The following is a 72089-nucleotide window of genomic DNA, read 5'->3' on the forward strand; positions in this document are numbered from 1 at the left end:
TATCGCTCAATTCGTTTGTCGATTTGAACTCTAACAGCATGATGTCGGCTTCCAGTTTGCTCATTGGACAATCCCTATACAATGGTGTTTTGTCATCTTATCTCATTTTCTATAGCTTTCTCAGCTGTCTTTCACTAAGACATCCAGTCTCTACATTACGTAGCAGCTAAGAAATGCCATCGTTATCCTCGGTGTCATCAGCTAGCATGTTCCTTAACACATTATTAACTGTGGCCATAGGTTCCGTGTTGACACCGAGTTCCTCGTCAGCATCGTGGATGGCTACGTCGGGCATGTCCACATCATCATTGTTTTCCCGCAGAACATTCACACCAACCTCGCCATGCATAGTCCATATCGTATAGTTTGGCATGAACCCCCTGATAATCAAGTGCGATCGTATAGACTCAATTTGACGAAAGTTCCTTTGATTCTTGCAATCTTTGCATGGGCAGAAGGCAGTGTTCTCATTCCTAGCATGGGCTTTGGCATCGGTGATAAATTGGTTGACGCCATGCATGTACCTCTTGTCCATTCAAGACAGATGCATCCACTCTCGATCCATCTCTGCACAAAAAAATACTGAGACAGTAATTACAAAGAATTAATAAGAAATCGAGCTTCATGAACAACAATTGTAGCTCGAAAGTACCATTTTTGGAAAACATTAATTATTGGAAAATTAAAATTGGTAGCCCCGGCCCTGTAAATTGAAAATAGTAGTAAAAAATAATTATTGCACAATATTGAAGAACAACTATTCTACTCTACTTCTAAGAACTAATTATAGCATCACATACTAACAATGATGATCTTGACCACCATGGAATAATTAGCTAGGAATTTAAATGTGTTTGTAGACATCAACCGTTTGGATGATGGATTCACCATAATTTGAGCCTTGCACAAATATCCAATTGGAAAAGTGCTCTCTAGAATGAAGAAAGAACTAGAATGAGAATCAAGCAATGTAGCCATCAAAATGAAGCTAATTAAGCAACAAAATCAAAGGAGTGGATGTTTGTTACTAACCTTAAAGCAAAAAGATCAAGCCATTCTTCAAAATCCAAGCGCTAGCTTTATGGTGAAGAGCAGCCGCAACAATGGAGGGAAGGGCCCAAACGCGCGCCTCTGTTCTCGGGATGGAAGAGAGGAGGAAGAAGAGGACGGCTGTAGCCTTTTGTGCTATAGGCTTATCACCGTCAGTTCTTGGCTAGAACCGACAATGATAGAGCCAAATCACTGCCGGTTTGTGGCTTGAACCAGCAGTGATAAGTGGCCGCAAAAACACTGGTGGTTCAAGCCACAAACCGGCAATGATGTGGTGCTTCACTGCCGGTTTTAGCCCAGCCCCAATCATTTTCTCATTTTCAAGCTCATAACCGGCAGTGAAGGTACATCACTGTCGGTTCTCACAAATCCGGCAGTGATGATGCCGGCAGTGATGTCCAAATCTGGCGTAGTGATACTCTTGCAACATATGTGTGAAACATATGCAACATCTAGATCAAAAATGCTTGGAACATGTCTGACACAAATGAAACATTTTGAACAAACGCTTGCAACATGCCTTTAGAACACTTTGCAACATATGCATTATTCTCGATCTACTTTGCAACATCCAATGAAACACTTGCAACATATCTCTGAAATATCTGAAACACTTGAAACTTACACTTGCAACATGTCAAGCATGACACTCTAGTGGGAGGCGCCCACCATGTCAGACGCGTTGAGGAACTCGATAACGCCTCGATCTCGGCAAATCGGAGTTGGGAGGTGGCGGAGCGAAGACCACCATGGGCTTGGCTGCGCGAGCTTCTTTTGCTGGGGGCACCGGGGCGTGTGGAGTCTCGATGCGAGCACGAAGTACGGCACGGCCGCGACGCCCTCGTGGTCTCCAGCCGCAGGAGGAGGTGACGAGGAGGACGCTGACGCCGGCTCCGGCGCTAAGGGCAGGAGGGGCGGCCGGCAGGAGCGACTCCAGCGGCGCAGCATGGCGTCGCAGAGGCGAGCAAGGGGCCCAGGGCGGAGGAAGTGGAGGTCGTGCTAGATGGGAATGTCACCGTCTTTTTTTTATATTTTAAGAAACGGTGAAAGAATAAAGGTAAAGCGAAACAGACCTATTGGACGCGGCGTAGGGACGGTTGGACGTCCGCACGGTAGCATTTCCGATTTCAAAACCAAAAGTGTCAGCGTCCTCCTGTTTCCTTGGAGAGGGACTCATCGATATAATGCCGCGGGCAGATCATGCATGCCTGATGCCTGGGAATAGTAGCAGTTCGATCTATTCTTCAAGGCCCGCAGCTTGGTTCAAGGCGTGAAGCCCAATGCAAGCTGGGTCTCGTTGCGCTCTTCTCCAAAGTTGGCATGCTCAGAGCTCGTGCGGTCGAAACAGAAACACGAACACACCCGATCGGCATCGCTTTGGGTGGCTATGCACCCGCTCGGGCCACCGAGGGCTTCGGCCTTTGGGCGCTATGGCCCGGCCGTAGACAGCAATACGCTGTACGCCACTCAACATGCCGTACCTGCAGGGGCGTAGCTTTCTGCCATGTGCATCTCAAATGACAAATGAGACAGCAACCAGCTATCAATCACGTGGAACAGAAGACTAATACTGTAGTAAACATCAATTTTGTTTTTTGGCAACCGCGCTCAACTGAGCTCGTTTTTCATTAAGAGGGTAAATCTTTGGCACAGTCATCAACAGCAACCCAATGAGTGGCGCACAACAAATGGCAAATGAAGGTTACTGAAGTTTCTGGCGACTCAAGTTGTAAAATGTGGAAGCTTTGCCTGTACATGATGATGCACCACGCACCGGCCGGCCGTTATAGGGGCTGGGTCATTGAAAAACAAGAACAAAAACAGGAAGTGCTGCTTTAGGTGCCTTACGAAAGGACCTAATCATATGTCAGGTCGAAAAAAAAGTGTCATGCCAAAATCTTTATCTTCTTTACCTCAAAAAAGACCATCAATATGTGGTTTTCAAAATTCGAACTTGAGGTCTCAATCTCAATGTTGATATTCCCTCAAACGCGCGAATTGAACCTACCAACTGAGCTACTACGTGGCACATTTGACTATATAGATTTTATTTTATTTTTAACACTTTTTGTAAACTAATTTTAAATCTAACACTGTTTTTTTTTCTAAAACTAACACTTTTGGCCGCGCCTATTGCCATGGCACGACGAAACGCCTGTGCCGTGCCATACATGGTGGCGCGGCGGCAGGATGATATGGCGACGACCGGGGCTGCTGATGCCGCGCCAACGATCTTGGCGCGGCAGTGCCACGCCATCCCTCACGGCGCGTCACTCCCGGTATATATATCGCCCGCAAGCCGCCCTCCCTCAGTATGCCTAGCCGCACGCACCTACCGCCACCCGTCCGCGTCCGCCCGGCTAGCCGCCTGCCACACGCACGCCCGAGCCCGCTCGCCTACCCGCACGCACGCCCACGCCCGCCCGCCTGCCCGCACGCGGCCGCCTGCGCTTGCCGGCTGCCGCGCACGCCCGCCCGCCTTCGCGCATGCCCGCTCGCCTTAACTAATTATTTAGTTAGAAGTATGTTTACCATGTATATTTTTATTGCTATAAGTGTTTGTTATATTGTTTGAGTTGCAATGCAAATGATTATATTTTTCATTAATTTGCGTTGTTTCGACTGATGTTTAATTTGAACCATTTTATTAGATGGAAGACATGTTTCGGGAGCAGTTGTGACGAAAATGGGGTCGTCCTAGAGAATTGTACCCTGACGAGTCAAGCAAAGATGCCCCCGTCCCTCCTGACCTCCCTATCCCTAACTGTGACTGTGGTTGTCCGGTCGACGTGTTTCAATCGAGACATCCGGACACAGCTCTACACATGCAGTCGTTGTAATGTAAGTAATTATTTCCGTATGTTTTTTTCTTCATTTGTATTACTAGGTTATTAATATTTTGTTGGAATTTTGTTGTGTAGGCCCATGAGAGGTGCTTTTTCTTTCAGTGGATCGACGGTGCAGACAAGTTTGACCCCGGGTACCTCCTTTTCGACGATTGGTGGAGAGGGCGACATCCACGAGAGCACTTCAAGCGGTGGGTTCCACCTCCCCCTAACCGCCCTCCAATGACGGCTAAGGAGAAGCACTTAGCCGCAGTTAGACGACTCGAGGAACCTCCTCTGTGCGATTGTCGTGATCGATCTGTGATAAACCCTGAGAATACGTTGGAGTTTGTGTGTCCAAACAAGCATGAAGTAAGTGCAAAGTGTATGTGTTGAAATGTTGAGCTATATGTGTTCATGTACTAATGTCACCTTATTTAGGTGTTTTCAATGGTGAAGTATCGTTTCAAGGAGTGGTTGTATGGTCCTAAGAACCAATGGTCAGAAGAACCACCAAAGGCAAAGCAAAAGAAGAAAGAAAGGTTAATTTACAAAGCACCTACAGTCAAGTGCGAATGTGGTGTTAAATCCAACTACAGTCGAGTCCCTTCGGAGCTTGGAATAGGCCATTATTGCGGCCATATGGTTGACTATGATGAGGTTGGTTATTTTTGTGGTAAACATAAAATCATATTTTGTTTCTTTTGCTAAGACATATATGATATAATTTTTCGTTTGAACAGAGCACTAGGAAATATAGGTGTGAATGTTATGATGGTCAAGCTAAGTTCTTGGATGAACTAAAGGGGAAGCAAGTAATTGCATGGAAGAGGGGATATGGACCTGACTACGTCAACCTATTCGTTAAACATCATAAATACAAGATGCGTGAGTTTACTAGACAGCATGGTATTTGTAACCCGATCGATGTTGGGCTTGACAAATAGGGATTGGATAGATGAATGACGTTAGAGGAGTCGAGGGCAAGGAAGGAGGCAAGGGAGGAGACAAGAATACAGATGCATGTCTTGAACGAGCATGTTGTTGCATTATGTGACAATGAGTGCTTGAAAGACTTATTTTTCATTGCCTGATTTTAAATGTAATATAATCACATTGCTAACTGATTGCATTTTATACATGAAGGGATTGGATGTAGCGAGGAACATGCTGCAGAGGTGGCTCGTGCAAGGTATGAGGAAAAGAAGTTAGATGAGCATAGAACGCGAGCTGGTCGTACCGTTGAATCACCGATTATGTTGTCTGATGAGGGGAATGAGGATGAGGACGACACTGGTAGACTGAGCGAGCTCATTGCTCTAGCAGAGGCATGCTTGCAGGCGGAGGAGGATGAGGACAACACTGGCAGACTGAGCGAGCTCATCGCTCTAGTAGAGGTGGGCTTGCAGGTGGAGGAGGCTGAGGACGACACTGGCTGACTAAGCGAGCTCATCGCTCTAGCAGAGGCGGGCTTGCAGGCGGAGGAGGAAGACGACGCGTTCTTCACTTAGGCCACAGAGGATGTAGATGAAGCGGAGGCCACTTACTACAGGCAAAAAAGGTAGATCAGGGTAATACAAGTGACCCTAGCCACAGCAACAGGGTTATGGTAGAGGATTGGTACTCGAACGATGAGTTGCTTACTCAGTATGTTTCTGACTTAGGGTTTTTGAATTGCGTCGTCTGTTAGTTCCATGCTTTATTAATGATCAATGTAGCTATGTACTAGAAATTTCATTGTGTTGTCTTGTTTTCCATTTGAACTACTGATGTATTGTACCCATATATCATGTACTCGGATTACCCATGGTCGATCTTAAGTGATCCCATCCGTTTGTCACACTCCGACCGATCCGTTTGTCGCTCTCCAAGTTTTTTTAATAATAGCGAATGCATTGAGAATTTCTAAAACGAACAAAATCGACGCACCAACCCTAAGCCTAGGTTCTGTCGCGCCATACCCCATGGTGCGGTAGGACCTGGACACAGACAGAAGCCGACCAACCTCAGTTGCAACTGAACGGGAGCTACTGTCGGTGCTGTAAATAGCAACAGGTGCTGTCGCGACCGTGCGCAAGCTAAAATGAATATGAAGCAAATAAATGGAGTCTGTGCGCAAGTTGACAAGTTGCCACATAACATTTTCATTGGTTCATGAGTCTGCAAGTTTTGGATGACAATATTTGTTCGACATAAGTTCGACATAACCAACTAAGTCACAGGAGTGTAAGGATCCCTCGGACGCCTCTTGGAAACCTCATCGTCGTACTCCACCTCAAGAAGAGGGTACATCTGGTGTGGCGTGGGAGGGGTCATCCTATTACAAATTGATAAACAAAGGGTTAGAGTATTCAAATTAACATTATGTAGCATTGCAAAATTTGAACTACTTGGTATGCAATACGAACACAATATGAAAGCACCTGCTGCTCTTGTTTTCTATGCCTGCTAGCCTTTGACCAGTGTCTTTGCAAACAGAGCAAAGATTCCTGCCACAGGTCTCGTTGAAGTCTCCCCCTCCGTACATGTCTTCACCGTACCCTCTCATAGCGTCCATGTCCCCCTTGAGTCGCTTCTTCTTCCTCCTACCCTTCCCTACCTTCATTAGATCTAGATGCGGCACGTAGTCATAACCATTATAAGGTGGCCACTATGTTGAGTCAAGGTATGGCTCGAAGCTCATCTCCCAAATACTAACGGTGTTCGAACAGAGATACAAGGGTGACATATATGGTAGATCCTCATAGTTGTACCCGCGAACCCTGCAGGCCGTGATCATATGAGAGCAAGGGGCATGCATGATTTGAGGGACGTTGCAACTGCACTCTACCTTTTTAAGATCAACTCGATAGTTTCATCCACCATAATATTCGTCGCCCAAGCTTGTGCCACCCTTGCCCTGTACACTAAATATATGGCGGCGGGGTCCATACAGCTTGACGGTGTGCTGCTTGGCTAATTCCTCGGCCTCCTTCAAATGTTCTACGCTGGCCTTTCCAAAATGCCCCTGCTTAGCTATATTCCTCTGCGCAAGTTTCCACCTCTTGACAAAATATTTGTTGCACTTATGAAAGGAGAACTCAATAATTCCAGACACAGACAACGATCGAACTCTGGTGAATACACGGTTGAAGGGCTCTGAGGAGTTAGTGGTCATGATGCCATACCTGAAACCCCCCTCGTCATATGCTGACGCCCACTAAGCCTTCTATTCCATCTGCGCCTCTAACCAGGCATTTCTCACTTCATTTACCATCTTGTCTAGTTCTCTCTTTGTCTCCTTGAACTGGTGCTCTGTACGTACACAACATAGAGCCTTTACCTTGTCACATACCTCCTGCTTCCTCTGACGCCGCCAGAAATTAGCGGCAAAGTGTCTCATGCACCATCTATGCACTAGAGGCGGGAACCCATCTATATGCTCAGCTGCAGCATTAAGAAGCCCTTGGTGACGGTCCGAGATCAAACATATAGTGTGATATGAGCCAAGCACTTGTACACATAGAAGCCGCATGAACCATGACCATGATTCATTGTTCTCTCCCTCTGCCAAAGCAAATGTCATGGGTACTATCTGGTCCTTAGGATCAACAGCAGCAGCCATCATCAAGGTGCCCCTGTATTTTCCTGTCAGGAAAGTGCCATCAACAAGTACGACTGGCCGACAAAATTAGAATGCATGTTTCTTTTGTGCGAACGACTAGAACACACGATAGAGGACATGCCTCACCGGGTCCCAAAAATAGATCCCTCCGGTGTCCACAAACCATTTCAAGCTAGAGTTGTAGTAATACATTGCACATAAGATGCGGGGCACCCTGTTGTACGCTTCCTCCCATCTACCCCATCGAATCACCAGGGCAATTTGCTTAGCACGCCAAGCCTTTCCGTACTTCACATCGTACTTAACGAATCCAAATATAGACTGTTGTAAAGAAGACACTGAAATGTCGTTATTGTCATCAACGAGCCCCAATATACGATGGGCCAGGTAACATGTAGTGAGCTACTGATGATTTTCCTTCCCCCCTATTTGTTAGACAAGTGTGGGGTTCGACAACTTTACTTATCCTCCACTTGCCATCACTCTGTCTCTTTCATGCATTTAACCTCCACATACAACTATTTTTGCATATCACGTGGTACCTCAACTCCTGGTCTAAATAAGTGACGGTGTACGGTCTATGGTGATACACAGCATAGTCCTAAAGGAAGAGCTTCATCTCTGACATTGTATTGAATATCATCCCCTTCCTAAGGGTTTCTTTCTCATGGTTATACAATTATTTCCTACACATCTGGAGACCGGTGTCACAAACTGCCATATCCGTCATGCTGACATCCCAATAGTTCAGAATGCCCCTGAAAGGTACGTTCATCGATCTTAGTTGCTCAAGCTCAGTCACTGTGTAAGGTGGTGGTGGAACATACTGCTGCGCTTCGCTAATTCTGCCCCATGAATCATAGGGGGTATCATCTGCTGGCAAATCTGTGACTAGTCTACCCTTAGCCTAGATACCATGTAAAACCTCAGTTGGTACTGGTAATGGCATAGTATAAACCGGTACTAGCATGGCATCAACCGGTATTGACATAGCATCTGTACCTCCTTGGTCATCATCAGAATCGTCTAAATCACTGCTAACTACATCACCGATCCTGTCCTTCTCCTCCTGCTCCTCCTCTTCCCATTCAAACTTGTTCACATCGAAGTCACTGCTTATACAGCCTACTGCAGTTGAATGAAACTGCTCCTGCGTCAACTAACCGTCCAAATCCATGTTACCCTGAGTTGCTTCCCCTTCGACCCCTAATTCTTGCTCATTGCCTCTAACACCATCAATGGACGGCCCGTCCTGGACACCCTGCATCCTGTACCCATTCTCCACCACCACCTCAGCCATGGGCACATTAGAACCTTGGAGCACCCTAGTGTAGCGGGGCCAGTGAGCAGGGTCGCGCAACGGCATGAGGACATAGTGTGCCCTAATCTTCCCAGTATCAAACCTCCCATTCAGTGTGAAATCACCGTCAAACTTTGTATTCAAACGGACACAAAGGTCGTTGAAGCTAGGAGGTTCATCGAACCATTCCAATTCTTCTTCCATATCCTCAAACATACCATCTTCTCTCCTAACACTTCCTCCGTATAAAACTCTAACACAACAATCTATCTACAAAAGCATTTCAAGAAACTTCAATTCGTCGAAATCGTCGTTCGTAATGTCCATAGTAATATTAATATCTATTCTAACTATAACTATACTAACTAATCCAATATTAACATCTATACAAGGCTAACTACAACAACTAATGTATAACTAGACTCACTAGGGGAGTACCTCGTGGCGGCGGCGCTCGTCCTTGCGGCGGCGGCAGTCGCGAGCGATGCAATGAGGGTGGTGGCGGGCACGGCGGTGGCCGAAGGCCGCGGCGGGCGGCCGGAGGGGGTGACACGCCGGCGTGCGGGCGCGGCGGGCGGCCGGCGGCCGTGGCGTGCGGCGTTTGTGGCGCGGCCGACGTTTTGTGGCGCGGCGGGAGCGGCGTGCGACCGGCGGCACGAGCGGCGGACTGGCACTGCCGGCGGCAGGCGCGGTGGGCAGGCGAGGCGACAGACACCCAGGCGGGCAGGCACGGCGAGCGTCAATTCACGGCGAGCGCGGCAGGCAGGTGGGACTAGGCCGCGGCCCTTTTAGCCGGCTCTGCCACTCCAACGATCAGGGCGCGTCACTGCCGTGCCAAGATCGGTGGCGCGGCAGGCCCTGCCACGTCACCGATCAGCAGCCCTGGTTGTCGCCACGTCATCTTGTCACCGCGCCACCATGCATGGCGCGACACAGGCGTTTCGCCACACCATGGCAATAGGCGCGGCCAAAAGTGTTAGTTTTGAAGAAAAAAATAGTGTTAGATTTAAAATTAGTTTAAAAAAAGTGTAAAAAATAGAAAAAAATCACTATATATAGCTGACTCCATTCTTTTAACTACGATAAGTGCAAAGTTGTAGATCTTATTGAGTACTACAACTTTTATGTTGATTTTGTCTCCAATTGACATGGTTAAACACATCAAATCTGATCCGATAACTTATATTGAATATTTCGACTTGTAAACTCATATCTAAATTCATAATAGAAAGAAAGAGAAAAAAATGATAAAAACTTAAGTAGATAGTTGTTTAGAAACAGCTGAACCTGCACACTTTCCTACTATTCATGTATATATGCTCATATCATTTTTTTTATGTTAACACATGTTAAGTTTCTCTGTTTTGATTAGTTTTTTTTCAAAAAAAAAATTATATAAGCAACGGTGCGGCGGTTCTTTTGTACTGTTTGGTTGGCGTTGGGTCCGTTTGGCACAAGTTCACCTCAGGAGCTCTCCATCTCCATCAAACGGAGCCTAATTTTTTTACGTCTCCAGAGCAGCTACCGCGCCGCGCGCGTAAAAATCCAGAACAGCCCATCGTCGTCATTCGTCAGCAAGAAAGCACACGCGGGGACGCATATGTACCACCGGTCGGTCGGCTGGCCCTGAAGTGCGCACTCGTGGCGTGTGTGGCCTTGCCAGCCTGGCGTCGTCGACGTCTCGTGGCTTGGCAACAACCGGAACCGAGCACAGTCCGGCCCGTTGACTAGAGAAGTTTCACGTCAACGGCCGCACAAAGGCCCCGTTCGGCTTATAAAAAAAAGATACTATTCAACTTGTTTTTTTAGTAGGAACAATATTTTTCTCTCATAAGAATTCAGTCAGAACAGTGTTTTCAGCCAATTTTAACCACAATTCAGCAAGCCGAACATGGCCAAACTGTGCCCTAGGCTAGCGCTCGCCTAGGAAGAAACCGAGTGAGCTACATTTGCTGGTCTGGATGAACTAACTGCATCTGGTGACTAAAGTTTAGGGTTTGTCACATCGAATGTTTGAATATTAATTAAGAGGACTAAATATGAGGTATTATAAAATTAATCGCATAAACCATGACTAAATCACGAGGCAAATTTATTAAGCTTAATTAATTCATGATTAGCATGTGTTTACTGTAGCATCACATTCAATAATCATGGACTAATTATGATTAATATATTTATCTTGTGAATTAGTCTTCATTTATGTAGTTAGTTTTGTAATTAGTCTATATTTAATGGCAACATATCAGATACAAACCAATCAACCTGTGCAAACTTGAAAACTATCAATCAGGACCACTAGATGCTGATCCAATGGATGGGGTGAGATGGCTTAAGCGCAAAAAAAAAAAGGCCGGCGGGTGGAGGGCTTAAGCGCAAAAAAATCTCACCTCTCACCCCATCCATTGAATCAGCATCTAGTGGTCCTGATCGGTAGTTTCCAAGTTTACACAGGTTAGTTAGTTTGCACCTGATACGTTGCCATATTTAATACTCCTAATTAATATACAAACATCTGATGTGACAGAGACTCAACTTTTGGATTAAGGGACTAAAGTTAGGAGGTGTCACATTGGGTGTCTCATCAGATGTTCGGATACTAATCATAAAATTAATTATAGAAGCCGTAACTAATTCGTGAGACGAATCTATTAAGACTAATTCATCCATCATTAGCAAATGTTTATTGCAGCACCACATTGTCAAATCATGGGCTAATTAGGCTTAATAGATTTGTCTCGTAAATTAGTCTCAAATTATGCAATTAATTTTGTAATTAGCCTATGTTTTATACTCTAAATTATTATCAAACATCTGATATAACAGGGACTCAACTCTAGAAAGGGAAACCAAACACCCTAGTCACATGGAACCTATCGCAAGGCTAAACACCTGGCTGCTGAGAACTATGCCAGCAATCACTGCAAATGGAAGAGGCCCAACTTTCACAAGACCCATACTGGACCAGACCGGACCGAAGATTAAACCTGTGAGGTCGTCGGTTCAATGGTTCATTGGTCCACCCGTTTAAAACTAGTTGAACCATCGGTTCAATCGTGTTGGAACGGATAAATTGAACCGGTCATAAATATTTTGAACCGGTATATAAATATGTGTATGCTATAATGAATAATTGACACATGTTGAGTATTTTGTGAATCAATCAACTATCAAGAGTTACCTTTTAGGCTTTTACTCAAATCAATATTGACACTCAAACATCTTACTGGACAAATACCAATGGAATCCAATTAAAAAGGTGTTCTTCAAGTTCTCGTACTGAAATTAAACACTAATGCAATCAGGAACAAAAAACATTGGAACTTCTCATACTACAATGGATCTGGTCAACGGCTCAGTTTAACACTAGCTCACCATGGATCTGGATCAGTGGAGAGCCGTCAGTAGCAATACGGTCGTCTGAACTCTGAAACTCTGAAGCAGGCAAGCAGGAGTGCAGCACTGCAGGAGTCGGGCGCTGCGGCCGCTCCTTGTCCACCGCCCGCTGCGGCCGCCCCTTGCGGCCTTGCACGCATCCTACCGTGGCCGCCCGCCGAACGGCCGAAGCCACCCGCGATTCACCGAAGTAGCTGCCCGCCGCAGCCACCCATTGCGCGCAAGCTGCCCGCGCCCCGCGCCCGTGGCCTGCCGACGCCGGTACCTGCCTGCGCGCGCCGCCGCAGGGAGGCCAGAGCAGAGCCGTCGCCGCTCAGAATCGAGAAAAGAGAATTTTGCCTCTCTTGCCGGCAGACAGGACTCATTTTTACAAGTTTACAACAATGCCCCTAGGTAGTTAAGGTTTCCTGAGTGCACAGAGGGGCAACTCTGGGAAAAAAATCAAAACCTTAACGGTTCGCATGGAACCGCCCAGTTTGCGGGTTCCGTAAAAAACTGGATGGTTCAACCGGTTTTTAGAGGTTCAATTGCACATACGGTCTTTTAAGTAAATCGGACCGCTCTGATTCGGTCTTTTAGCGGTCCGACCGTCGGTCCGGTCCGGTCCTAATATATGATGTGACAGGGCACTAAACTCAGGGGAAACCAAACACCCTAGTCACGTGGAACCTATCGCAAGGCTAAACACCTGGCTGCTGAGAACTATGCCACCAATCACTGCAAATGTAAGAGGCCCAACTTTCACAAGACCCAGTTGCGTGCTGTAAGAAGCAGCCAAGCAGGCAGTAGCTAGCAGCAGCCATGTTCAGGCTGGAATTGCACACCAGCACTTGATGTGATTTCTTTTATTTATAACCACTCACAAATGAATAATGCAATAGCTCAATCACCTTTCACACTCACGAATTCAACTACTGTACTCACACTACACACCAACAATTAACCCAAAAAAATACTGTATCAATCAATCTCTGAACAATAAATCAGAGCCAAAGCCGGCCACTAAACAATCCATCATAATCAACAAGTGAACTCAACCCAATCATCACCGGTACTTGACCCAGCACCGGTCGCCGGAGCCAAGAATGCCCATGCCGCCCGGCACCGACGGGACGGGGATGCTGAGCGCGCACCAGACCGTCGGCTTCTGCCGTATCTTGATGCTCCCGAACACGTACCTCACCCGCGCGTCGACGTTGAGCTCCAGGCCCAGGTTCACGCCGGCCTTCACCTCGCCCTCCAGCTGCCTCCCGACGTCGTCGCCGCCGGGGACGGCGACGCCCTTCCCGTCGAACACGAGGCTCACCACCTGCGCGGACTTCCGGCGCTGGTAGAACTCGGCGGGGGACGCAGCCGCGGTCGCGGTCGCGGCCGGGCTCAGGACGGCGCCGCGGTACCGGAGCTCCGCGTCCAGGGTGTCGTAGTAGATGTTGACGCGCTTGCTGGGGTTGTACAGGCTCAGGTTCACGGCGACGTGGTAGGACACCGCGACGGCGGCGGCGGAGGAGGAGGCGTTGGAGACGGTGAGGTTGGAGAGCTCGGCGTAGTCCACGCGGGCGCGTATCTGGTGCGGCTGGAAGATGGCCCAGTAGATGAGCACGACGACGCCCAGGGAGACGAGCAGCGTGCAGCAGCTGCCGCAGCACGTCTTCTCGCGGCTGCGACCGCCGCTGCCGGACATGGTGGGCGCAGGAGGAGGAGCCGGGGAGCCTGCGGCTGCCTCGCCGTCGCCGGTTGGTCTTGGTCAACGGTACGATGCCAAGGAGTGGGAGGGACGGAGCTGAGCTCGTGTGAGACTGTGAGCTGTGATTTGGGTTTGGCCTGTTGAGATGGGAGTACTTTTATGCAGTACTCTGCCTACTGCTTTGGACATGGGCCTATATAGTAGATTATTTCTTAATTATAGGTGTATGATTTTTTATGGTTTCAATCAAACGTTTCAGATGTAAAGCTAGCCAATGTTTCACAGTTTACTTAGTAAGTGTGTCCACGTTTTAATGTCCAAAGGGGTAATTACTATAAATTTATATTCCTTTTAACAAAAGTTTTAGAGAAAAAAAAAATACAATGAGTAGGCAAGCTCAGTGGGGGCCAAAGATCTTAGGAACGTTTGGTTACTTTGCTTGGCACTGTTTGGACTCGCCAATCCAGGATGTTGGGTGAGTTCATGGGCGTGATTGGTAGGTCGTTCCTGTACCGTTTTGATGTCTGACCTTATTTATGCGGCGTGTTTGGTTGTAATTCTCGCACCTTTTGTCTGTATCCTTTCATTCATCTACCCTCCTTCGTCCCGCACGACTTCGTCTTCTCAATTTTCACTTTCCTCTTCATATAGGATGGCTTGATTCAAGCATGGCACAGGGACCCATGTGTCATACACTCAAAACTGCCATCTATGCATACAACCAAACAAGATCTCATCTTATACTGGACCAACAACAAAGATAACCAAACACGACTGAGTGCACGGTTTGAGCATGCATCTCATTATTCTGGATCGACTCTCCATCCCGGCTCTTCCTCACCAAAGCAACCAATCACGCCCCATATGTTTGGTTCTTTGCCATCAGTGCCTGGGAGCCTGTGCAAGCGAGATCTGGCTTGCTCGTGCATGAGAGCGGAATTGGCTTGCTGGGCTGGGTGAGCACCTTGTTGTCTGTGTTAGCCAGGCGAGGGGAGGCGTTGCTAGAACCAAATGTGCCTTAAACTCCCGGTGGATAGACATCTATTGAGTACTAATCTCTCCGTCCCACGAAAAATGTCATTCTGGCTTCCAACAAGTCATATATTTTTTACTTTGACCGAATGTATATAATAAAATTTTAATATTTATAGTCCATAATTGGTATTATCAGATATATTTAGAGATACAAATGTTGCTAGCATTATTTCTATGAATTCAGCCAAACTTAACAAAGTTTGACCAGTACATATCCCATAATTTCGTTCTTTTTTAGACAGAGGGAGTAGCTAATAAGAAAATATGGGTATCTACCTACTAGCAGTCTGCTACGTAATCTACCCGCCACACACTAACTCTATTTCTTTCCTTATTATTAATATAAGCCGGTGACAACAGGATCTTTCCAAAATGAGTGAGCAAGCTTACACATTCTTTATTCTAAAATATAGTGTATTATGACTTCTAAAATTTACACTAAAATATATTCTATGTGATGCCCATGATGATATTTGACAAAGTTTATTAAAAAGAAAACCATATAATATGAGGAGAAACTACTTAGGGCCCGTTCAGTTAGCCCATTCCAGACAGTTTTACGTCCGGAACCATTCTGTTGCTATATAAATTAACGAAGGAACAGTGTGGCTGGGAATTCCCACGTAACTAAACGGGTCCTTAATTGGGTTTAATCCATGGACACGCACGTCATTTGAGTATTTACTTAAATTGTCTTAAAATTTTCAGAATACATTATATTACATGGAGTAACCTTGCACGACAACTTTGGTTCCAACGCTGGGGACTGAGTTGTTAGAATTGGAAACTACATATATACTTATGGTGTGCATGGACCTTTAATATAGATGGTAACGGAGACAAAATGAATAGTCATTGTTTGGGTTCAAGGGACTTACCAAATATATAGTCTTATCTTTTTTTCTTTTTTTACGAATTACGCAAGTACAAACGTAGACGCTCAATGCACACGTACACTCACCCATATGAATACACGTACGCAAACCCTACCCCTACGAGCACCTCCGAAAAGACTGTGCCGGCACATCTCGAGATTGACGAAGTCACCACAGGCGCCTCGCTGTCGACGAAAACGTCGCCTAATTTGAATATATCTGATGTCGAACAGTTCTGCAAGAGTAACACATGACTATAGCAATTAATAGAAGACTAATAGTAATGCAACAGAAAAAACACATTTTCAAAGACGCAAAACCGTTTGAGGTTGGACTTGGGAATTCTAGCCTTCACTGTTTCGAAAGACTTTTCTGCTGAGGAAAAGAAACATCTTTAGCATGAAAGATGTGTTCATTTTCGCAACCGGAAAGAGTCGTGTGATTCAAATATGAATCCAGCTAGTACGAGTACTGTTTTAGCTGAAACCCTGCTTATGTCTTGTTTAATTCCAGGGTGTAAAGTTTTGGAGTGTAATATCGGGTGTCACATGAGGGTGTCGCATGGGGTGTTTGGATACTAATAAAAAAACAAATTACAGAATCCGTCGGTCAACCGCGAGACGAATTTATTAAGCCTAATCAATCCGTTATTAGCGCATGTGTTACTGTAGCACTTTTTTTGTCAAATCATGGACTAATTATGTTTAAAAGATTCGTCTCGTAAAGTAGTCGCAATCTATGCAATTAGTTATTTTTTTAGTTTATATTTAATGCTCCATACATGTATCCAAATATTTGATGGGATATGATGTAAACTTTTGAGAAATGAACCAAACAAGGCCTTACATAATTTTGGGTCCATGACAAAATTATTATCAATTGACCTTGACCCAACCCTTGGCACATGATGACAAACAAACAACCGCGTCGCAGCAACCACCCAACCGCTTCCTCCACTACACTGGTGGCTTGTCTCCCCTTTCGCATTGGAGAAGAGAACTGGGAAGGATGTTTGTGCGAACTGGGAAGGATCCAGGTGACCACGTCCACCTGATGGCACCCTGCCGCGTGCGTATAACCCAAACGCGGCAGAAGCGGAACCCAAACGCGTCGGACAAATGCTCCGACTGAACTCAAACTATGGTTTTAACCCACTCCAGCTATTGGAGTAGATTTTTTTTTTTGAGGGAAAGCCATTGGAGTAGATGACCGAAAGCTGACCTAACTTGGAAAAAACCAACATATCACATGCAAAAAAAAATAAAAACCAACCCAACACCCAAAACTGGATCCGACACTTTCCCAGGATAGGTTTGGGTCAAAATTTCAGGAGGAGCCCATGGCAGATTTATACCAACAAAATTCGCTGTCGTGGCCATACCGGCCCATTTTCACAAGATTCAACAAGTTTCTTTTTTTAACATGGAAGCGATCTCCATTACTTAGACTTAATGCCCAATCATTGGCTACAAAGAAGCTAGTACAAGCTATAATACCATCCGTGATCGGATTAGTACCCGGACACAACTTTGCCCAAAAGGTAGCTAGACCGTAAGCGACAAGGCTACAAGAGCTAGGTTTATTGACTATGAAACAACTACTAAAATTACAGAACAAGCTTCAACAAAATTGTCTATATGCATGTTGAGCCCTCTCACCGAAGCGAACCATATCTCTAGTGTGACCTCTTCTCTCTCTCGCTCAAAATTGATTGCTCAAATTAGATAAAGTTCAAGTGCATTTGTCTTTATTACAGAAGCCATATGACACAAACATATACGGATAGAAAACATGTCACTACATATATATATATGTTCTTGCTTCCTTCTCCTGCCTTTAATCGATCTAGCTATGCCTTCCATCAGTACTTATCTCAGACATGGTATCATCAAGAAGATATGAATCATGACAACATCCCTCAAGTTCCAACATATCACTAGGAAGCACAATAAGATCATTGGTTGAGATAGTGGTTGGCAAAGGTGTCAGGTCTTCTTCCATCATTACATCTTTCCAAAATTCCATCAGCATGGAATCGCTAGCCATTTTAATTTCATCCCAATTTATATTGTTGTCATCTGCACCCACATTAGTAGTAGTAGTAACAGCTTCTGCATCTAACTCTCCATGCACAACATTCATATGATGGGCAGCAGTGCTTTCATCTCCCATATGCGTTTGTTGACCATCTTCGACATTGAAAATAGCTTCAGGATTAATGCCATGTGTGGAATTTCCGATATGTGTAACATCCAGTTTGGTATGGTTCAATTCAGCGATATCAGTATATATAGGGCAAGCAATATTATCCATTGTTGAAGAGGATGATAATTGAAAAGGCTTTAGAGGAACATGAGGGAAATGAAATGCCATGTCACCATCTTGAGCAACAAAATTACTAGTGCTAGCACTACCAACACAATATGTATCGGTAGAAGCAATGGTACTCATGTAGCAGTTATTTGGAATATTGGGTAGTGCTTCTAGAAGTAACTGTTGAGGAGTCATAAGACCTAAAGTAGCATTGTTGTTGCTAATGCATTTCCTGAAGAACCCTAGATCCTTGGTCATGTATGTCATAGGTGGGAATGATCCACTCACAATTGGTGTAGGTGTTATTGGGGTTGCCATTATGGGGCATGCTCTTTGTGGTGGAAGTGACAAGGGTAAATGCATTGGATTAGCATTCGTTGGTGGCAAAGGTGGAGGAATGCAAAGAAAGGGATTATATCTAGTAGATGAAGGAATAAATTGTGTCATTTGGTATTGATCAAAAGAAGATTCGAGGGATGTGTACGACTGACTTGTCAACATGTGGTGATGAGGCTTCTTAGTGGACTGTAGACATGGATCAGACTTGTACTTTTCAAGATGTGCGCATAGAACATCATTTAGAAAATCATAGGACTCAATGGAGGCAATTGCCTCAGCAATATCAGAGTCCAATATCGTGCTACGATTGTGGGAACTAGCACACACCCAAGAACGGACAGAAAGTTCCTGCACAAATATCTCACATGCCTTTGTCAGGAAGGTTGGGGTGTCGGATGTCATCATCATTTTACCCTTCTCAGCACAAATGACCTTTTTTAGACAGGTCACGAGGATTGTGCGCTCGCCAAAGTCCTCAATCGCCTCAATTTCTTCTTGTTTCTTCATCCAAAATTCTTCTATCATTTGTTGCTTAGACAATGACAAGGGCGTTCTTGGTGATGTACGAATGTTAATCGGATGATCCGTTTCTTTCTTGTTTGGCCTTGATATATTCACCTAAATACAAAAAGTATTTATATAGTTAATGATAAAATGAACTATTGATTCATCCAACAACTTATTAGTTGTATTCTCCTATCAAGCATAGCTTTGGAAAACAACATAGTTTCTCAAAGTACATATATACCTAGAAACAAACCTGTATATAAACTACTTTAAAGAATTATAAGATAGATGTTGTACCTTAATTGATTAGAACTTTGAAAGCCCCGAAGAACTAAAACTCCAAAAAGCACTATAGGTGATCGATGAGGATGGTCACCTTATACAGTGGCTTTTATAGGAAACCTAGGGGTCGCCTTTTTGTGGAAAATAAAATAGAAAAAACTAATATATTAAAAGGTTGTTACTTGTTGATAGATATCCTTTTGTTTTTGCTATCCTTTGTAGCTATACATATCTTTTGCACCGTTTTATCAATACATTCACACATTATTTAACTCATGATGCTATCCATGCACCTTTCCTTTGTATCTTTTAGCTATAGTTGGTTTGTCGTTTACCATCTTACATGCTTGCTTCTTAATAGTTTCTTTGTTAAAGAAATATCAAACAACTTTAATGTTGTGTACTAGATATTACTTGTGTGCTTATGTATGACAACAAAGATGATCCAGTGGGCACATGTGTGTTACTAGTGAGATTCATGCTATATGAGAAAGAGAGGTGCTTGTGGAATGTGTAGTTCGAGATGAAGACGAGTTTCGTGCAAGCTATAGACACTCTCAAAAGGTTACCTTTTCTTCTTGCATTGGCACTATTACATTGGATGCCAGTTTTTATGTAAAGGTACACTTTCATTCATTTTCTTTACCTTTCTAGTCGTTTGATGATAAATGTTACCTTGTTATTTGGCTCTGTTACTGTGGATGTTTGCTTGTGGTGTAAAGGTGTTTGTTTCTAGTCATTTGCTTTTTTCTAGTCATTAGAGGGGAAAATTTCAACTTGTTATTTGGCTCTATTATAGTGGATGTTCGTTAGTGGTATAAAGGTGCGCTTTCTAGTCATTTGCTTTATCTTTTTAATCATTTGAGGAAAAAAGGTTACCTTGTTATTTGGCTCTATTGCTGTGGATGTTTGTTTATGGTGTAAAATTGTGCTTTCTAGTCATTTGCTTTATCTTTTTAGTAATTTGAACAGAAAAGGTTATCTTGTTATTTGGCTCTATTACAGTGGAAAGTTTGTTTATGGTGTAAATGTGTGCTTTCTAGTGGTTTGCTTTATCTCTACCTAGACTATGCATAAATTGATAATACATCTTCTACTTTGTATGTTGTAATAGTGATGAGACTCCTTTACTTCCTCATTTTAGCCATGTATGTTGAAGACATCACCAAAAAAGTAGCAACCAACTTTCATGATGAACACCTATATTTTGTGAACTAAAGACATTTTTTCATCTTGTATACTATTGTGGTCCTTGCTCGGGCTACCAGATTAGGGCCAGCTAGGGGGCGCCGGGCGGCGATGGAGAGGGTGGTGGTGCAGCTGCACCGACGAAGGGAGGTGGCACGGCGGCGTGGGCGGGCACAGGAGCCACGTAGCAGCCTAGGGCTGGGGTGCGGCATGTGGCAAGGGCGGCGGCGTAGGCTTGAGCGAGGGAGGAGGGATAGCGGCAGGAAGAGAGGAGAAGGAAATAGGGAATATATTATTTCTTTCTTGCTTAAGATTGAATGGTTACATGGCCTCTTTATTTATAGTCCTAGGAGACTTGGTCCTTAAGCAATCTAATTTTGTGGAAAGGGTCCTTATAGATTCGGGCTGCTTTCAAAACTAATTACTTTTGATCTTTTCTCATCAAATCCTAATCTATTATATCTAAGAAACACCCTATTTATTATTTTTACGTCCTTGATTTATTTGGATCCTCCTAGAAGGCTGGGTGGTTTGAGAAGCACCGATGGCTCGCCCCCTGGTCGCACTCCTCTGTTATCCTGCTCCTGGCTAGTGCTTAGGTCGGCTAGGGCTGGGTTGCGGGCTCCTGCCAGCCCATTTGTCCTGTTCTAAGGGAGTCCCTTAGGATCATGGCACCTCCCTCCTATTCTCTGCACAGCGCGTCCTCGCACTGTATCTTTGCTCGGTTGTCGATGTCATTGCTTGGGGAAGAAAGTTGTTCCAAAGGTTGCCACATTGATGCCAGGCATCGGAGTCCCCCTATTTGGCTCTGGCTGCCCCCTGGCTTTTGTTGAGGAGAGGGGTGACATGGTTGGAGCTCCCTTGTTGTGAGGTCGAGGTAGATGTCGATGTTGATGTCGTTCCTGCCTTGGTAGTCGTAAGTAGGTGCTTGCCGCAGGTGATGTCGATGTTGTTTTGCTATTGCTCGGCCAGCGAGTTCCCTCTAGTTAGGAGGCTAAGGTACTCGTTGTTGTAGTGGGCTAAACGCTCCTTGACCACCACTACCTTGTCTTTGTTCAGTTGCATGTACTCTAGTTGTGCTCCATATGTTAGATGAAAGTTTGCATACCCGATTTTCACCGTGTTGGGGATATGCTATTCTTTGAAGGAGTTGTCGTAGGAGTGGAGCCATGCCAGTGGGTTTGTCGCATTGTCATTTGTGGGAAAATGTTGGTGAACAAATAGTATGCTGAAGTGTGCTCCCTGACAGGCAATCTTCTTGTTGTTACCAACGAAAGTTGTTGTGCTGGCATGTTGTTCCATGAAGTTTGCTTGCCTGGCAAAATTGACATGGATGATGTTGGGCGTGGTGCCGATGTTGCTGTTTGCTTCATAATCATTGGCGGTGCCTGCCACAAGCATCATGTTCCATCCTTGCACGTCTAAGTGTTTTTCTCCCATTATCATCATGATCACTGAGTTGTTGTCCTTATGCTTGGTGTTTATGAGGGGGCGTGGGATGTCGGCGTTCATCAAGATTGGTTGTATCGGCCAATAGGGCTTATTTAGATTTTCTGCTTGTGGTCCATTGTCAAATTTCACATAGTCTGGTAACCTCCCATCGTCATAGGTTGGCGAAGAGATGTATGGTGGTCGCGACTTCTTGAGCATCTTGGTGACCATGGTGTTGATAGAGGAGATTATGAGGATAGTAAGCAGTATGTCGGTGGGAGTGTAGGATTTGTTAGTGGTGACGTTTGCCCTTGTAGATTGATCTGTGTTTGTTATCTCCTGTTTAGTTGAATCCTTGTTCTGTGCTAGCCCAATCTGGATTTCTGGTGCTACGGTGATGTTGGCGGTGAACCAGGCGCCTGTAGTTGCATCCTTGTTGGGTGCATCCTGCTATGTATGTTCGTCGCCCATTGCTGGATGAATAGGGATCTCCAGCGTTGTGTTGTTGTCGGCAGGATCGTGGGTTTGATACATATGGCTGTGATCGTTGGCAGCGATGGTTCCCTGTTCGATCTCCTTTCCCATAGGATTGTTGAAGTTGTTGGTTGTGGCCTGGAGGATCGGGTGTGCTCCTGTTGTTGCGGCTGATTTTGTTGACGTTGTTGCAGTTGTCGCTGGAGTAGGCGTTGGTGCCGAGGAGATTCCATCTGAAGGCAGTTTTGGATTTGCTATTGGTTGGAGAAGTGGAAAGCCTGGCGTTGTTGGAAGTTGGGGAATGGGCACCTTGGGTGGCGCCTCCTTCAGATTGGTGATGAATAGCTTGTTTGTTACCTACTCCACGATCTTCGGAATTCCTGATAATTTGGGGCCTTCCATCCACTCCTGGAGTTCTTCCCCTGTGATCTCCCTTTCTTGTTTTTCCTTGATTATTTTTGTGGCGTTGGAGTCCTATGGCATTTTGCTCTCCAATTGAATTGGATCTAATTTTGCTGGGGGATTCTGGATTGGAGACTAATCCGGATTTTCCTATGAAGCCGCTGTCGATTTTTGGAGCTTATCCCAGAAATCGTTGAGTTTGTTTCTCCATGGACCATTAATGATGCGAATATCCTCCAAGGGTTCGGACGCCATCTCAGCCATCATGGAGGTGGTGGTGGAGGCTATAGGATCGATCTGGTATCTGGATACTAGGTTTTGTGGTCCTTGCTCGGGCCACCAGATTAGGGCTAGATAGGGGGGCGGATGGGCGGCGGTGGAGAGGGCGGTGAGGCGGTTGCACCGGCAAAGGGAGGTGGCAGCGGTGGCGTGGGCGTGGGCGGGCGTAGGGGTAGTGCAGCGCCGTAGGGCTGGGGCATGTCGTGTGGCAGGGGTGGCGGCGCGGGCGTGAGTGAGGAAGGAGGGGGCGGCGGCAGGGAGAGAAGAGAAGGAGATAAGGAATATATTATTTCTTTATTATTTAAGATTGAATGGTTATATGACCCTTTTATTATAGTCTTAGGAGACTTGGTCCTTAAGCAATCTAATTTTGCGGAAAGGGCCCTTATAGATTCGGGCTACTTTCAAAAATAATTACTTTTTATCCTTTCTCACAAAGCCTAATCTATTATATCTAAGAAACACCCTATTTATTATTTTTTATGTCCCTAATTTATGTGGAACCTCCTACAAAGCTGGGTGGTTTGGGAAGCGACGGTGGCTCGGCCCCTGGTCGCTCGCCTCCGCTATCCTGCTCCTGGCTGGCGCTTGGGTCAGCCAAGGCTGAGTTGCGGGCTCCCGCCGGCCATTTGGCCTGTTCTGACGGGGTCCCTTAGGACCATGACATATACTGCTTAAAGTGAAGCCAAAAGTGCATTACTTTGCTTTGAAGCAATAATTATTAATCTGTAACTTAAAATTCTTAAAAGGTTACAGGGCATGCATCCCTAGAATTTATATGTTAAAGATAATCTTGTTCCAAGTTTATGAAAGAAATTTAAGAGTAAGATGGCACAAAAGTAAAAATGAAAAAGTAGGTAGGGGCCTCCCATACTAACTTCAATAAAAACAAATTACCTGTGATGGACCAGATGGCAAACCCATAAGAAATAGATACACCGTTCCCATTTGTGGCATAAATGCTTTGTACATAAGCCACGTTATGAGAGAAGTAGGTGGATCATCGTTGCTTGCACTACTAGAGAACAGACTTTAGAACAATGTCCCAATTTAGCATTAGCCTCGGCATTTTTTTTTGTCCCCAGGACTAAAGGACCCTTTAGTCCCGGTTGACTTTAGAACGATGTCCCAATTTGGCATTAGCCTCGGCATTTTTTTGTCCCCGGGACTAAAGGTCCCTGCCCAACGGTCATCCGCGGGGCAGGGGTCTTTAGTCCCAGCTGGTATTACCAACCGACTAAAGCTTTTAGTCCCGGTTTGGGTGATTCCCCGGGAATAAAGATTAATCTTTAGTCCCGGTTTGGACCCCTAACCGGGACTAATAATCCCGGCCTATAATTCAGCTCATTTCTTCCTCCCCGAGCCCGAGCCATTCAATTCAAACTCACTGCCTCTGTTTTTCAGCTTGCTGTTGTTCTTGCTCTCTCCCCCTCCATTGGTGTTGCTCTTCGATTTTGGAGATAACAAACTTAATCCTCTTATGTTTTATCAGTAGCTTATCTCATTTTGCGATGTAGATGTATGTGTAACTTTATATGTTGGACTTTATTATGATTTTATATGTAAACTTAGAAAATTGTAGAAAATCCGTACTAGTTGAACTTGCGGACCGTGTTCAGCTCGGTGAGCATGTTCTCTGCCGAGCGGTAACGGACGTCAAGGAGGAGCTTTGATTCTACGAGGGAGAGCGGCAACGGTCGTGGAAGACCGTGTTTCCTTTCTCGTAGAATCGGAGCTCTTCCTTGGCCAAGTACGGTGCCGTCCGGTGGAGAAATGCTCGCCGAGTTGATCACGTAAGCAAGGTCAACTAGTACGGATGGTTATTTATTGAAACATGTTTTTGAGCTATAATTTGATGGATATTTGATAACTTCAGACCTACAAATGTCATCTACAAATGTTACTATCCTCGGCAACCTAAACGTCCGCAAGCTCGCCGATATCGAGCAGGTCACTTAGAATTATTTTTTCCATGAAATGAACTACTTAGAAATCATGCCTTTTATTTTTTAGAATTAAATTTTCCATGAAATGAAAAACTTAGAAAATAGTTAGAAAATTGTAGAAAATCCGTACTAGTTGAACTTACGGACCGTGTTCAAGTCGGCGAGCATGTTCTCTGCCGAGCGGTAACGGACGTCAAGGAGGAGCTTTGATTCTACGAGGGAGAGCGGCAACGGTCGTGGAAGATCGTGTTCCCTTTCTCGTAGAATCGGAGCTCTTCCTTAGCCAAGTACGGTGCCGTCCGGTGGGGAAATGCTCGCCGAGTTGATCACGTAAGCAAGGTCAACTAGTACGGATGGTTATTTATTGAAACATGTTTTTGAGCTATAATTTGATGTATATTTGATAACTTCAGACCTACAAATGTCATCTACAAATGTTACTATCCTCGGCAACCTAAACGTCCGCAAGCTCGCCGATATCGAGCAGGTCACTTAGAATTATTTTTTCCATGAAATGAACTACTTAGAAATCATGCCTTTTTTAGAATTAAATTTTCCATGAAATAAAAAACTTAGTAAATAGTTAGAAAATTATAGAAAATCCGTACTAGTTGAACTTGCAGACCGTGTTCAGCTCGGCCAACATGTTCTCTGCCGAGCGGTAACGGACGTCAAGGAGGAACTTTGATGCTACGAGGGAGAGCGGCAACGGTCGTGGAAGACCGTGTTCCCTTTCTCGTAGAATCAGAGCTCTTCCTTGGCCAAGTACGGTGCCGTCCGGCGGAGAAATGCTGGCCGAGATGATCACGTAAGCAAGGTCAACTAGTACGGATGGTTATTTATTGAAACATGTGAAATCCATACTAGTTTTGTTTAAATATATCATTTTAGAAAATATGAAATTTACACTAGTTTGCAAAAATAAGTATAGAAAGTAGATGACAACTGGTACCGGATCATCGGCCTCTCGTTCGGTTGCGAAACGACTGAGGCCAGAACTCCCTCTCATTATCTGTGGCAAGTGTAAGCAGAAGATTGTGATGGAGTACCGAGTCGAGAGACAGGGACCCAACAAGGGTCGTGTTTTCTACAAGTGCCTGGATCGCGATGTGAGTTTCTTACGCATTTTATCTTTATGGCTAATTGACCTGCTTTTCTTGAATATTTTTGACTAAATTTTTTTGGCTTTAATTACAGTGGGAGGGCAATGGATGCGATGGTTGGTACTGGAAGGAAGATTATGCTACGTACGTGTAGAATTTGGGTGCGCTTGAGGTAGCGGCTGCTGCTGATGAGGCAGTGAGCCAGCAGGAGAAGCTTATTGATATTCAACAGAAGAATGATTTGTCTGTTTTAGTTGCGTATAATCACGAAATAATTATGTTACTGAAGTGCATTGTAGGTTTAGTTTGTTTAGTGATAGTTGGGATTGCTTACGTTGTAGCCAGACTTAGTTAATTAATCAACCGTGTGTGCGTCATTTATGTTGTGTAATAAAATACTAAATTATGTTCAAGGTTTTCATAATTTGTCGTGTAATACAGATTATGTCACGCCATTGGATGTACAATGCCGATCGCCGCTCCTAAGACTTTATTGAGGGCTTGCACTATTTCTTAGGTGTGGCCGAGGCAAATAAGCGGGATGGTTTCATGTGCTGTCCATGTGCCCTATGTAAGAATTTAAAGGAATATTTAAGCTCAATGAGTCTTTATTCACATTTGCTTAAGTCAGGTTTCATGTCAAACTATATATGTTGGACTAAGCATGGAGAAAGCGGGGTCATGATGGAAGAAGGTGAAGGAGAAGATTTAGACATTGATGACATTATTGCTTAGTATGGTGCCTTTGATGATACTACAATGGGGGGAGATGAAGAAGAGGTAGCGGTAGAAGATGATCTCGGTGATGCTCTTGGCGATGCCATTCGTGATGCACAACAAGAATGGGAAAGTGAAAAAGAGAAAGTTAAGTTTGAGCGCATGCTTGAGGATCATAGGAAGTTGCTATACCCAACAGCCGAAGAGGGGCAAAAAAAGCTGGGTACAACACTGGAATTGCTACAGTGGAAGGCAAAGAATGGTATATCCGACAAGGCATTTGGGAATTTATTGAACCTCATAAAGAAGATGCTTCCGAAGCCAAATGAATTGCCCACCACTACGTACGAAGCAAAAAAGGTTGTCTGCCCATTGGGATTAAAAATACAGAAGATATATGCATGTCCTAATGACTGCATCCTCTACCATGGCAATGAATACGAGAATTTGGATGAATGCTCGGTATGTAAAGCATCACGGTATAAGATCAGGCGCGATGATCCTGGTGACGTCGAGGGTGAACAACGTCCTAGAAAGAAAATCCCTGCCAAGGTTATGTGGTATGCTCCTATAATACCACGCTTAAAATGTTTGTTCAGAAATAAAGACCATGCAAAGTTGTTGCGGTAGTATAAAGAAGACCGTAAGGTAGACAATATGCTGAGACACCCAGCTGATGGGTCCCAGTGGAGAGCGATAGACAGGGAATTTCTATAGTTTGCAAATGAGGCTAAAACTTAAGGTTCGCCTTAAGTATAGATGGTATGAATCCTTTTGGAGAGCAGAGCACTAGTCATAGCACTTGGCTAGTTACTCTATGTATCTACAACCTTCCTCCATGGTTATGCATGAAGCGGAAGTTCATTATGATGCCGATCCTCATCCAAGGTCCGAGGCAACCTGGCAAAGATATTGATGTCTATCTGAAGCCATTAGTTGAAGAACTTCTAGTTTTATGGAACAAACCAGGTGTACGTGTCTGGGATGAGTACAAACAAGAACACTTTGACCTACGAGCAATGTTGTTCATAACAATCAATGATTGGCCTGCTTTAAGTAATCTTTCAGGTCAGACAAACAAAGGATATAATGCATGCACACATTGTTTTGATGACCTTGACAGTATATATTTGAAAAGATGTCGAAAGGTTGTGTACCTTGGCCATCGTCGATTCCTTCCGTTGAATCACCAAGTAAGAAAGAAAGAGAAGCATTTTAAAGGTAAGCCAGACCATCGGAAGAAGCCTCATAACCGAACCGGGGAAGATGTACTCGCAATGGTCAAGGATGTGAAAGTAGTATTTGGAAAGGGACAAGGCAGTGAATCTGTTCCCAAAGATGCTAAGGGATACGCACCCATGTGGTAGAAGAAGTCCATCTTTTGGGAGCTACCCTATTGGCAAGTCCTAGAGGTCCGCAACGCAATCGACATGATGCACCTGACAAAGAATCTTTGTGTGAACTTGTTAGGATTCATGGGTGTGTACGGGAAGCCAAAGGATTCACTTGAAGCACGCCAGGACTTGCAGGGCATGAAAGAACAAGACAACCTTTATCCAGAGAAGACAGATGATGGACGTCATTACTTAAGTCCTGCTAGCTACACGCTTAGCAAAGAAGAGAGGGATAGCATGTTCAAATGTCTAAGCAGCATCAAGGTCCCATCGGGATTCTCCTCCAATATAAAGGGTATAATAAATGTGCCAGATAAGAAATTCCTAAACTTAAAGTCCCATGACTGCCATGTGCTTATGACGCAATTGCTTCCAGTTGCTTTAAGAGGAATTCTACCTCCACATGTACGTCTAGCCTCCGTGAAGCTATGTGCATTCCTCAATGCAATTTCTCAGAAGGCAATCAATCCAGTGGAACTAGCTACTCTACAGAATGATGTGGTTCAATGTCTTGTCAGCTTTGAGTTGGTGTTCCCTCCATCCTTCTTTAATATCATGACACACATCCTAGTTTATTTGGTGAAGGAGATTAGTATTATTGGACCTGTGTTCTTACATAACATGTTCCCCTTTGAGAGGTTTATGGGAGTCTTGAAGAAATATGTGAAAGTCCGTTCTAAGCCTGAAGAAAGCATCGCCCAGGGCTATGGAACAGAGGAGGTCATTGAGTTCTGTGTTGACTTTATTCCTGACCTTGCCCCGATTGGCGTTCCCGAATCATGACACGAGGGGCGACTTAGTGGTAAAGGAACTTTAGGGAAGAAAACATATATCGGCATGGAAGACGATTATTTCAATAAAGCACACTACACAGTTCTTCAAAACTCGTCATTGGTGCATCCGTACATCGAGATACATAAGGAGTTCTTACGATCCAAATTTTTAGGGAAGACTGAAGCTTGGATTAGGCGTCAGCACATGGAAAGTTTCAGTGGTTGGTTGCGAAAAGAATGTCAAGGCGATGACAATATTGATGAGCAACTATATTTGTTGGCTAGGCAGCCATCGTGGCATATCCTCACGTACCAAGGGTACGAGATAAATGGGAATACATTTTACACAGTTGCCCAAGATAAAAGGAGCACCAATCAAAATAGTGGTGTTCACATAGATGGAATAGATCCAAATGGGAATATACAAATATATTATGGCCGCATAGAAGAGATATGGGAACTAGACTACGCACCTAATTTTAAAGTCCCTTTGTTCCGATGCCAATGGGTGAAGCTGACCGGAGGAGGGGTAACAGTCGACAAAGAGTATGGAATGACAACAGTGGACCTCAACAATATTTGGTACAAAGAGGAACCATTCGTCCTTGCTACCGATGTGAGTCAGGTGTTCTATGTGAAAGACATGTCTACAAAATCAAAGAGAGGAAAAAACAAAGACATCAACTCAATGATCAATGAGCCAAAGCGCCACATAATTATTTCTGGGAAAATAAATATAGTGGGAATTGAAGACAAGTCAGACATGTCAGAAGATTACGAAAGAAATGTTCGAATTCCACCCTTCATAGTGAAGAAAGATCCAAGCATCATGTTAAATGATGAAGACACTCCATGGTTACGACAAGATCATAACCAAGGGTCATACGTCAAAAAAGAAATTCACTATTGTGCCCGCATGATACAACGATGCATGTTTAATATATTATGTTTTAGAGACGAATATTATGTAATATGTTATGACTTCACAATTGTAGATCTTGCTGAGATGATCAAACTTGGTATTCAAAGTTTTTTCATCAGAGGTCATTTAGTGTCTCATTTGAGCAAGTTTGACCAAGTTAAATTTAGTCAAATAAAAAAAATAACACTTTGACTCTAGTATTATGAACTCTAAATGACTTCAAACTGAAAAGTTCTGAATACCAAGTTTGTTAAAATAAAAAAGATCTACAATTGTTGTTTTGGTCAACTTTCCATTTGAGAAAGTTTGGATGGTTCAAATTTGTTATTTTTAAATTTCGACGTCTACAAACTAGTTTTCGGGACCCTAGATTGTCTCAAATTGAAAAGTTTTGAATACCGAGTTTGTTAAGCTCATCAATATATACAATCCTTATATAGGCCATTTTTTCATTTGAGAAAACTTGAACAAAATGTAGTTCAAATTTCACAAGTGTGTGACATAGTTTTAGAAAGTATATATGAGATTCAAGAAGTTGTGACTAGTGTTTAAAAAAAATTTTCAAATGGGAAAATAAGCTATGTAACAATTGTAGATCTTGCTGAGATGATCAAACTTGGTATTCAAAGTTTTTTCATCTGAGGTCATTTAGTGTCTCATTTGAGCAAGTTTGACCAAGTCAAATTTGGTCAAATAAAAAAATAACACTTTGACTCTAGTATTATGAACTCTAAATGACTTCAAACTGAAAAGTTTTGAATACCAAGTTTGTTAAACTCAAAAAGATCTACAATTGTTGTTTTGGACAACTTTCCATTTGAGAAAGTTTGGATGGTTCAAATTTGTGATTTTTAAATTTCGACGCCTACAAACTAGTTTTCGGGACCCTAGATTGTCTCAAATTGAAAAGTTTTGAATACCAAGTTTGTTAAGCTCATCAATATATACAATCCTTATATAGGCCATTTTTTTATTTGAGAAAGCTTGAACAAAATATAGTTCAAATTTCACAAGTGTGTGACATAATTTTAGAAGTTATAGGTTCAACAAAAAAATTCCTGTCAATTTCGGTCAAAAACCGAGAAAAAATTGAAACATTAATGTTACAATAATGTGATAATAAATTTCCTATCGAATAATATTAGTTTTATTAATTTTAAGTTACAAATATATTTTTGCATTAACAAAATACTTAGTATTAGTAACATTTATATTCTATATTCATAAAAGAAATTAAAAACTTTAGGTTACAAAATTTTCCTATTTACAATAAATAATTAGTTAATCAATAGTATTTTTTGAAATAAATATTGCAAAGTATTGAAGTTGCTATGGAGTTAATTGATTAACCTAGTATTAAACAAAATCACTATCCCAGGCCTTTCCAATTACGCTGGCGGGTTGGCAAAATTTTCAGGGCTTCAGTCCCGGCCTAGACCAAGAACCGGGACTAAAGGGTGGGCGGCAATTTCGGTGCCCACCAAAAAAATACCTTTAGTCCCGGCTGGTAACACCAGCCGGGACTAAAGGGTCGCGGGCTATATATATCGAACGTCTGTTCTGTTCATCTTCGATCTCACCTCCGTGGCTCAGCCCCGCCTGGCCGCGCCATCCGCTGTCGTCGAGCTCGTCTCTGCCGCGCCGCCGTCGTCGTCTATCCCCGCTCGGCCGCGCCATTCTCCAGGCCCGCATCCCGTCTCCGCTGCCGCACCCGACCCCACCCTCCGTCGCCGACGCTTCCCGCGCTCCCACGCCGTATGGCCTCCGTCGAACTCAATCTTGATCTGCTGCTCTCGATCAGCCATGTTTTTTAGATTTTTTTACAAAGTCTCGGCTATATGTTTGATTAAAATGTATTAAATTTTAATTAGTAGTTTATTGTTAGTTTTTTAGTTATTTTTAGATAGTTTTTGATATATTAGATTTAAATGTATTAAAATTTAATTAGTATTTTATTTAGATAGTTTTTTAGATAGTTTTTTATTATAGTTTTTGATATATGTTAGATTAAAATGTATTATCTATTACTAGTTCATCTAATTTCATGTTAGATTTATTTAATTGGATTTAGTAATTATATATTCTATCTCTCTATATATATTATATCTAGAGAGAGATTCTATATGTATACATATGTACTTAATTATTTCTATATGCATATATACATGTACTTATTTTCATGTGTTGAGAGAGAGAGAGAGAAAATTGTATCTAGAGAGACATTCTATGTGTATCACATGCATATCTAGAGATATAGACATATGCACTTATTTCTATGTGTTGAGAGAGAGATAAAATATATTGTATCATTCTATGTGTATATATATACATGTACTTATTTCCATGTTGATGAAATATTATGTGTTATTATATTTAATTGGATTTAGTAATTCTATATGTGTTATCACATGTACTTATGTTATGTACCATAGTAATTCTATCTATGTGTTATCTTGAAGATACAAATGGCTGCTCCGGATGATAACTTGAGTGATGACATAATGGCGGATATTATCAACGCCGGCACCAATGTGGATGTAGATGACACGAGTCAGTACTTTGCTGATTATGAGGATATCCTGAATATGCCGGTGGTTGAAAATCAACAAATTGTCGTGCAAGAAAATACTGGTGAGGTATATTCAATTATCTATCATCTCTTATAGATGCATGCGTACGTATATTTGTTGTTAATCGTTGTGTTTCTACTCATGTAGCTGGTCTCTGGATCTACATCAACCACCGACAAAAATAGGAAAGTCCGAGGGCCAAAAAAGCTATTAGAGGGCCGTTTCATAATATCAGAATTCGACACTGACACCGGCAAACCATTGGGACCACATGCTCAGACATATGTCAATCAATGTGGGTTCGTTGTAAGGGATAGGATCCCAGTTAGTGCTCATGAATGGAAGCAGAAAATATCTGCTCCTAATGTTAGTTTTGTATTTGATCGTGACAAGAACCTAGCTTGGAGAGATATCACTCAGCATTTCACATTACAAGCAGATGATGCTTTGAAGGAGCTAGTGAGGGATTGGACAATGAAAAAGATGGCAACATTGTTCCAGAGTTGGAAGAAGACATTGTATAAAAAGTTTATCTTGAAGAAAGCTACGCCGAATTTCAATGCTAAGGCGTTTGTCAAGTTGGAGTCCCATTAGGATGCCTTTGTAGAATACAAGACATCCCAAGACAGTGAGGAACGTGTGATGAGGAATCGGCAGAATGCCCGATAGAAGCAATACCATCATCGCATGGGATCAGGTGGTTATAAGAGTGCTATTCCCAAGTGGCAGAACCTAGAAGCAGAGATTACTGCCAAGGGAATCATACCTGAAACAATAGAGAAGAACTGGCCTCAACGCGCGAAGAATTGGTTCTACGCTCATGGAGGAAGCCTAGACCCAGACACTAGCAAGCTAATTTTCGGCCAAAAAATTAAAAGAGCAACACAGAGACTAGCTCGTGCTAGGGAAGAAGCTGATAGTAGTGTTTTCAAGCCCAACAGAGAGAAGGATGAATTGACATATGCCCTAGAGAATCCCGAACACGGTGGTCGAACAAGAGTCTATGGGGCGGTTCTGTGGCTACACGCATTCCCAGCAGACAAGGATACCTACAGAAGCCACCAGAGAAAGAAGGATGAGGAGGCAGAATGAATCCGTGCATTGGAGCAATTTGTTGATGAGTCACGATAAGCATTGCTTGAATCACGTGAACGAGAAAAATCTCTTGAGGCAAGAATGCAGGAGGAGATCAAGAGGCAAGTGCAGCTAGCAATGAGTCAAATGCAATCGCAATCAATGCCGGGAGTCACCATTAGCCCCGTTGGTCAGATGAAAAGCAGTTGTGCTTCTACGGAGCTGCTAGTTATTCAAGACGACGCTAGGTTGCGCTTCCCTATTGATGACATTACCGAGCCTCTAACAACATGTGAGCTGCACATTCTAGATGGAAATAATGCATCAATCATGGTGGCTGTCGGGGTTGTATCTCCAATAGACCGAACGAAGACACCAAGAATCCATGGGTCAGTTATTCAACCTGGATATGCTAGCGTCTCGGTCGATAGAGTGCTCAAAGGTTACAGCAATGTTCCTCTTGACATTGAAGGCGGTGATGGGGAGAAGACACTAGGAGAAGCAGAGAAAACATTTATTCAATGGCGCAAACGCTTCATCATCATTCCTGGGGCGCCACTGCTTCCCCTACCTCACCCTAGGTACGAATGAAAGTGAATGAAATATTATTTTCTATTAATTTTCTATTGGCTTAAAAAATAATTGACACACAACTTGTTTTTGTAGTAGGGTCTCCCCCCAGCCTAGCCTAATCATTCATTCCCCATCTCATCACAGCATCGCGGGGGGCGAGACGACTTCATCCCCACGGCGATCGCCAACTCCTACACTGGCCCCATCGCCTCCACAACGATCTCCAACTCCTACACCGGCCCCACCGCCTCCACAATGATCTCCAACGCCTCCACGCCGGTCTCCACCAACACCGGCCACATCGCCTCCACGCCAGTCTCCAACACCGCCCCCACCCCCTCCACAGCGACGCACTACAAAGACGTCTAAGGTCCCGACGGCAAAGAAGACCCCGAGAAAAAGAGTTATTTCTCAAGAAATACTTTCTGAAAAGACTGATGAGCAAATAGCAGCTGAAGAAGATAAAAAAAGTGAAAGATTTTTTTATAGATACAAAAAAGAAGAGCCAAGCGAAGCTTAAGGAGAAGCCGTACTTTTACCTACTACGAGAGGTGCTGAGGCAGAAGGTCGATGCTCACAAGAAAAAGATGATTGAACTTCGTAAGCCTTCGCCACTATCAGACTATGACCGCTCCCTCGTGAAGTCACATGATGCTGATAAGAAAAGGAAAATAGCATCAGGGAAGGATGTCCCACAGCTCGGACAATAGAAGCAACCAATGCAAAATCTTGTTGTTGCTAATCAATATGGTTCCAACATAGAAGTCTATCGACCAGACAACTCTGGAGAAGTGTCGGTTCAAGCCCTTAATGCTTTTTTTCAAGATACTAGTTTAACCTTGGATCAATTGACGGGCAAAGCTCCAATCCAAAACCTGGAAGTTGATACCTGGAAGACTTATAAATATGGCAAAAGTCTGTACAACCCTATGGCTCTGAATGAATTGGGTACGCAAATGTACTTGCTGAACAAGTGGTACATGCAGGCGTGTGGCAGGGGTGAGCAGTGGATCTTTGTCAGATTTAGAGACCATCATTACTTCCGTGGTGATGACATCTTACATATTAGTTTCGAAGAATTGCATCAACTATACCACATGGACGCTCTGGACAAATCAATCATTAGCTCCTTTTGTTTGTAAGTGATTCTTACTTTTATTTAATAAATTCACTTCCATGAGTACGTGTATATAATTATCCTCACATGTAACTTATATTTATATACAGATTCCAGATGTTAGAGCTCCAAAGAATACAAGACACCAGTATTGGCTTCATTGATCCTTATATTGTATTCAAAACCGGCATTATTGTCGAGGAGCGATGGGTATCTGAAGCATAGGAGAATATCATGATGTTCTTCGTGAAGCAGCACGACAAGACAACAATACTTTTCCCGTACAACTTTGAGTAAGTGTTAATAATAATGTAGTCTACACATTTTATGTCATATCAATACAACTTATATGCATGTATGTGTGTGTATAAACCAATGCAGTTTTCACTGGATACTCATTGTCATTGAGTTAAACTCAAGTCGGTTACTAATCTTTGACTCGTTGAGAAAAGAACGGGCACTATACCAAGATATGATAGACATTATCCAGGGGTAATTTCGATCTCTCGCGCACAACTATTATTGAATAGACTTTGCCATAATTTATTAACGATCATACATTATTGGTCGCACAGGGTTTGGAAAGAGTTTATTCGGCAACATCGCAAGGATTGCAAGGCACCACTTAATGTAGTTGAAATACCAGTATGTTGTACTATATACACTTCCCCACGTGTTTAATTACTATATCGTACTTCAATTTACGTGTGAGATGATGAGAATAATCTTCTTCTCGTATAGTGGTGTTTGCGGCAGGAACCAGGTAATAACTTATGTGGATACTACGTTTGTGAATTTATCACTGCGCACATAAGAAGAACTCCTGAAGATGTCCTCAGAGTACGTATATATCAATTTTTATTTATTTTTAAATGAATATATATACATATATGTGTATTAATACTTTTCCTTTTATTTCAAATGCAAGACTGAATGGTTGAAACAAAGGGTCATGCAAAAAGACCATCTGAAAGCAGTTCAAGAGTCAATAGCAGGATATCTTCTAGAAAAAGTGCTAAATCCCAACGGCGAGTTCTACTTCGATCCTAAGGAATAAATGATGTAAATTAAATGTTTATTGATATCGTTATTTTCGAGAACAAGATTATGAAAGTGTTGTATATATACATATATATATATATCTATAATATATATAGTTTCATACTTTATTCGAATATAATAATGCTCAAGATGAGAATTAGATGTAATTATACACATGCTTGTATTTATATTAGCAGCGTAGAATACATACATAAAAACATATTATATATTAAACAAATACGTGTAACTGAACTGAAAACAAATTAAACAAAAAAAAGAAAAAGAAAAGGAACCTTTAGTCCCGGTTGGGGTTACCAACCGGGACTAAAGGGTGAACCGTTAGTCCCGGTTGGTGTTACCAACCGGGACTAAAGGGTGCGCCAGGTTTGCTCGACTGGAGGGCCTTTAGTCCCAATTGGTGTTACCAACTGGGACTAAAGGTCCCTCTTTAGTCCCGGCTCGATGACCCGGGACTGAAGGTTCCACCTTTAGTCCCGGGATCATTGTCCCGGCGCTGTAACCGGGACTAAAGGCTGTTACCGCCCGGGACAACAAGTCCATTCTGTAGTAGTGTTGTTGGTTGAATTGTAGCTTCTATGTCTTCATAAGTTAAGAAAGAATCCTAACATTCGGAAGCATTTTGGCCTTTCTTTGTCGATGAACTTAAGTAGAAACCATATCATAAAGGACCATTATTTTCAATTATGTACGAGGATAACACACAGTTGCACACCCATGCATAGACACCACCACATGCCACACCTAATCACAAGTGCTTCCAAAATAAAACCATAGAAAGCACTTCGATTAGTGAAAATCATGAGCACCATATTGTGTATAATATAGTGGGTGTTTCCATAGTTCATTCCTCTATCAACCCCACCAAGCTGTGCCTCACCATATGATCTGATGAAACCATAAATCACCGCCAAGGCTGATGCCTCCATCATCACCGTCCATCCAACGTTGATGCCTCCATCATCACTGCCAGATGGGTATTGATGTCTCCCCCATCATTGCTGGATGTTATGTCGATCCGACGTTGGTGTCATCTATATCATCATCGCCGGAAGGTACGCTAGACCAGTATTGATGTCTCCACATCACCACCGAATCGAACATCGACGCGACATTGATGATAACGCACTACTAGAGAACAGACTTTAGAACGATGTCCCAAATTAGCATTAGCCTCGGCATTTTTTGCCCCCGGGACTAAAGGACCCTTTAGTCCCGGTTGATAATACCAACCGGGACTAAAGGTCCCTGCCCAACGGTCGTCCGTGGGGCAGGGTTCTTTAGTCCCGGCTGGTATTACCAACCGGGACTAAAGGTTTACCTTTAGTCCCGGTTCGTAATACCAACCGGGACTAAAGCTTTTAGTTCCGGTTTGGGTAATTTCCCGGGAATAAAGATTAATCTTTAGTCCTGGTTTGGACCCCTAACCGGGACTAATTATCCCGGCCTATAATCCAGCTCATTTCTTCCTCCCTGAGCTCGAGCCATTCCATTCAAACTCACTGCCTCTGTTCTTCAGCTTGCTGTTGTTCTTGCTCTCTCCCCCTCCATTGGTGTTGCTCTTCGATTTTGGAGGTAACAAACTTAATCATCTTATGTTTTATCAGTAGCTTATCTATTTTGCGATGTAGATGCATGTGTAACTTTATATGTTGGACTTTATTATGATTTTATATGTCATTTTTAGCTCAAAATCACATGATGATTTGCATATATGTTTGGATAAACAAAAGTTAAATTAGTTCATCAAAATCACGCCTCGCTCGTCCTCGCTGGAGCACGCGCCATCCTCGTCCCCGGTGGCTTACGTGATCTTAGAATTAATTTTTCCATGAAATGAAAAACTTAGAAAATTGTTAGAAAATTGTAGAAAATCCGTACTAGTTGAACTTGCGGACCGTGTTCAGCTTGGCAAGCATGTTCTCTGCCGAGCGGTAACGGACGTCAAGGAGGAGCTTTGATTCTACGAGGGAGAGCGGCAACGGTCGTAGAAGACCGTGTTCCCTTTCTCATAGAATCGGAGCTCTTCCTTAGCAAGTACGGTGCCGTCCGGTGGAGAAATGCTCGCCGAGATGATCACGTAAGCAAGGTCAACTAGTACGGATGGTTATTTATTGAAACATGTTTTTGAGCTATAATTTGATGGATATTTGATAACTTCGGACCTACAAATGTCATCTACAAATGTTACTATCCTCGGCAACCTAAACGCCCACGAGCTCGCCGATGTCGAGCAGGTCACTTAGAATTATTTTTTTCATGAAATGAAATACTTAGAAATCATGCCTTTTATTTTTTAGAATTAAATTTTCCATGAAATGAAAAACTTAGAAAATAGTTAGAAAATTGTACAAAATTCGTACTAGTTGAACTTGCGGACGTGTTCAGGTCGGCGAGCATGTTCTCTGCCGAGCGGTAACGGACGTCAAGGAGGAGCTTTGATTCTACGAGGGAGAGCGGCAACTGTCGTGGAAGACCGTGTTCCCTTTCTCATAGAATCGGAGCTCTTCCTTGGCCAAGTACGGTGGAGAAATGCTGGCCGAGATGATCACGTAAGCAAGGTCAACTAGTATGGATGGTTATTTATTGAAACATGTGAAATCCGTACTAGTTTTGTTTAAATATATCATTTTAGAAAATATGAAATTTACACTAGTTTGCAAAAATAAGTATAGAAAGTAGATGACAACTGGTACCGGATCATCGGCCTCTCGTTTGGTTGCGAAACGACTGAGGCCAGAACTCCCTCTCATTATCTGCGGCAAGTGTAAGCAGAAGATTGTGATGGAGTACCGAGTCAAGAGACAGGGACTCAATAAGGGTCGTGTTTTCTACAAGTGCCCGGATCACGATGTGAGTTTCTTACGCATTTTATCTGTATGGCTAATTGACCTGCTTTTCTTGAATATTTTTGACTAAATAATTTTTGGCTTTAATTACAGTGGGAGGGCAATGGATGCGATGGTTGGTACTAGGAGGAAGATTATGCTACATACGTGCAGAATTTGGGTGCGCTTGAGGTAGCGACTGCTGCTGATGAGGCAGTGAGCCAGCAGGAGAAGCTTATTGATATTCAACGGAAGAATGATTTGTCTGTTTTAGTTGCGTACGATCACAAAATAATTATGTTACTGAAGTGCATTGTAGTTTTAGTTTGTTTAGTGATACTTGGGATTGCTTACGTTGTAGCCAGACTTAGTTAATTAATCAACCGTGTGTGTGTCATTTATGTTGTGTAATAAAATACTAAATTATGTTCAAGGTTTTCATAATTTGTCGTGTAATACAGATTATGTCACGCCATTGGATGTACAATGCCGATCGCCGCTCCCAAGACTTTATTGGGGGCTTACACTATTTCTTAGGTGTGGCCGAGGCAAATAAGCGGGATGGTTTCATGTGCTGTCCATGTGCCCTATGTAAGAATTTAAAGGAATATTCAAGCTCAATGAGTCTTCATTCACATTTGCTTAAGTCAGGTTTCATGTCAAACTATATATGTTGGACTAAGCATGGAGAAAGCGGGATCATGATGAAAGAAGGTGAAGGGGAAGATTTAGACATTGATGACATTATTGCTCAGTATGGTGCCTTTGATGATACTACAATGGGGGAGATGAAGAAGAGGTAGCGGTAGAAGATGATCTCGGTGATGCTCTTGGCGATGCCATTCGTGATGCACAACAAGAATGGGAAAGTGAAAAAGAGAAAGTTAAGTTTGAGCGCATGCTTGAGGATCATAGGAAGTTGCTATACCCGACGGTCGAAGAGGGCCAAAAAAAGCTGGGTACAACACTGGAATTGCTACAGTAGAAGGCAAAGAATGGTATATCCGACAAGGCATTTGGGAATTTATTGAACCTTATAAAGAAGATGCTTCCAAAGCCAAATGAATTGCCCACCACTATGTACAAAGCAAAAAAGGTTGTCTGCCCATTGGGATTAAAAATCTAGAAGATACATGCATGTCCTAATGACTGCATCCTCTACCATGGCAATGAATACGAGAATTTGAATGAATGCCCGGTATGTAAAGCATCGCGGTATAAGATCAGGCGCGATGATCCTGGTGACGTCGAGGGTGAACAACATCCTAGAACGAAAATCCCTACCATGGTCGATTCCTTCCGTTGAATCACCAAGTAAGAAAGAAAGGGAAGCATTTTAAAGGTAAGCCAGACCATCGGAAGAAGCCTCATAACCGAACCGGGGAAGATGTACTCGCAATGGTCAAAGATGTGAAAGTAGTATTTGGAAAGGGACAAGGCAGTGAATCTGTTCCCAAAGATGCTAAGGGACACGCACCCATGTGGAAGAAGAAGTCCATCTTTTGGGAGCTACCCTATTGGTAAGTCCTAGAGGTCCGCAACGCAATCGACGTGATGCACCTAATAAAGAATCTTTGTGTGAACCTGTTAGGATTCATGGGTGTGTACGGGAAGCCAAAGGATTCACTTGAAGCATGCCAGGACTTGTAGGGCATGAAAGAACGAGACAATCTTCATCCAGAGAAGATAGATAATGGACGTCATTACTTAAGTCTTGCTAGCTACACGCTTAGCAAAGAAGAGAGGGACAGCATGTTCGAATGTCTAAGCAACATCAAGGTCCCATCGGGATTCTCCTCCAATATAAAAGGTATAATAAATGTGCCAGATAAGAAATTCCTAAACTTAAAGTCCCATGACTGCCACGTGCTTATGATGCAATTGCTTCCAGTTGCTTTAAGAGGAATTCTACCTCCACATGTACGTCTAGCCACCGTGAAGCTATGTGCATTCCTCAATGCAATTTCTCAGAAGGCAATCAATCTAGTGGAACTAGCTACTCTACAGAATGATGTGGTTCAATGTCTTGTTAGCTTTGAGTTGGTGTTCCCTCCATCCTTCTTTAATATCATGACATACATCCTAGTTCATTTGGTGAAGGAGATTAGTATTCTTGGACCTGTGTTCTTACATAACATGTTCCCCTTCGAGAGGTTTATGGAAGTCTTGAAGAAATATGTGAAAGTCCGTTCTAAGCCTGAAGGAAGCATCGCCCAGGGCTATGGAACAGAGGAGGTCATTGAGTTCTGTGTTGACTTTATTCCTGACCTTGCCTCGATTGGTGTTCCCGAATCACGACACGAGGGGCGACTCAGTGGTAAAGGAACTTTAGGGAAGAAAACATATATCGGCATGGAAGACGATTATTTCAATAAAGCACACTACATAGTTCTTCAGAACTCGTCATTGGTGCATCCGTACATCGAGATACATAAGGAGTTTTTACGATCCAAATTTCTAGGGAAGACTGAAGCTTGGATTAGGCGTCAGCACATGGAAAGTTTCAGTGGTTGGTTGCGAAAAGAATGTCGAGGCGATGATAATATTGATGAGCAACTGTATTTGTTGGCTAGGCAGCCATCGTGGCATATCCTCACGTACCAAGGGTATGAGATAAATGGGAATACATTTTACATAGTTGCCCAAGATAAAAGGAGCACCAATCAAAATAGTGGTGTTCGCATAGATGGAACAGATCCAAATGGAAATATACAAACATATTATGGCCGCATAGAAGAGATATGAGAACTAGACTACGCACCTAATTTTAAAGTCCCTTTGTTCCGGTGCCAATGGGTGAAGCTGACCGGAGGAGGGGTAACAGTCGACAAAGAGTATGGAATGACAACAGTGGACCTCAACAATATTGGGTACAAAGAAGAACCATTCGTCCTTGCTACCGATGTGAGTCAGGTGTTCTATGTGAAAGACATGTCTACAAAATCAAAGAGAGGAAAAAACGAAGACATCAACTCAATGATCAATGAGCCAAAGCGCCACATAATTCTTTCTGGGAAAATAAATATAGTGGGAATTGAAGACAAGTCAGACATGTCAGAAGATTACGAAAGAAATGTCCGAATTCCACCCTTCATAGTGAAGAAAGATCCAAACATCATGTTAAATGATGAAGACACTCCATGGTTACGACAAAATCATAACCAAGGGTCATACGTCAAGAAGAAATTCACTGTTGTGCCCGCATGATACAACGATGCATGTTTAATATATTATGTTTTAGAGACAGATATTATGTAATATGTTATGACTTCACAATTGTAGATCTTGCTGAGATTATCAAACTTGGTATTCAGAGTTTTTTCATCTGAGGTCATTTAGTGTCTCATTTGAGCAAGTTTGACCAAGTCAAATTTGGTCAAATAAAAAATAACACTTTGACTCTAGTATTATGAACTCTAAATAACTTCAAATTGAAAAGTTTTGAATACCAAGTTTGTTAAACTCAAAAACATCTACAATTGTTGTTTTGGTCAACTTTCCATTTGAGAAAGTTTGGACGGTTCAAATTTGTGATTTTTAAATTTCAACGCCTACAAACTAGTTTTTGGGACCCTAGATTGTCTCAAATTAAAAAGTTTTGAATACCGAGTTTGTTAAGCTCATCAATATATACAATCCTTATATAGGCCATTTTTTCATTTGAGAAAGCTTGAATAAAATGTAGTTCAAATTTCACAAGTGTGTGACATAGTTTTAGAAAGTATATATGAGATTCAAGAAGTTGTGACTAGTGTTTGATAAAAATTTCTCAAATGGGAAAATGAGCTATGTAACAATTGTAGATCTTTCTGAGATGATCAAACTTGGTATTCAGAGTTTTTTCATCTGAGGTCATTTAGTGTCTCATTTGAGCAAGTTTGACCAAGTCAAATTTGGTCAAATAAAAAAACAACACTTTGACTCTAGTATTATGAACTCTAAATGACTTCAAATTGAAACGTTTTGAATACCAAGTTTGTTAAACTCAAAAAGATCTACAATTGTTGTTTTGGTCAACTTTCCATTTGAGAAAGTTTGGATGGTTCAAATTTGTGATTTTTAAATTTCGACGCCAACAAACTAGTTTTCGGGACCCTAGATTGTCTCAAATTGAAAAGTTTTGAATACCGAGTTTGTTAAGCTCATCAATATATACAATTCTTATATAGGCCATTTTTTCATTTGAGAAAGCTTGAACAAAATGTAGTTCAAATTTCCTAAGTGTGTGATATAGTTTTAGAAAGTATATATGAGATTCAAGAAGTTGTGACTAGTGTTTGATAAAAATTTCTCAAATAGGAAAATGAGCTATGTAACAATTGTAGATCCTTCTGAGATGATCAAACTTGGTATTTAGAGTTTTTTTATCTGAGGTCATTTAGTGTCTCATTTGAGCAAGTTTGACCAAGTCAAATTTGGTCAAATAAAAAAACAACACTTTGACTCTAGTATTATGAACTCTAAATGACTTCAAATTGAAAAGTTTTGAATACCAAGTTTGTTAAACTCAAAAAGATCTACAATTGTTGTTTTGGTCAACTTTCCATTTGAGAAAGTTTGGATGGTTCAAATTTGTGATTTTTAAATTTCGACGCCTACAAACTAGTTTTTAGGACCCTAGATTGTCTCAAATTGAAAAGTTTTGAATATCGAGTTTGTTAAGCTCATCAATATATACAATCCTTATATAGGCCATTTTTTCATTTGAGTAAGCTGTAGAACAAAAAATACTATATTTTCTCTATTTTTATAGGTTCAACAAAAAATTCCTGTCAATTTTGGTCAAAAACCGAGAAAAAATTGAAACATTGACGTTACAATAATGTGATAATAAATTTCCTATCGAATAATATTAGTTTTATTAATTTTAAGTTAGAAATATATTTTTGCATCAACAAAATACTTAGTATTAGTAACATTTATATTCTATATTCATAAAAGAAATTAAAAACTTTAGGTTACAAAATTTTTCTATTTACAATAAATAATTAGTTAATCAATAGTATTTTTTAAAATAAATATTGCAAAGTATTGAAGTTGCTATGAAATTAATTGATTAACCTAGTATTAAACAAAAACAAAATCCCAGGCCTTTCCAATTACGCTGGTGGATTGGCAAATTTTTCAGGGCTTCAGTCCCGGCCCAGACGAACCGGGACTAAAGGGTGGGCGGCAATTTCAGTGCCCGCCAAAAAATACCTTTAGTCCCGGCTGGCAACACGAGCCGGGACTAAAGGACATTTAGTCCCGGCTGGTAAGACCAACCGGGACTAAAGGGTTGGACCTTTAGTCTCGGTTGGTATTACCAGCCGGGACTAAATGCCCTTTAGTCCTGGCTGGTGTTACCAGCCGGGACTAAAGGGTCGCAGGCTATATATATCGAACGTCTGTTCTGTTCATCTTCGATCTCGCCTCCGTCGCTCAGCCGCCCGCCTGGCCGCGCCATGCGCCGTCGTCGAGCTCGTCTCTGCCGCGCCGCCGTCGTCGTCTACCCCCGCCCGGCCGCGCCATTCTCCAGGCCCGCATCGCCGCATCCCGTCTCCGCCGCCGCACCCGACCCCACCATCCGTCGCCGACGCTCTTCCCGCGCGCCCACGCCGTACGGCCTCCGTCGTCGAACTCGATATGATCTGCTGCTCTCGATCGGCCATGTTTTTTAGATTTTTTTTACAAAGTCTCGGCTGTATGTTAGATTAAAATAAGTACATGTAGTTTATTGTTAGTTTTTTAGTTATTTTTAGATAGTTTTTGATATATTAGATTTAAATGTATTAAAATTTAATTAGTATTTTATTTAGATAGTTTTTTTAGATAGTTTTTTATTATAGTTTTTGATATATGTTAGATTAAAATGTATTATCTTACTAGTTTATCTAATTTCATGTTAGATTTATTTAATTGGATTTAGTAATTATATATTCTATCTCTCTATATATATTATATCTAGAGAGAGATTCTATATGTATACATATGTACTTAATTATTTCTATATGTATATATACATGTACTTATTTTCATGTGTTGAGAGAGAGAGAAAATTGTATCTAGAGAGACATTCTATGTGTATCACATGCATATCTAGAGATATAGACATATGCACTTATTTCTATGTGTTGAGAGAGAGAAAATATATTGTATCATTCGATGTGTATATATATGTACTTATTTCCATGTTGATGAAATATTATGTGTTATTATATTTAATTGGATTTAGTAATTCTATATGTGTTATCACATGTACTTATGTTATGTACCATAGTAATTCTACCTATGTGTTATCTTGAAGATACAAATGGCTGCTCCGAATGATAACTTGAGTGATGACATAATGGCGGATATTATCAACGCTGGCACCAATGTGGATGTAGATGACACGAGTCAGTACTTTGCTAATTATGAGGATATCCTGAATATGCCGGTGGTTGAAGATCAATAAATTGTCGCGCAAGAAAATACTGGCGAGGTATATTCGATTATCTATCATCTCTTATAGATGCATGCGTACGTATATTTGTTGTTAATCGTTGTGTTTCTACTCATGTAGCTGGTCTCTGGATCTACATCAACCACCGACAAAAGTAGGAAAGTCCGAGGGCCAAAAAAGCCATTAGAGGGCCGTTTCATAATATCAGAATTCGACACCGACACCGGCAAACCATTAGGACCACATGCTTAGACATATGTCAATCAATGTGGGTTCGTTGTAAGGGATAGGATCCCAGTTAGTGCTCGTGAATGGAAGCAGAAGATATCCGCTCCTAATGTTAGTTTTGTATCTGATCGTGACAAGAACCTAGCTTAGAGAGATATCACTCAGCATTTCACATTACAAGCAGATGATGCTTTGAAGGAGCTAGTGAGGGATTGGACAATGAAGAAGATGGCAACATTGTTCCAGAGTTGGAAGAAGACATTGTATAAAAAGTTTATCTTGAAGAATGCTACGCCGAATTTCAATGCTAATGCGTTTGTCAAGTTGGAGTCCCATTGGGATGCCTTCGTAGAATACAAGACATTCCAAGACAGTGAGGAACGTGTGATGAGGAATCGGCAGAATGCCCGACAGAAGCAATACCATCATCACATGGGATCAGGTGGTTATAAGAGTGCTATTCCCAAGTGGCAGAACCTAGAAGCAGAGATTACTGCCAAGGGAATCATACCTGAAACAATAGAGAAGAACTGGCCTCAACGCGCGAAGAATTGGTTCTACTCTCATGGGGGAAGCCTAGACCCAGACACTGGCAAGCTAATTTTTGGCCAAAAAATTGAGAGAGCAACACATAGACTAGCTCGTGCTAGGGAAGAAGCTGATAGTGGTGTTTTCAAGCCCAACAGAGAGAAGGATGAATTGACATATGCACTAGAGAATCCCGAACACGGTGGTCGAACAAGAGGCTATGGGGCGGTTCCGTGGCTACACGCATTCCCAGCAGACAAGGATACCTACAGAAGCCGCCAAAGAAAGAAGGATGAGGAGGCAAAATGAATCCGTGCATTGGAGCAATTTGTTGACGAGTCATGACAAGCATTGCTTGAATCACGTGAACGAGAAAAATCTCTTGAGGCAAGAATGCAGGAGGAGATCAAGAGGCAAGTGCAGCTAGCAATGAGTCAAATACAATCGCAATCAATGCCGGGAGTCACCATTAGCCCCGTTGGTCAGATAAAAAGCAGTTGTGCTTCTACGGAGCTGCCAGTTATTCAAGACGACGCTGGGTTGCGCTTCCCTGTTGATGACATTACTGAGCCTCTAATAATATGTGAGCTGCACATTCCAGATGGTAATAATGCATCAATCATGGTGGCTGTCGGGGTTGTATCTCCAATAGACCGAACGAAGACACCAAGAATCCATGGGTCAATTATTCAACCTGGATATGCTAGCGTCTCGGTCGATAGAGTGCTCAAAGGTTATAGCAATGTTCCTCTTGACATTGAAGGCGGTGATGGGGAGAAGACACTAGGAGAAGCAGAAAAGACATTTATTCAATGGCGCAAACGCTTCATCATCATTCCTGGGGCGCCACCGCTTCCCCTACCTCACCCTAGGTACGAATGAAAGTGAATGAAATATTATTTTCCATTAATTTTCTATTGGCTTAAAAAATAATTGACACACAACTTGTTTTTGTAGCAGGGTCTCCCCCCAGCCTAGCCTAATCATTCATTCCCCATCTCATCACAGCGTCGCGGGGGGCAAGACGACTTCATCCCCACGGCGATCGCCAACTCCTACACCGGCCCCATCGCCTCCACGACGATCTCCAACTCCTACACCGGCCCCACCGCCTCCACAACGATCTCCAATGCCTCCACGCCGGTCTCCACCAACACCGGCCACATCGCCTCCACGCCGGTCTCCAACACCGCCCCCACCCCCTCCACAGCGACGCACTACAAAGACGTCTAAGGTCCCGGCGGCAAAGAAGACCCCGAGAAAAAGAGTTATTTCTCAAGAAATACTTTCTAAAAAAACTGATGAGCAAATAGCAGCTGAAGAAGACAAAAAAGTGAAAGATTTTTTTATAGATACCAAAAAGAAGAGTCAAGCGAAGCTTAAGGAGAAGCCGTACTTTTACCTACCACGAGAGGTGCTGAGGCAGAAGGTCGATGCTCACAAGAAAAAAGATGATTGAACTTCGTAAGCCTTCACCACTATCAGACTATGACCGCTCCCTCGTGAAGTCACATGATGCAGATAAGAAAAGGAAAAGAGCATCAGGGAAGGATGTCCTACAGCTCGGACAACAGAAGCAACCAATGCAAAATCTTGTTGTTGCTAATCAATATGGTTCCAACATAGAAGTCTATCGACCAGAGAACTTTGGAGAAGTGTCGGTTCAAGCCCTTAATGCTTTTTTTCAAGATACTGGTTTAACCTTGGATCAATTGACGGGCAAAGCTCCAATCCAGAACCTGGAAGTTGATACCTGGAAGACTTATAAATATGGCAAAAGTCTGTACAACCCTGCGGCTCTGAATGAATTGGGTACGCAAATGTACTTGCTCAACAAGTGGTACATGCAGGCGTGTGGCAGGGGTGAGCAGTGGATCTTTGTCAGATTTAGAGACCATCATTACTTCCGTGGCGATGACATCTTACATATTAGTTTCGAAGAATTGCATCAACTATACCACATGGACGCTCTGGACAAATCAATCATTAGCTCCTTTTGTTTGTAAGTGATTCTTACTTTTATTTAATAAACTCACTTCCATGCGTACGTGTATATAATTATCCTCACATGTAACTTATATTTATATACAGATTCTAGATGTCAGAGCTCCAAAGAATACAAGACACCAGTGTTGGCTTCATTGATCCTTATATCGTATTCAAAACCGGTATTATTGTCAAGGAGCGATGGGTATCTGAAGCACAGGAGAATATCATGATGTTCTTCGTGAAGCAGCACGACAAGACAACAATACTTTTCCCGTACAACTTTGAGTAAGTGTTAATAATAATGTAGTCTACACATTTTATGTAATATCAATACAACTTATATGCATGTACGTGTGTGTATAAACCAATGCAGTTTTCACTGGATACTCATTGTCATTGAGTTAAACTCAAGTCGGTTACTAATCTTTGACTCGTTGAGAAAAGAGCGGGCACTATACCAAGATATGATAGACATTATCCAGGGGTAATTTTGATCTCTCGCGCACAACTATTATTGAATAGACTTTGCCATAATTTATTAACGATCGTACATTATTGGTCGCACAGGGTTTGGAAAGAGTTTATTCGGCAACATCGCAAGGATTGCAAGGCACCACTTAATGTAGTTGAAATACCAGTATGTTGTACTATATACACTTCCCCATGTGTTTAATTACTATATCGTACTTCAATTTACGTGTGAGATGATGAGAATAATCTTCTTCTCGTACAGTGGTGTTTGCGGCAGGAACCAGGTAATAACTTGTGTGGATACTACGTTTGTGAATTTATCACTGCGCACATAAGAAGAACTCCTGAAGATGTCCTCAGAGTACGTATATATCAATTTTTATTTATTTTTAAATGAATATATATACATATATGTGTATTAATACTTTTCCTTTTATTTCAAATGCAAGACTGAATGGTTGAAACGAAGGGTCATGCAAAAAGACCATCTGAAAGCAGTTCAAGAGTCAATAGCAGGATATCTTCTAGAAAAAGTGCTAAATCCCAACGACGAGTTCTACTTTGATCTTAAGGAATAAATGATGTAAATTAAATGTTTATTGATATCGTTATTTTCGAGAACAAGATTATGAAAGTGTTGTATATATACATATATATATATATATATATAATATATAGTTTCATACTTTATTCGAATATAATAATGCTCAAGATGAGAATTAGATGTAATTATACGCATGCGTGTATTTATATTAGCAGCGTAGAATACGTACATAAAAACATATTATATATTAAACAAATACGTGTAACTGAACTGAAAACAAATTAAACAAAAAAAAAGAAAAAGAAAAGGAACCTTTAGTCCCGGTTGGGGTTACCAACCGGGACTAAAGGGTGAACCATTAGTCCCGGTTGGTGTTACCAACCGGGACTAAAGGGTGCGCCAGGTTCGCTCGGCTGGAGGGCCTTTAGTCCCGGTTGGTGTTACCAACCGGGTCCCTCTTTAGTCCCGTCTCGATGACCCGGGACTGAAGGTTCCACCTTTAGTCCCGGGATCATTGTCCCGGCGCGGTAACCGGGACTAAAGGCTGTTACCGCCCGAGACAACAAGTCCATTCTGTAATAGTGACGGCAGCACCGCCGAATCGAATGCTGGTCTGGCGGTGATGAACAAGGTCACCGATGGTTCGAAACCCGTGGTTATCAACAATGATTTTCACTAACGGCGGCAAAAACCATCGGTGAAGGGGTGTTTGCAACAGACGGTGGTGAACTTTGTATAGGGTTTAGGGTTTATAGCCGTCGCTTATCCGGCTATAGCTGTTTGTGTTTACGTACAACTTAGCTGCTACATATAGAGCCCGCTATAGCCCCATTTAGCCTCCACTATAGCTGTTTTAGATGTCATCCGCTAAATACCTTTAGCCGAAGATTTAAAACCTTGGTAGTAATAGCATGTTCTTTTTTATATTGTGCGAAACAGAAGCGTTACAACTCCCAGACGAATGACCAATCCAATATTCTATCTAGAATGGTTCAAGATTAGTTGTGGGCCCCACAAGGCCAAATAATAGCAACCATTGCACGAACTAGTAATAACATGATAATGGCTCACTAATCTCTGAACAAGAAATTGAAGCAGCACACTGCACACGCGTTCCAAAAATGACATAATGTCAGAATCCCAACATTCGACATCAGTAGTTCAGTACTTGACCTTGCACCGCTCGCCGGAGGCAACAGCGCCACCGACGGCGGGGCCCGGACCTTCCGCCTTCACCGGAATGCTAAGCGAGCACCATATCCTCGGCTTCTGCCGCAGCTTGAAGATTCTGAACACGTACCTGACCCGCACGTCCACGTCCAGCTCCAGGCGCACGGGCACACCTCTACTCATCTCCTTCTGCAGCTCCCCGGCGACGTCGGCCGCGACGCCGACGCCGACGCCCGGCCTCCCGTAGTCGAACTCCAGCTTCACGCCGTCGCTGGTCTTTCTGCGCTGGTAGAACTCGGAGGGGGAGGTGCCGTTGGCTGCCGGGCCGAGGACAGCGTCGTGGAAGCGGAGCTTGGCGTCGATGGTGTCGTAGTAGATGTTGACGCGGACGCTGGGGTTGTAGAGGTTGAGGTTGACGGCGAGGTTGTAGGAGACCTCAGCAACCGAGGAGGCGTTGGAGTTGGAGACGGTGAGGTTGGAGAGGGTGGCGGACTCGACGGTGGCGCGGATGTGGTGGGGCTGGAAGATGGCCCAGTAGATGAGCACGAAGAGGCCGACGGTGAAGAGGAACCCGCAGCAGCAGCAGCGCTGGTTTCCCCCGTTGCCGCCGCCCTGTTTGGTGGCCATGGTGGACAGAAGACTTTGCTGCCGCCTCGTTGGTTGGTCAATGGGGGAAGGGAGGAGGGAGGAGGGAGGAGCTAGTTTTGTGTGTGTTTTGGAGCTGCGATCCTGCTGGTGAATTTAAGACCAAGCTAATGGTGATGGTTCCGACTATTCTAATAACGACGCGCCACACTGCCGCACAAAAATGCTAGTCGTACACATGAACATACTACTCCATCCCGTCTACCCCAAGGGTTTTATTAAATCAAACTTAAAATACTCATTGATAGTGCAATTATTTGGTTTATAAAATCAACATCTCTAAAAGGTTTTGATCAAAGTTAGAGAAGTTTAATTTAGGAGGAAACAAAAAGACTTACAATTTAAAATGGAACGGGTATTGGGCAATAGGATTGTTAGAGTATTTAGGAGTTTTCAAAACAAATATTTTTTCATATGTTTAATGCAGGATGTTTTAAAAAATCTAAGACATTGAAACTGTCCATGGATTTAAGATGGATTATTTGGATCGGGCTATAGAAAATATGTTTCCAATAATGAGTAGTTTCGGTTAATTACTTCCTCACTGTCATTATTTTCAGATAAAAAGAAGTCGTCAAATTGCATATTGGAGATTTTGTCTATGTTCAAGACATCATATGCATTTGCTAGTGTAGGCTGTGAAATGTAAATATTTTTTTTCTCTTTGTGTACCTTGTGGATAGCAATCTTGACATATTGCCGCTGCACACCCCGTCCATCTAGACCTTTCTTAAGGGCTTGTTTAGATGCGCATGTATTCATCCCAATCCACATGGGTTGAAGTGGATTGGAGTGGAATTAAACTTAATTTCATTCCATTCCACTCCAATACATATGGATTGAAGTGAATACAAATGCATCCAAACGAGACCTAAGAGAAATCTCAGCCCTTAAAAAGGTTATGTTTATGATACTGATCGACAGTGTCATCCATTGAGAGTTTAGGTGGTACTCTGCCATGTAAGGTTAGCCATTTTGTTAGGTTAAATTTAAGGCCCTTTTGTTGGCTGATGGATCCCATGGTATTTATTATCAATTAACCTTGACCAATCCTTGGTAACATTAGTATATATATCGATTTGTTAAGTAGAGAGAGACGACTTTATTGGCAAGTTGTTCATAATAATCCATAATCTATTTCAACCAAACTTATATTTTGGAACTGGCTATAAAGTTCGGCTGAAATTTTAATTAACCGACCATATTATGAAGCGGAGATATTGACTCTATTCGGCTTACCCCATATTCGGTTTGTTCGGTTTGTTTTTTCAGTCAGAACAATGTTTTTCTCTCACAACAATTCAGCCAGAACAGTATTTTTCAGCCAGTTTTAGCCAAGATTCAGCAAGTCGAACAAGGCCATTGGTGCTTTATAGGTATATGTATACTACTACTTGATTTTCTCTGTTTTCTTCTGATTTTACGACCTGGCTGCAGTGTTTATCTAGCATTTCGGAGTTGAGCTGCATCCTTCTTGCTCGATTGGGTCCATTATTTATTGAATCACCATGACCTACCCGTTGCTATCCTTGGTTTATTGCTTATTCGCGGAACGTGTTTCTTGCCTGCTTCGATACCGCGTTCACAGCACCAGGCCGGCGAAACCTCCTCTCTTGGGCATGCATAGAGGCCCGGACCGTGTCAGGTCTTTGTGTATATATTCCTTGTAGGCTCAAGGCAAAGCTGGTGTGGCTTTTCGCGAGTGATTGGATCGCCTGTTTTGGTCACAGTGATGATTTGATTTTGGAGCAGAAGACCGGCCGAGTCCGGGTCTACGGGATGGCAAGCAGGAGCAGCCGCGTCGGCAGAGCTAGGGAGCCGCGGTGGAACGCCAACCCAACCCAACCCAACGCACCGGACGTGAACTGGCGTGAAATTCCGCTCGCGCGCGAGTGCTACCTGCGGAACGTGCGAGCAAGGTGAGCCGACGAGACCGTATCTTGCCGAGTTGTGGGCAGTAGCATTTCCGCGTCCTGGAACGGAAGACGGTGGTTGTAACTAAGGCTGGGGGACCGACCTTTTTTTTTAAAGAATAATAAAGGTTTCCCCTGCTTTATTGGCATAAAGCAATTCAGAGCATTCAGCACAGCGTAACGGCGCGCCCGCCACAGTTTACAAGCAGCAAAAAGCTAAACGAGGCCTAAAGCGTCTTCCGCAGCAGTATGCCCATTAACAGAATGAGACGTATCATCAGGCTGGATCACAACGGCGGAGTTCTGTTCCGAAGACTGAAAAGCCGACGTCTCCAACCTTGAACTCATTTCCCCATGCCAGCATATTCTTGGTGGTTGATTTGCGTTGTTCTCCAGCACCTGGATCGCCGCGTCCACCATGTTTCCCAGATCTTGCTCGTACAGCGGCCTCCACCGTCTCAGAATCCTTGCAATCCCAATCAACACCATTTTTTCCCCTGTCCATGTAAGCCCCTGAAAACATAACTTGTTACGAAGGTTCCAAATACACCAGATCACAGCCGAACTGAAAATGTTAGTGAAAGCATGTTTCTTATTAGCTAACCAAAAAGTAGCTAGGAATTCAAAATTCCAATCGCATCTCACATTTTAAATCTCAGCAATCACTAGCCAGGTTCTTTTAGCTACACAGCAGTCAAAAAATAAATGAGTTACAGACTCCAACTCGTTATAGAAAAGTCAGGTTTTATCAGAGACTTCCCTTCTTTTTGACAGATTGTCCCTAGTTAAAATCTTATTTTTTGCTAATAACCAAAGGAAAATCTGCAGCCTCGGTGGAACTTTTAACTTCGACACAGCTGAAACATAAATTGGAACAACACCTCTGTTGTTTATCACAGCATAAAGAGATTGGACAGAAAATCTACCATTAGAGCTAAAGCTCCAAATGATCTAGGTTCTCCACTATACTTAATAGATCATACCACATATTCATTAAGTACTCCGACACAGTACGTCTAAAAGCCAGTCTTAAGACTTGACCATCCCAAACCTGATCTATAGTTTTGCCTTGCTGTTCATTAATGACATACGACGGCCAGAATTGAATAGCTAGGCTTGAGTTACCAAACCAATTGTCCTCTCAAAATCTAACTCTTCTCCCATTTCCTACTAACCACTTGATTCCCATTCTAGCTGCTTGAAGAGCCCACATAACCCCTTTCCAGAAGGGAGAAGCTGCAGTATTATTACTGCATAAGAAGTTCGGACTGTTGGTATTATATTTGTAGTCAACAATCCTAACCCAAATAGACTCAGATTGGAGACCATATCTAAAAATCCAAGAGCTAAGTAAAGAGAGATTCAGATTTCTCTCATGTCAGGTATACCAAAGCCCCCCACTTCTTTCTTTTGCGCCACCAACTGCCAATTGGCTAGGTGGTACTTGTGACTCTCCTCATTATTGTTCCACAAGAAATGTGACATCTGGGGGACCGACTTTTTTCATGCTAATTTCGGTTCTCGATTTGCAAAGACCGAACTTTTTAAAACCCGAAGAGACCGAACCGAATTTTCGGTCCTGACCGAATGCCCACCTTGAGTTGTAACATTGTGGCCTTAATCACATAAATTCATCAATTAATACTTAGGGACCATATTCATGTTGTAAACCTGCGATCCACCCATGTCAAAATCCTACGTTTGTGTGATTAGAACAGAGGGCAAGAACAAAAACTTTAGGCCAAGAACAATGAGCATGAACAGATCCCATTCACACCTAAAGGATCATTATAATTTCCCCTGCCTTGTCACACTAATATCTTTTTTTTTTGTTTCAAAGGGGGGGAAGACGTGAACCAAATCAACAATAAATACCAAAATTACCAAAAGTGGATTGTGGAGTAATGGGGAGGCTTATATCCATAATAACGGCATAAAAGGGGACAATTGTAAAAATGATAAGAACAAGGTACAGATTTCTTTAGCATCATGCATATTTCTTTTAACATCATATGATCGTGCTCTTGTATTGCATACAAGCAAGTAGTTTAAGTTTGGTTGTGTTGTCATCGATCACCAAAAAGGAGGAGATCGTAAAAATCGTAGACCCTATAGCAAAGACCTAGGACTAACAATTTTTGCTAGTATAGAAGGTACACTATCCCTAAGGATGCAAAGACAACTTGAGCTAGGCTACGGTGAGGATCAAGAATCAACAAATCAAATGAAGATCAAAGGGTAGCATTGAAGACCCTATTAGACAAGCAAGAAGCTAAAGATATCATCATACAAGTTAATCCAAGTGAAAATTGGACGTGAAGAAATGCACTCAGATCAGGAGCACCAAAGCTCTCCAATGGTGTCACTAGAGTTTCACGGTGGGAACAGTCGGAGGCAGAGGAAGCAGCAATGGCATACTTCGATATGGTCACCGAAGTGATCACGGAAGATTTGCAACACTGGCATGGTGGAGGAAGCAGAAGAGAGCACCTGAGCTCTCTGGTGCATGCACCGAATAAAGCACGTACTAGAGCTTATGTGCTACTTATTATGAAGGGAATAACAGTGCACCAGATTTCTCCAATGGGTGTAGCAGAAAATGCACTAGAGTTTCAATCAAGAGAGGGTTGCGCTTCCACTAAACATGCACAGAGGGCACCGGACTTCTCTAGTGTGGTCACCGGAGCTATCCGGTGCACCCTACTTTCGCAACCCGAGCTCTCAACAGCTAGTTGATGCTTGTGGGGCTATATATATCCCTTTGGTTGGCTATTTGGAGTGTGATGGAGCTTGAGGAAACTATAGTTGAGTTGAGGCTCATAGATTTGTGAGCTAGAGACCATATGCGCTTATGAGAAGATTAGGTGATTAGAAAACTGCTAGCGTTAGTTCTTAGGCTAGTTTGAGGCCGCATCAGAGCTTGCTCTAGGTCGAGGTCTAGTGTTGAGTGAGGTTCTTATACCTCCTTGCTATTGGTGCTTGCTCGTATTAAGTGTTGTACTCCTCATGGCTTGTAAGTCTTGTGAGACCCTCCAATCGAGTTTGTGGAGTGGTTGTTGGTGGTGCATGAGGGACGTGAGGCTATTGACGTTTTGGCCAAAACTCACCTAGTGGAGATGGCGGAGAAACGTCTATGAGATGCTTGGTGAAGACCCACATGTGTGTTGGGAAGCCCTATGTGAGACCCACGTGCGTCTTGGGAAGCCCTATGAGCTATTTGCGGAATTACCCGACCGCAGAGCGTGGTCCTTGCAAGGGGCTCCAATGAAGATTAGTGGAAAGTGTAACATTTCCAGTACCTCGGGAAAACATTGTAGTGAACGAGTTTGTCTCTAACTTATTTACATTTCTACATTTACTTGTGTGTTTTACCTTTCTAGTCTAGTTTGCTAGCTTATAGTTAATAGGACTAGAACCTAATATTAACCGACCTAGCTAATTATCCTCCCTTAGAGGTAATACTTCAAGTACAAGTTGTAGTATCTGAACTTAAGAACAAACCACATCACACACGCGCACACACACTTTGCACAAGCTAGGCCTACATCTACACCTAAAGACACATGACACCTTGACTATTATAGAACATCTGCGCTTGAGGCTGCAAAGAAAATGGAAAAAAGCCCCGGTGCAAAATCCACGTCGAGCAGGCCTTGAAGCTAGTCAGTGGGTGCTTCACTAAGCAAACCCCACCAATGAGCCATTCGCTTGGCCGCAAAGTCTTCTCAAATCTCAATTATTAGGAGGCTGAAGTCGAAAGTATCTTTTCAGCGCAAAAAAAAAGCCGAAAGTATTTTTCCTATATTATCTTTAAAAAAATATAAATCCATGTGATTTATAGGAACTCCTTGATAAATACTACCTCCCTTCCCTTTTTATAAGGAGAAAATTCCTTCATTGCCATTGAAAACTATAATAATTCCTTGGTTGCCATTTAAAATCACATGTTTCCTTCATTGCCATCAGTTTTATATTTTTGGTTCCCTCGTTGCCACTGCTGTTAGAGACGAGTCACGGCGTGACTTAGCTCCCATACAACGTCCAGACACCATCCGACAGTTCAAAAAGTATTCTTGGCATCTAGCATCTGGCCGTAACCCTTGGACCTCCCGCGCCACGCGCCATCACCGCCCTCCCGCTCCGGTGCACACCACACATCACGCCGTCGCTCTCTCTCCACGGCGTCCTTGCGCGGTCGTGCATTTGGGCGGCGGCGCTGACCGGCCGGCGGCCTGCGTCCGTTGCGGTCTGGTGCCCGCATCGCGTGCACAGCGCAGTTGCAGCGGCGGCGCGGCTCAGACCAGCCGGCCGCGGCGGCCCGGGCAAGGCCGCGGCGGCGGCGGCGGCGCGGTGCGCCCTGAATCCATACCTTCCGGCAGCGGCGACGGAATATTCTTATAGTAGAGTCTTATCCACTCTATATGTAAACAAAATTCCCGCCTTCCTTGTTTCAAATTCATTTGAATCTCATTTTGTCTCTCCTCTCGGTCTCTCACCACACTAAAGCAGCAGATCCGGTGCTCGCCCCCCTCTCACAGAAGCTTGAATCGGACAGCAAGCTAATGAATTTCTTTTTCTCGCCTCTTCTGATGCAGGTTGGAGATGCTGGATGTGGGCAGCGGGAACCTCGTATGCCCTCGGACTCGGACGGATGGACGAGCAGCAGCGCCGCGCGAGCTCCCTCCCTCCTCTTCGCGCGCCACGCCACCCGGATACACCCCGCTCGGCTACCTGTGGCTGGAGCGGATTGCGCTGCGCGACGCACGCCGCGGCACGACCACGACGCACATCGGGGAATAGAGACGGCAGCGCCAGCAGCATGCGAGCGGCGGTCGTGGCTCCAGCAAGCGCGGACCAACAGCTGCAGTGTCCAAGCGCCGGGTCCTAGTTGTGTGGATGGCGACGGCTAACTGAACACGAGTCCAGTTCAAACTTGCTCAGTTCCCGTCTTAATCTCTCTTGATTCGGCATAAACAATTAGACCGGTCTTAGCAACTTTTGTTCCTGGGTCAGTGCTCTAGTACATTGATTTGGAGACCTAGGATAAAATCTTAATGCTTTGAAAAATTATAAGGTTTCAAAGTTTAGTCAACCACTGTAAATTTGGTACAGAATTAGTTTGTATTCAGAATTGCACCAGGTTCTGAATTCAGCTTCATTTGAAACTGAACCCATCCTGTTCAGCAGCCAGTCTCTCTCATATTTGCAAGAACAAAGCTTCTGAACTTCACTCAGTAACACTGCTGGCAGACTGACATTCAGAGTTCAATGTTAGGTCACACTTCGTATTCAGAGTTAAGAAAACATTTAAAGAGTTTCAGTTTCAGATATCTGTTTATCTTTCAACTTAGTTAATTCTCTTGCGTTCAGTCTGCATGCTTGTTGATAATACGTTGTGAACTTGGCTTGCATGTGTTGTCACTGCTTCTAGTGCTGGTTCTGAGGGATTCTTAGTTTCTATTTCAGGTTTCGGGTTTCTAAGGCATCTGCATGCGGCTCCGGCATCGTCATGTAGATCCAGCAGCTGCCGATGTGCGCACTAGCGGCGGCGGAAAGCTCTCTGCGCTCCACCCGTCGCAGCAGGAAGCATGGGCAGACAGAATCTTGGATTTGGAAGGTATGGATTCGGGGCGCACCGCTCCGCCACCGCCGCCGCGGCCTTGCCCAGGCCGCCGCTGCCGGCTCGTGCAGAGCCGCGCCGCCGCTGCAACCGCGCTGCGCACGCGACGCGCGCACCAGACCGCATCGGATGCAGGCCGCCGGCCGGTCAGCTCCGCTGCCCGAATGCACGACCGCGCAAGGACGTCGTGGAGAGAGAGAGACGGCGTGTCGTGCGGTGTGCAGCAGAGCGGGAGGGCGGTGATGGCGCGGGAGCTCCAAAGGCCAGATTGCCGGATGCCGACAACAGAGAGGTACTTTTTTTTTAACCATCGGATGGTGTCCGGACGTCGGGTATAGGAGCGAAGTCACGCCGTGACGCCTATGTAACAGCGGTGGCAACGAGGGAATGGAAAATCTAAAACTGATGGCAATGAAGGAAACATGTAATTTTGAATGGCAACGAAGGGATTGTTATAGTTTTCAATGGCAATGAAGGAATTTTCTCTTTTATAAGCAGGTGCACATGCATATCAAGAGTCAAACTCTAAAAACTTTGATCAATAATTTGGCTAACAATTTTTTACTATCATAATATAAAATTGACACGATTAGATTCGTAAGCAATTGTACTATCCAATAATCATAAATTTATAAGCATAAATAATAATATAAAGTAAAAAAATTGGTTAAAATAGGCATGTTTGGGAGTTACATATTGTTTTTCAGGTGTAAAACTCTTCCGCTTGTAATCTAATGTGCACAAGAATACTGCTGACTTTTTTTACACTTGGGAAATGCTGTTCGGGTAACAACTTGCTTCCGCTTGTATAAGCTAGTGAGTCGCTTGATTGTGTGCTGTGCTGTGCTCTGTTCTAGCACAAATAACAATTTCTCAACAGGTTACATTGCACATCTCACCAATTTAAAAATTTAACAACAATGAAAATACACAATCACATAAACCATATGGGCAAGATATAAAATCCTATCATCAGTAGCTTGGCATGTCATTTTGATCAAGTTCAGAAACAAGATTATAATAAGCCATCACCTTTTTCTTCGGACCAAATGACACTTCAGATCAGTTCACAACTGCTGCAAGACTGAACCTCAGAGCTCGATCGATCACTTGACCGTGCAGTGGCACCGCCTAGCCGAGCCGGCTGTCATTCCCTTTCCCTGCACTTTGCTGCTAGCATGCCTGGTCTTCTCCAAGTGCAGGCAGAGAAGCATGTGCAACATATCTAGATTCGCTCCTCATTCATATAGGTTTCACACATCCAGGATCAGGAGAGGAAGGTACCTGCTGAGAATCGAGGAACTGGTACGCTTGCCATGGTAGCCATCGCCGCAGATGTGCTTCTCATCGCAGTTGACGCCGTTGTCGTGGATTTGGTCACCATCGCCGTGGATTCGCTCCTCATCGTCGCGGATGCCGCGGCGGCGCTCCCTGATGCGATTGTTGAGCCCGTAGCCACCAGCGCTCGGGGCCGCGCTCGGAACGCCGCCGCCGCTGCTCGGTGTTGCGCTCGTTGCGCCGCTGCCGAGACGCTCGTTCGCTTGGGCTTGTGGCTTATGAATAGTATTTTTCTCTCACACCAAATTAGCCCACAGCAGCCATGGCTTAGAGCATCTCTAAGAGTTCCCTAATTTTTTCTCTTAAAAACTTATAGTTTGGCAACTCCTAAAAAGATATTAGAAGGGGAAAAGATAGTCATCTCCAAGAGTTTTTAATAAATGGCATCTAAAAAATCAAATTTGAGGCCCACATCATCTCCACGCTGGTTCATGGCCGCTATCGGCTCAGAGGTGGGCATGAAGCGGGTCTCCATGCCGGTGTTGGCGAGGAAGCCCGACATCGGGGGCGGCGAACCCCTGCGATCAGAGACGGCGACACGAGATGCTCGCTCTGCTCTTCGTCAGTGGCGACGACACCTGCTTGGGTCTCGTCGTACTCGGCGATCCGGGTGTCGGTGTCCGTGGCGTCGGCGCCGGGGACCACGGGCTTATTGCTAGCCCGGTACTCGGCCACCTTCCTCTTGAACTCTGTCACTCTGATCCCCAGCCACGACTTAGTCGCGCCACCGGGCAGTCCCGTAGGTCCGTCGCCGAGAACTTCTCGATCGCCCTTTGCCCGCTACCCTGCAGCAGTGCAACAGGCGACACCGGCGATCAGCAAGAGATACATGGCGTTGCCGGCATGTACGGATCGATGGTGCTTGCAGTAATCACGTATTGAAGGGTCTCTGTACCGCTACCAACGGCGGCGGCGGCCACGACGGGCACCGTGGCCAGCGACGCCGCCTGCATTGCCCTGATGGCGTCGATCACCTTGGTGTCGCTGGCAACTGCGATATCCTCCATTAGTGTGCTCGCCGGTGACAGAAACCTTCTCTGCACGGCAACACGAGATGGCGCGAAGCAAGAAGCCACGCCAAAATGACGGCGGCAAGAGAGAAATCGCACGGGGGACGGATACGTGGGACGGGAGCAGTGCGTAACTTTACGCCGGTTGGGGTGATTTTTCCCAAGTCCTAAAAATTTGGGAGGATATATTAGGAGTTGTTGAAGAGAGATTTTTTCCAATCTTGCTAAAAAAACAAAAATTAGGAAGGCATTTAGAATGCTCTTGGAGATGCTCTTATCAGCCAACAAGCCCAAACAAATAGGCTACGATCATGCGAGGGTTCTAGATAGAGCGAGCGTGACAGTTGTCGTATTTCTTTTCGGGCCTCCACATACGATTATTTTTTTCCGACTGTTTCAGCCCAAAACACTAGTAATTTTAGTAGAGTCACCGGTTATCCAAACAACAAATTTCATTGTGGGCTGAAAAAAATTAAGGGCTGTAATTTACAGGTGTTTTGGACTGATTACAGGGCTTCCAAACAAACCCTTAGGAGACCGTGTCATTCAAGCCCACGACTTATAAAACGGAAATGGAGGTAGTAATCCAATGGTATAACATATAACGTACATACAGCAGAATAAAGGTTCAACCGTCGTACGTACAGTTGTTTGTACCAATAACCCAACAATTAATAACAAACTTTTACATGAATCGAATGGAAGACAACTTGGTATAATCATCACCGTCAGTATTTGACACTGCACCGGTCGCCGGAGGCAACAGCGCCACCGAAGCCACGGTGCCGGCCCTCCGTCTTGACCGGAATGCTGAGCGAGCACCGTATCCTCGGCTTCTGGCGCAGCTTGAACATCCTGAACACGTACCTCACGCGCACGTGCACGTCCAGCTCCAAGCTCACCGGCCCCCCGCTCCTGGTCTCCTTCACCAGCTCCCGGGCGACGTCGCTGCCGACAGTGACGCCGCCGCCGCCGCCGCCCGGCCTCCAGTAGTCGAACTCCATCTTCACGACCTCGCTGGTCTTCCTGCGCTGGTAGAACACGGACGGGGAGGTGTCGTTGGCGGCCGGGCCAACGACGGCGTCGCGGAAGCGGAGCGCGGCGTCGATGGCGTCGTAGTAGATGTTGACGCGGACGCTGGGGTTGTAGAGCCGGAGGCTGACGGTGAGGTCGTAGGAGACCGCCGCCGCCGCGGCTGAGGAGGCGTTGGAGACAGTGAGGTTGGAGAGGACGGCGGAGTCGACGGTGGCCCGGATGTGGTGGGGCTGGAAGATGGCCCAGTAGATGAGCACGACGAGGCCGGCGGTGACGAGGAGCGCACAGAATCCTCCGCAGCACCGCCCTTGCGCGCTCCCGCCTTGGGGCATCGTGGACTGGACACAGGAGCCGGCCGGAGAGGGGGAGCTTGCTGCCGCGTGCCGCCTCTCGCTGCTTGATGCCCTTGATGTCGGTGGTCGATGAAGGGAGGAGGGAGGAGCGCTAGTTCGTGCGTGTTTTCAGTTCATTGTGCCGTTTGGGCCCTATATGTATTGGTGATTTGGAGCTTGGGATGCCGGGGAACTAATACCAAGCTAATGATCAGGGTTTCGAATATTCTACTCACATGTATCAAGGAATGCCAGTGGTGCAGAAACATGCTCATCCGTTGTGCATACATGCTCGTTCTGTTCAAATATAAACATATAGATATCCACAAAATGTGGCCTTTATTTCTGTTAGGATTGTCTATACTCCGTACCCGGATAAAACTTTCCTCGTGCACCTGAATTTCATGCTACGCCTGAATTTCATGAGTATGTAATAAGAAAAATTCAGATGTTTTAGAGGAGTTCCACACTCAGATTAAACGTGTCAGGTGGAATATCCCTTCTCCACACTCGAATTTTTAGATACGTCAATTCTATCTAGAAATTACATCAAAATAATTACCGTAACTCTAGTGCAAATCGAGTGTAAATCCAGCATAAGTTCACACTAACTAAAATTGGGGTGTGTGAGAGAACAATTTTCACTCGAATCATTATTAGTTACACCAATTCTACCTAGATATTATATATTGCTATGAAATAATCATTGTAACTCTAGTACAATTTGCTGTAAATCCAGTATAAGTTGACAATAACTAAATTGGAGTGTGGGAAAGAAGATATCCATTTGAATCTTAGTTATATTCCCCTCCATGCATGGTGTTTATACAAGAAAAAAGAGAAAGAAAAGAAAAGGCAAAAAAATCAGATGTGGGAGAGAAGATTTTCACTCAGGCCGATATAGCAGCAAAATTGTTTCTTCTCTTCTGAAAATCATTAGAAATATCAGATGACCAGCAGCAAACCAACCCCTAGTAGCAACCACTGCTAGAGAACTAGAGATGCATGCGCCACCCGGACGATTCCTCGCCCCTTTTAGCACATTTGGACAAGACTTGGGCCAAAGATATATAGAGCCATGCGTCTTTGTTTATTCCTTGAGTGTTGTTGCAGTCAAGTAGGCAAACTCATACGTATGCAAGGGCGTGTGGCCTGAGTTGGAGTTGCCTTCTTTTCACGGGCGGCACCGGCCCGATGGGTTAGGCTAAAGGGCATGTGCACTGGTATACATCAGTGACAATGCAGCGTATATATTTACTTTTTAATTACGTTTAGAGAAAAGATGGACAACAGAAAGAGGCCATTTTGCATAGCAACTATCCTAAGCTAAAATTTAAGAGTTCTGCCAAATGCGATGAGAAAAATGACCTTGGCATATAGGAGTTTTGCTCTGCCCATCAACCCTTTTGTTGGCTGAAATGCATTCGATCATATTAGGAATATAAGGATCCCTTCCCAAACTAGTGGATCTACTGTTCAAAGTCTTCCGTTATGTAGGGTCAAACCCTAATCGCCTTCGTCTCCTAGTTGGTATCTGTTCACAACTCGCGGAATAAGGATGCATGGGCGAGAACAGTTACGTTTGGTAGGGGGGATATGGAGCTGGGTAAGTGGATGGTATTTTTTTAGGGTAACCGGTGCAATTTCATTTTTGGGGGCCACGTGGCCACGAGAAGCAGCTTAGAACCTCACTTTCATGAACGAGAATGTGGAGCCATACTTTATAATATAATTGTACTGTGCAAACATAAATGTTCTCACAATATTAAGCTAGCAACTATCCTAAGCTAAAATTTAAGAGTTCTGCCAAATGCGATGAGAAAAATGACCTTGGCATATAGGAGTTTTGCTCTGCCCATCAACCCTTTTGTTGGCTGAAATGCATTCGATCATATTAGGAATATAAGGATCCCTTCCCAAACTAGTGGATCTACTGTTCAAAGTCTTCCGTTATGTTGGGTCAAACCCTAATCGCCTTCGTCTCCTAGTTGGTATCTGTTCACAACTCGCGGAATAAGGATGCATGGGCGAGAACAGTTACGTTTGGTAGGGGGGATATGGAGCTGGGTAAGTGGATGGTATTTTTTAGGGTAACTGGTGCAATTTCATTTTTGGGGGCCACGTGGCCACGAGCAGCAGCTTAGAACCTCACTTTGTTTGGACACCAGAAAATCCGCCTACAGCGGCTTCTCGTGTGGGAAGTGTGCGGGCGTGCTAGTGTACAATAGTACACAAAAATAAAAGACAGGAACATAGTATCTTATTAATCATCACGAGTAACAAGTACAAATTCCTAAGAAAAGAATGCGCGCCATGGCCTGCTGATGGCTATCTAACTTGGGCGATGTGGTCTCCATGGTTCCTGGGGCCTCGGAAGGCTCCCAGTTAATTACCCCTGTGAGTTGAATCACAGAGTACCTCCAATTCTGCTGCTGTGGTCGTCGTCTTCAATCTTCGCTTCACTTCTCCATGCAGAATGTTGGTGTAGATGTGGGTGGCGTCGGCGTAAGGGCCTCGTCGGTCCATGAGCCGGTACAACATGGCTGGAACATCAGCCATGCCCGGCCGTGTAGTCCGCCTTGTCAGTGTCGAACAGCACGTGGTGTCATCCTGATCGCACTTGCATGGTTGGTGTAGATCGGATCGGATCAGACTTCCTCGGCCGCGTCGTCGTGGTACGCCGTGGAACTTGTTCACTTGGAGTTGTTGAAGTAGTGGATGGAGAGCTGCATCGCGGCGCTGCGTTCTTGTGGAGGCCGGCGTGGCCTCCTGGCTTCAGCACATCTGGAGCATGTATGTGTAGATGCATCCATGCATGGCCCTGTACACGCCCACATGCACGTAGCCTTGCCTTGCTTGCATCTTGGTGTTGCTTGTGTGTAGGTAAAGAACTTGCATCTTCAAGTTCATGTCGTGGTAGCGTTCGGCCTTCACTCGGGCGTGTTCGACGCCAGCGGACCAAAGCCGGCCGTCGGCGCTCCGTATTCCCATGACGCGAAGTCCAGCGTCGTCTCGATCATCAGACCGCCACGTCGCTCTCTTCTTGGCCCAAATCATGACATAGGACTGATGTGCTCATATCCATACAAGATTGCAAAAGAAACAGTAACTAATAAATAGATTGACTAGATTAGTTTCTTACCCATGGAGAAGAACGTGTATGCCATCTCTTTCTACTGGTGGCTTTCGCCTTCTCGGCTTCATGAACTCACGACGGAAGACGACGTCTGGCCGCTGGCTAGCTGCTGGTCTGGGGCTGAACGTTGGAGTGGTGGATGGCGATGTGCTTCTAGCTCTTGTTGCCAAGAACAGCCTGACGGCGTGGAGGTGAGGTCTGATTTTTTCCTTTCATAGAGTCCTGGGGGCTCTTTATATAGGCAACAGCTAGGGTAATACCGAGCCTGTTGGGCTGCATGCATGCGCCGCCTTTGTTGGTTGCCACCAAGCGAGATATTTGGAGATTTATATCCTGGCGAGAACCTGGACACTTCTATTCCGTATACCAAACAAACATCTCCTTTCTTGGCTGAACAGTGGGCCAGCACTTGATATGGATTAGCTTCTCACATGCAGTCACTGAGGCATGGGCCCAGCTGACTATAGAGCCTACTATACGTACGTATATTTGGTCCAGAGAGGCTTGCGGCTGATAAACGTGCATGTACGCTAGCGGCGATCAGTACACGGATCTGCTGGCTGTATATCCCCGAACGTTCTAGAATATTCTGGACCTCGCACCGAGTAGCGCCGCGTCGCATCGGCCCGGCTGGTGTACAATTATGCGGAAAATACATGGTATAGACTGGCATATATACGAGCTCTACGGCCGATTCCGGACGTATATATACAAGCGCACATACGTATCATGACTGCACCTGTTTAGCTCTCTCCCATTGCCTGTCGCGAGCATACCTACACTACATGCATGGACCTGTAGCACGCAGAAGCTCACACGGTGGTTATTAGCTTCCTTGCCTGAATGCACGTGACACAAGCATATATATGTATATGTATGTATTTTCCCTTTTTTTATATGCTCGGTGGTACACACAAATAAAAGTGTACATATGGATTTTACTTTGACAAAAATCCATCGAACAAATGCCCCCCACCAAGTCGAGTTTGGACGGGCATGTAGCAAGTCCGGACTCGGCTTGGTGAAGAACTGGATGGAGATATGTCTGGGCGCAACAGATTTGCCACCGTATCTACCAGGGACTCATGAATCTTAGAGTCCGGATCACGAAAGCATATCCCCAGGGCTACTATATATATTGACGTGCTGCAGCACCCCTTTCCATAATCCACGATCTTATTTTCTCGTCGCCCTCTGCCCGGCGCCGTCCAAGGAAATTAGCTTCCATCTCAGTACGAAGGCAAAGGCAAGCGATCACCGGCTACCCACATCCCTGAAGGTGATACCTGCATTGTCTAACTTGCTTTCTTTTCTTTGTTAGCTTCTTTCTCTGAGTTCACGACAAGTTGCTAGTCTTTTATACAGATGGGCCGCAATGACGACGACCGCGTAAAAGATTGGTCTAGCTGTCAACGTCGCTCCCAGCGAGCAAGAGGTGATGAGCATGATAAGAATCCACCCCGCAAGGAGGAGCCCAAGACTCGTCGCGAGCGTCCAGATCAAAACATGTCGCAGCCACGCGGTGATACTGCTGGCCAAAACACCTCGCGTCGTGATGGTGTCGAGACTCGCGACGACCGTGGCAACCAGGAACTTCAACGCAAGGAGCATGCAAGACCTGGTGCTGAACGCCAACCCCGTGAAGGCTGTGACAATAAAGACCTTTTGCTGCCACCACGCAAGGGTGACTCAAAGAATCACTCCAACCGCGATGGCCAAAATGTTTCGCGCAAGAACGAATCTCGACGGCGCTGTAGTGGCGACACAACCGAACAATACATGATCGAGTATCGTGAGAATAGGCCTCGCCGCCAGATGGTTCTCAGCGATAGCGACTCCGATTCAGAGTCTGCCAAGCACCCCAAGAGAAGGTTGCGCAAGAATGCGGGTGACCGCACCGATGAACCACGAACGGGCAACGGGACCAGTCCTCGTCCAAAGTGGCTTCAGGCAAGGAGGACGCACTCAACGGCGGTCGTCGGCGGCGTGCTTGAGAAGTCGCCCAAGCAACCCAGTCCAGAGAAGAAGCCACTGTCAGCATGACAAGATCGTTGAGGGTAAACCACCCTCTGACATGCCAGATCGCGCTGTCATAGTCGTTGGTTTTCCTGCCAACACAGGTCAACTCCCAACTCCCTGCACGCCGGCTAAACCCATACAGCTTTCTGCGGCCGCACAGGTGAGTCCATTGTTTAGTTTTTTTTTGTTTTTTTTTAATGCAAATATCCTGAGTTTCCGATACATATCATTATTTCTTTTATAGGGCAAAGCCAGTTTGCCCCCGGCGATCGACACCATCAACGACCTGCTGGAGATTGACTTTGATGACACAACTCTCCTTGTTGGTTTGGGCGATGATAGCGTAAGCATGCTTCATCAAGCTCCTCACGTACTTCCTTTGACATCATAGTAATCTCTTTTTAATAATTTTGTCAAGTCCTTCCCGTGCGAAGACCTGAGCGGTACCCCTCCATGGGAGGGTGTCTCGTTTGAAGAGACACTTAGCTTTTTGACGGACTACGTATAGGATCTTCCTCCCCTTGCCGAGGTTGTAGATGGCGAGCCTGCGAATACAGAACAGCCCCAAGCCGTTACACCGTCCCCTGCGTCAGATCTAGTACAGGGACTATCAGCCGCCAACCCCGCACTGATCTTACAAGACAGCATTCAACCAACGCCAGCCCAAGGTGCCACGGTAGCTGAGCCAGAGAATGGCCTCGCTCTTTTGGCCAATGGTGGGGCTACAGAAGGTAATCAAGCTTGCCTCCTTTATATATCGCATAGCACCCAAGTACATGAGATTTATCTACTGATTATTCCTTTCTTTCTTTTTTTTCGCAGCTGATGAAGAGATGGAGGATCAGGTACCTCTCTCTAAGCTGGTGGTTATGAAAAAGGAGGATGCCGCGCATCTTCAGCTAGTAGCTCGAGCCAGCGAAATCAATCGCACGCTGGGCATGCTTATTGAAGCCTACGGTTTCCTAGACGACGACACCTCTTTTGGTCTTGACCTCACTGAAGACCCGCATGATGTACGTGCGACTTTGATGGACCTCCGAAAGCTGTTGGAAGAGGTCCCCTTTGACCGGCACAAGGTCCTTCGCAACATCAACCAAGCGCTGGTTTATTGGGCCACCGTATATGAAGAGCCACAACCCGATGACTTGGAGCAGCTCATGACCCATTTGAGGAAGCTAAAAGAGGGTCTTGAGGGCAAGACGCCTTTCCCAACCGACACCAACTCTTCCGCGGAGGCAGGTCGCCGACACCTTGATGAACTAGGCGTTGCTCATTCCAAGAGCACAGCCGTAGTGGAGCGTGGGACCGAGGATGGCAATGGCGCTCGAACCAAAGAGGCGGCTTCCAAGGCAAAGTGGCAAGCCGCACGCGGGAAGGTCAACGACCTTAAAGCAACTCTGCAGGCGGCTCAAGCGCTCGAGAAGGAGTCCCTCAACTCATTGGCCAAAGACAGGAAGTACAGGGAGCAGTGTGAGCTAGACGTCAAGTTACACACGACCAGACTTGAGCAGTTGGAGGAGTGCCAACATACCATGGAGTCTAGGCTGGAGAGCCTCCGCCGACTAGAGGACCCTGTGGCCCTGAGCATCAAGGCTATCATGGCGTACTCCCTGCCTGAGATGGATTGAAGCTTCTCCCTAGTTAGGCCGCATCCGTAGCAGCTCCATATAGGAGATTATTATTTCGTATTATCACTCTTTTGCATGGACTCCAATGTTCGAGTCCCTTTTTTTAATTTAGAATTTTATATTGCATGAACTTTAGTTAAATAGGGCATGGCCTGACACATGCACCTTCCTTTATATCATATATTATATATACAATATATCGAGTGAACTGATTATATTCACCCAGCTAGCACAAGGCTCATGTTCATTGCTCTTTATTATTCCTGGCCGGTATGCGATGATAGCCCGACTTAGACCACGTACGTAGGCCTTCGTTTGTGTTTGTTATGCTCGCTGACGGTATAGTATATACCTAATTTCGCCGCTGTTGACGCTATTGCGGGTAGCGTCGACCCACCGGAGGTAATCTCGTCGTTACCGCCGCCAGTGTTGCAGCAGATGTGTCATGGCCCTCACACGCGCGCACAAGTACATCGGCATCATGCGGCGACATTGAGTTTATTATTATCTCTGTCTTTCTCAACGCTCGTATGCTGCCCAATCGATGATGCCTGATCAATCGTACGTGCATACAAGACACGTGCACATGCGTGTCTTTTCATTCATCAGGTGAGCCAACATACGTATACTTGCTGCCCTAAACCAGGCTCAAGATTGCCAGTTTAGACACACGAAGGTATAGCTCGTCCTTCCGCGTGGCGACAACTTAGCATCGATCGCGCGCAATCCGCACTATGTTCTCACGCTCGCACGTAGACGTCGCGTACTTTGGTAATTTCCACTGCGAGCGAAAGCAACTTTGCCGCGCTCATGGACGCGCAAGGCTTGCCCATCAACTATATGTTCATCGCTCGGGCTCAACCACCGACACTCATCGCGTTACTTGATAAAGCACGGCACCTGTATCATGGTCCATGAAGTTGTTCATGTGTGGACACACATCGCAACACACAGGGCGTTAACTTTCTTCCCCTTGACGATGCCATGGTTAGGCTATCAAGCCAAGTAGGCAGCAGCTTACCACGGTTCACGACTTTAGCGATGCTGGATTATTTGCGTGTGCGTATAAGTTTACACACTTCTCGCACAAGACATGCATCTACATACTGAACATGGCATCTTGCCAATTTTTTTATCACTTCAGAACAGTACACATGATACATCCGAGTACATGTTGTGAGACTCTTTGAACAGAGTCTCATGGAACTCAGCTTATAGTAATTAATAGATAAGCATACAAGAGGTGGCACGAGCGTAGTCGTGCGCGTGCGCCCCAGCTCCAGTGTGATTTTCACCATAGCTTGGCCGATTGGCAAGTCTTGTTCCGCAGCGCCCCCTGGCTCTAGCGTGATTTTCACCGTTGCTTGGCCGATTGGCAAGTCTTGTTCCGCGGCGATACGCCCTGGCGCCGTTGTTGTTGGCCATTGGCATGCGCATACAACAATGACCAAGTCGCTCACATGAGGCCGCCCATGTCTTGGTTGCTTGACATTGTCAACGTCTCTGAGAAACATTGTGTTGTGCTCGGCATGACAACCGCACTACTTATAAAAGGGTACCCCATCGTGGGTGCTCCTTCTTTTTTATTATTATTATTATTATTTTATTTTTACACAGGTGAAGTAGCAAATGGGAAGTAACAAGACAAACAAAATAGAACCAAGAGGCAGCAAGAAAGCAAAGCAAAAAAAAACGAGAAAAAGCAAAGAATAATAAAGAAAATAAATAAATAAATAAATAAATACCTTGGTGACGTTGTGCCGACTCCAAGGGATGATATAGAGACTTATGTTGGCGCCAGATCATGGCGTTGGCCAACAGTAAGTCGTGGGGTTCCCTTGGAGCCATGTTGAGGAGGCTGTTGACCAGTCAGGGAGTTGTGGCGTTTCGTCGGGGCCATGCCGTGGCGCTGACCGACAAGCTTGTCGTCGCATTTCGTCGGGCTGTGCTGTGGCGTCGTCCGACAAGTGTGTTGTCGCATTTCGTCGGGCCGTGTCATGGCGCCTTCCGACGAGCATGTAGGGCTTCATTGGGGCCATGTTGCGGCATTGGCCAATGATGTGTCCATCAGGTCCTTATGGTGGAGTTAGCCCACCAGGACGCCCTTGAATTATCTTCGCCTTGAGGTGTAAATGCCGTGTAACTTGGCGAAGACGTTTATCAACCTGACAACCACTTTGAAGTTGTATCGTGGTATGAACAAGTCAGGTTGAAGGGTTTCACAGCTTGACACTGGCCGCACTGGCGCATCGCACTGACTCCCGAATTGTGATTTATCAATCCGACCCCCACTTGTAATGGTGTATCGGGGTGTAATCAGCCGGGTTGAAGGGTTTCACCGTTTGATGCTGGCCGCACTGGCGCGTCTTACGGCTCCCTATTGTAGCGAAACTGATGGACCTGCAACACTACAAGAGAAACAACTAGCTTGTCTGAAGCTGACTGACATCGCTAGGGTAATGTGAGTATAATATGAAATCATTGAAGCAGGAGGATTGTTTGTGGTGTATTTTTTTTAAATGTTGGCTCTCCCATTGGCATTAGCTATATGAGCAGTTTGAGATAGGATAGCCTGGGGGACATAACCATCAGGCACCGTTGCATAACCATAGCAACACGGCTCCCGTGATTTGCCCCGTTGTGTGCTTGAATGTGTGGACCTCTGCTTCGGTGTCTCCACCGAGGGTGTTGGGAATTCTTGTTCGAGACTCCCTTGCATTGAGTTAAGCCACAGCCTACTCGCACTCTCTAACATGGAGGCGTAGGTACGGCTGCGTTGGTGTTGTGTTTTGTTGGGTAATGGCTAAGAAATTCGCCATCATTTTTGCCGAGGACGGTGAATGACTACCTCCGCCTTCCATTTAGTGTTGAGCTTGATGTTTGAGCTATTCGGCCACTTCTTTGGCGACCATTTTTCTTTGCTCTTTTTTTTGCTTCAATCCGAGGAACTTGGAGTGTAGCCATTCACCTTTGTGTAACTAGGTGAATCCTCGCTGGCG

The 72089-nt window shown here is 44.3% G+C and overlaps 4 protein-coding genes across 4 annotated transcripts; all 4 read right to left on the bottom strand.

The window, feature by feature from the left end:
* Window positions 1-12996: 12996 nt before the first annotated feature.
* LOC136508913 (NDR1/HIN1-like protein 10) lies at window positions 12997-14032 on the bottom strand. Its single transcript, XM_066503693.1, has one exon. The coding sequence runs from the start codon at window positions 13854-13856 to the stop codon at window positions 13221-13223; it is 636 nt and encodes a 211-aa protein (XP_066359790.1). The 5' UTR covers window positions 13857-14032; the 3' UTR covers window positions 12997-13220.
* Window positions 14033-17614: 3582 nt separating this feature from the next.
* Window positions 17615-22060, bottom strand: LOC136507225 (uncharacterized). Its single transcript, XM_066502018.1, has 2 exons — window positions 21671-22060; window positions 17615-19039 (listed from the first exon to the last, which is right to left on the bottom strand). Exons 1-2 carry the CDS (start codon window positions 22058-22060, stop codon window positions 17615-17617), a joined length of 1815 nt encoding a protein of 604 aa, XP_066358115.1.
* A 28238-nt stretch (window positions 22061-50298) lies between these two features.
* Window positions 50299-51140, bottom strand: LOC136509250 (NDR1/HIN1-like protein 3). The gene has a single exon (XM_066504073.1). It carries the CDS (start codon window positions 51039-51041, stop codon window positions 50406-50408), a length of 636 nt encoding a protein of 211 aa, XP_066360170.1. The 5' UTR covers window positions 51042-51140; the 3' UTR covers window positions 50299-50405.
* A 10528-nt stretch (window positions 51141-61668) lies between these two features.
* On the bottom strand, window positions 61669-62419 carry LOC136506666 (NDR1/HIN1-like protein 10). Its single transcript, XM_066501559.1, has one exon. It carries the CDS (start codon window positions 62305-62307, stop codon window positions 61669-61671), a length of 639 nt encoding a protein of 212 aa, XP_066357656.1. The 5' UTR covers window positions 62308-62419.
* Between the last annotated feature and the right edge of the window lie 9670 nt (window positions 62420-72089).

The sequence above is a fragment of the Miscanthus floridulus genome, chromosome 15 (genome assembly GCF_019320115.1).
Source record: "Miscanthus floridulus cultivar M001 chromosome 15, ASM1932011v1, whole genome shotgun sequence".
In the NCBI taxonomy this organism is placed as follows: domain Eukaryota; kingdom Viridiplantae; phylum Streptophyta; class Magnoliopsida; order Poales; family Poaceae; genus Miscanthus; species Miscanthus floridulus.

Excerpts from the sequence above, each read along its gene's own strand:
- LOC136508913 (XM_066503693.1), bottom strand. The coding sequence starts at position 13,856 with ATGTCCGGCAGCGGCGGTCGCAGCCGCGAGAAGACGTGCTGCGGCAGC.
- LOC136507225 (XM_066502018.1), bottom strand. The coding sequence starts at position 22,060 with ATGGTCACCAAGATGCTCAAGAAGTCGCGACCACCATACATCTCTTCG. Across the intron at positions 19,040-21,670 it reads ATGCCAGCACAACAACTTTC|GTGAATATATCAAGGCCAAA; the intron begins GTTGGTAACAAC and ends TTTTGTATTTAG.
- LOC136509250 (XM_066504073.1), bottom strand. The coding sequence starts at position 51,041 with ATGGCCACCAAACAGGGCGGCGGCAACGGGGGAAACCAGCGCTGCTGC.
- LOC136506666 (XM_066501559.1), bottom strand. The coding sequence starts at position 62,307 with ATGCCCCAAGGCGGGAGCGCGCAAGGGCGGTGCTGCGGAGGATTCTGT.